At 35.1% G+C, this 72,089-nt stretch overlaps 6 protein-coding genes across 9 annotated transcripts in view; 2 read left to right on the forward strand and 4 right to left on the reverse strand.

Annotated features, from left to right (window-relative positions):
- Positions 1 to 4,883, reverse strand: part of LOC123705404 (ATPase family AAA domain-containing protein 3A homolog) — a 14,719-nt gene extending 9,836 nt beyond the window's left edge. The window contains exon 1 of the mRNA XM_045654150.1: positions 4,581 to 4,883. Coding sequence (XP_045510106.1) covers positions 4,581 to 4,767 — 187 coding nt within the window. The 5' untranslated portion in view covers positions 4,768 to 4,883. The remainder of the gene's footprint in view (positions 1 to 4,580) is intronic.
- Positions 4,884 to 16,798: 11,915 nt separating this feature from the next.
- On the reverse strand, positions 16,799 to 43,027 carry LOC123705406 (LITAF domain-containing protein). 3 transcript variants are annotated; one of them, XM_045654152.1, is made up of 4 exons: positions 42,849 to 43,027; positions 42,517 to 42,662; positions 19,852 to 20,005; positions 16,799 to 18,916 (listed from the first exon to the last, which is right to left on the reverse strand). In XM_045654152.1, exons 2-4 carry the CDS (start codon positions 42,653 to 42,655, stop codon positions 18,811 to 18,813), a joined length of 399 nt encoding a protein of 132 aa, XP_045510108.1. In that variant the 5' UTR covers positions 42,656 to 42,662; positions 42,849 to 43,027; the 3' UTR covers positions 16,799 to 18,810. The 3 variants fall into 3 exon arrangements, with proteins under 3 accessions (XP_045510108.1, XP_045510109.1, XP_045510110.1); XM_045654153.1 differs by having other exon boundaries at positions 42,845 to 43,027; XM_045654154.1 differs by having other exon boundaries at positions 42,841 to 43,027.
- Positions 37,006 to 38,850, forward strand: LOC123705405. The gene has a single exon (XM_045654151.1). The coding sequence runs from the start codon at positions 37,399 to 37,401 to the stop codon at positions 38,830 to 38,832; it is 1,434 nt and encodes a 477-aa protein (XP_045510107.1). The 5' UTR covers positions 37,006 to 37,398; the 3' UTR covers positions 38,833 to 38,850.
- Positions 43,028 to 48,585: 5,558 nt separating the features above from the next.
- On the forward strand, positions 48,586 to 53,769 carry LOC123705359 (beta-parvin). Of its 2 annotated transcripts, none has more exons than XM_045654104.1 (8): positions 48,586 to 48,721; positions 48,792 to 48,911; positions 49,030 to 49,119; positions 49,738 to 50,009; positions 50,915 to 51,105; positions 51,484 to 51,598; positions 52,652 to 52,895; positions 53,532 to 53,769. In XM_045654104.1, the coding sequence occupies exons 2-8, from the start codon at positions 48,794 to 48,796 to the stop codon at positions 53,606 to 53,608; spliced, it is 1,107 nt and encodes a 368-aa protein (XP_045510060.1). In that variant the 5' UTR covers positions 48,586 to 48,721; positions 48,792 to 48,793; the 3' UTR covers positions 53,609 to 53,769. The 2 variants fall into 2 exon arrangements, with proteins under 2 accessions (XP_045510060.1, XP_045510059.1); XM_045654103.1 differs by having other exon boundaries at positions 48,594 to 48,612.
- A 15,328-nt stretch (positions 53,770 to 69,097) lies between these two features.
- Positions 69,098 to 71,007, reverse strand: LOC123705044 (tigger transposable element-derived protein 1-like). Its single transcript, XM_045653604.1, has 2 exons — positions 70,828 to 71,007; positions 69,098 to 70,301 (listed from the first exon to the last, which is right to left on the reverse strand). The coding sequence occupies exon 2, from the start codon at positions 70,297 to 70,299 to the stop codon at positions 69,574 to 69,576; it is 726 nt and encodes a 241-aa protein (XP_045509560.1). The 5' UTR covers positions 70,300 to 70,301; positions 70,828 to 71,007; the 3' UTR covers positions 69,098 to 69,573.
- Positions 71,006 to 72,089, reverse strand: part of LOC123705037 — a 14,140-nt gene continuing 13,056 nt past the window's right edge. The window contains exon 5 of the mRNA XM_045653591.1: positions 71,006 to 71,021. The gene's annotated coding sequence lies outside the window, so the exon portion shown is untranslated. The remainder of the gene's footprint in view (positions 71,022 to 72,089) is intronic.

A 72,089-nucleotide genomic window follows, 5' to 3' on the forward strand; every position in this document is an offset into this window, starting at 1 on the left:
CTACTAATGAGTATCTAATAATATGACATCTGAAGATATCAAAAATTTATTTGATGAATAATTGAATAACTGAATATGTAAAGTTAAGCCTGCCATTTATTTAATGAAACTAACTAAATAACTCGAGATATTTAATTAATCACGCTACCCATATTTGCGTGTTCAGTAGTATCTACAAATCGAGTTGTCAACTTATTACCGCATCAATAGAGCGTTATATTATCTGACAAGTAAACCTATCTATAAAGCGCGTCACACACGGTGAAGATTTATGTTAAGATTCTCTAAAATAAAACGTTATAGTATCTTAAGGTATCCGGTATCAGCGTTCTGACCATCATTTTTCTTTTTGTCATTGCGTACTAAGACCCCTGTAGAACCGCCATCCTGTTACAAATGACCCGAAATTTTTTGGGTGAAAATGTAACCAATGAACACAATCAATATTAGATTAATTGTAATGGTGTATAAAAAGTATTATGTCAGGAATTCTACTATGGGGCAGGGCAGCAGATATAAAAACTATATTTATCTTATAGAAAAGAGCCATTCGCTCTATATAATATAATTTACGTGCTAGGGACTCACTAAGAGATCTCTTTAAGAATACTGGTATCCTTACTGTACCATCACAGTATAAGTATATTTAATAATATTTTGTATGTACACAAAAACGCCGACTTACACACAAGAGTAGGAGATAGACACTGTTATGGCACAAGGAACAGAAATAAAATTGAAATGCCATTTTACCGGTTAGCCAAAGTTAAAAATTCATTTATGGGTCTATTTTAGGTATACGCTTTTACAACAGAATTCCACATTGTATTAAAGAGTTTGGTAGTGCTAAATTTAAAACTCATGTAAAAAATATATTAGTTCAGAGAGCCTATTATAGCATTAAGGAATATATGGAAGATGAAAATCCATGGAGGGTTGTCGCGTAAGAACCACAGGACAGTTCTTTGGCTTTTCAATGAAGCTTGAGGATTTTCTAAATTTTTCGGAATTAAGTTCGAAAAAAGGACCATTCACAATTAAAAAAAAGGATACCTCTGGTGATAAATTCTTATGGCAACCTGTAAAATAAAGATCCCAAAGGAGAAATTCGTTTCAAGACAGATTTGGACAATGAAAGCTCTTTTATAGTAATAAATTACAGAAAAGGGGCATACAAAATTTTGACAACATAGGTACAGCTAGAAGTTGTATCCAACAGTTGTATGACACTTAACCGATAAGTTAAGAAAAAAAAGAAGGATTTGATGAATCTATTACCATTAGTAGATCCCGCAAGTCATGAATTTTATAAAGATATAAAGACCGATTATTATCGGTCTTCATATTTTTCTTATCTGGATCTGGATCTCGATCCAGATTTAGATACGGAAGATCTGGATCTAGATCCAGATTTAGATACGGAAGACCCCGATGTACAAGAAAATGGAGAAGACTGTGAATAATTACTATTTCCGCCTTGATTTTATTAATTGGGTAATTTAAAAATTTATAATTTGATTTGTTTTTTTTTTTAATAAATAAATATTATTTCCTTCCGGTATATTTTTTATACTTACCTTACCTACATACCTATTTAGTTACCTTATATACCTTACCTATATACTTACCAACATACTACAAAAATATTTTTTTTTTAATTACCTAGGTACCTACTATTTCTAATATTCATTTTTAATTACATATTGTGATAACATACATACTTATTAATGTTAATATATTCATTTTTATGCTTATTTTTACGTTCGATTTGTACGTTACGTTCGATTGGTCAAGTTAGAATTATTCTTACTTCTAGGTAAATTTTATACATGAAATGTCCTTTAAATTATGTCGTATTATATTTTTAACCCCCGACGCAAAAAGATGGGTGATAGTGTTTGACCGCTATGTGTGTCTGTGTGTGTGTGTCTGTTTGTGCCACCGTAGCTCGCTAACAGGTAATCCGAATTAGATGCAGTTGTTTTAGTTAGGCAGCATATTTTCCGACGCTGGTTCTTAGATAAAGTGTATCAAAATCGGTTCATCCATTTATTATACCTAGGTATATTATTATAGGGGTAAATGTGGGAATGAAAAAAACGAAAGTTGTCAAATATAAGTACCTAAGTGATATATTAAATGAAAGTGAACGACCTATCAGTAACAAATCGGTTCATCCATTTATTTAAAATAGGTATAAAAGTGGTAATAAAAAAATGAATTCGTCAAAAATATACTCAAGTGACATATCATATGAAAGGGCATGACGTGTAAAGTTTAATTAGACATGTTTTATCAAAATCGGTTCATCCATTTATTATACCTTTTTATGGGTAAAAGTGGGAATGAAAAAAAAACGAATGTTGTCAAATATACCCAAGTGACATATCAAATAAAAGTGCATAACGGGTGAAGTACACTTAGTTATATTTTTATCCAATTCGGTTTATCCATTTATTAGATTACAGCGGTAAAAGTGGGAATGAATAATGTGGTCAAATAATATACTCAAGCGGCATATCAAAATATGAAAGGGCAACGTGTGAATTACAATTAGTCATATTTTATCGAAATCGGTTCATCCGTTTATTACATTTAGGGCTTTTTAGGGGTGACAGTGGGGATAAATAAACCAAATGGAGCATCAAACTACAGGATATGACGTGTACATATAGGTACAATTAGATATGGTTTACATCAAAATCGGTTCTGCCATTTACTAGGGATGGAAAGGGAAGGGTTGAAAGTCTGTGAAAGAAGAGGGGATATGGGAGCGAGAGGATAGCCACACCCTGGAAATTTTGAACTCTACTCAAAGCAACATAGGCCTGGCCCTTGGCAATATTTTTTCCTAAGTATACCACTTCTTTTGCCACTGTGGTCCATTACAATTTGTGCACGGTTACGGCCCAACTTTAAAGATGTCAAGGAGCAACAAACTTATAGATATCAATATGATGTAGGAATGTAATATGGAGGTAGAGGTAGGTCTCGCTCACTTGAAAATATTAGATGAAAATCAGAAACCGAAAGGAATAAATAATTATTTTACAAACTTCCCGACGATCTTTAAAATTAAGTACCATATATGTATTTTGATAATGAGGTTATATTATGATGATGTTGGCATGGCAGCCCCGATGATTTTGTTTTTTTTTATAAATATTTAAAATGGTATTTATTTTTAAAAATCTTCGGGAAGTTTGTGAAATTATTTATTCCTTTTTCTATGTATGCACTTTTCTTCGTAGCGCTGTTTTTTTTTTATTTAATTTTTATTGCACGGTCTTAACGGTTTAGTTACTACCTACAGGCGTGAGACAGGATTCAGGAAAGATCTGATTTGGATTTTGTGCTGGATTTGATAAAAACTGAGTATCGATTAAGCTGATCAGTTGCTGCATGATACATAGTTAAAAACATCCATACAAGGAAGGAAGGAAAAGAAATTTGCTCCCCTCCCCCCTGGTGCCTAAAAATAATATGACATAATTTAAAAGAAATTTTACGTAGAAAATTAATAAAGCATTTTTTTTTTGTATTGTTTAGCTCAGTTTAGTAATAAATTTTACTTACAGTTCTTTTAATTATTTATGGTAGTCTGTGTTTACTCAATAATTTAAGATAAGTAGTAACTACTATGCAGTCACTATTCCACGCGGACGAAGTCGCGGGCACAGCTAGTATAAAATATAATGCAATTAAAAAAAAAACAAAAATACAAAAAAATGGATTTACCATTAAAAAAGTAAACTTCAAAAGGCTGCCCTGAAAAGTATGCATTTTCGACTTGTCAACCTATTCACGCCATGTACGGATATATAAGTCATTATGCTATGCAAGTAACAATGGTAAGTACACAACTTGTGTAGTACCTATCTGGATCTGTAAGATAACTAATCCTCATAAGAGCAAAGGCAACAGAGCTGAGCTTTGCCATAGTAGCTATATAAGCATTTCATTAATTTTTTCATAACATTAGATCTACAGTGGATTGCACCAGACATGCCTATCCACAGTAGTTTTATCACTATGATATTTTTTTGTATTTATAGGTAGGTAATGAATACAAGTGGAGAATGATCAACATTTTTAATTAATATATATGTATAACAATGCCTGAATAAATTATTTTTAAGTTGGTGCACAAATAAATTACATCTTTCTTTCTTTTTTCTAATTAACATGATTCACTTATGATAAATGAGTTATCAGAAATATTGTCTGCTTGGTTGTATGTGGTCATGTATTGGTAGATGAATTTAAAATAAGGTGCCTATGATAAGTGATAACAAAAGGGGAACATTCAGAACAACTTTTGTGACCTGACCTCATTATAGTACTCAAGGTTTTATAAGTAGGTACTTGTATTCTTATAATTCATATTCAATATCATACTATATCAGACAGTCTACTTAATCTGTAGAATGCATAAAATGACTTTTTCGAAGAAGTATTTTTATATTAGCGTTTATTTTATTTATTAATTCCATCAAAGTTACAATGTGAAAGATAGGTTAGGCGGTCGCATTATGCAATACTTTGAAATGTGCCTGATAATTAGTAATGTCTGCACTTACTCGACCGTTCCAGCTCTCGAGCGGCTTGAGCAGCCCTTTCTAGAGCGCTAGAATCAAATCTATAGGCTTCCATGGCTTTCTTCTCAGCTTTTGTTAGATTTGGAGGAGCTGCCGCAGCCTCTCCATCAGGAGGGGGTCCTTCAGGTGGAGGCTGAGATGGTCTGGAATATCCAAATAACCACGACATTTTATTTTACACGTATCTTAATCCATACAACTCTTAGAAACAATTTTAAAATCGGTCTAATTTGTAGTTTTCAAATTATAGCACGCTGCCGCACGAACGACCGAATGACAACCTTGTGAACCCATGTGAACCATAGATGATAGAGGCATAGAGCAGAGGCCAGAGAGTACTAAGTAGAACAGATATATAAAATCAAAATTCACAGATCAACCCTCAGAGCAATAAACCTAGGTTTATTGCTCTGAGGATCAACCGTCTTAGATTATACTGTGATTATACCACGTATCGTACGTATCTAAGCCACCAAGTAAGCCACGTATTTACCCTAGTGTACCCTAGACCCCTTAGAGTATATATACTATACCCGGCGCGGCCCAAGATGATCCCTATGACAGTTCGTCTTAGTGATTGCTCGTATGATGGATCGTGTCGATACTTTACTATTTTATAGGCTGAATGCAAACCACGCGGCTTGCATTCAGCCACGTCGGTAAACATGTTTTTACAAATATTATAAAATGAATTTTTAACGTCTATTATGTAAACGAAACGGTAAGTAAAACGAAAGTTTTTCAAAACATAAAAATGCACCTTATCATTTTCTCGTAATTTTTAACCCGTTTAACACAGTGTATATTATTTTATCATGAAAATGGAATCCCCCATTTAATTTTTCTAAAAAACTTATATTATCAAAGGTAAGTAAATTAACGCGAACGGTAATTAATTAATTATGCTGCGATCTTCTGTTCCATTCAATAGTGAATGAACTATAGCTTAAACATGGAAAAAATGTGAACTTGTTTTCATTATCGAAATTTGTTTATCGATACTTTCCGCACTAGTCGATAAATGCCAACGATGTAAGTTTTGAAGGACGTAAACGTAAAGTCAGATTGATATAATATCTCGTAAATGTTAAGAATTGTTATAATTCCAACGAAATATCATTGTGATGGCATAAAGCTACGTAAAAATTAATAAATGCCATTTTTAGACGCCTCCAATACGTTTCTAATTTAATGGTGACGCCATTACAAGTTTGTCTCTTGAGAATAACTGTCAGTGTCATAGGGATCATCTTAGGCCGCGCCGGGTATATCTATAGAGTGCGAACAACCAAGTGGGAACAGTAGGCACAGGTGGGAACAACACGACGCTCCCGCCGCGAGCGCTCGCAGTCGTGGTTGAGTGCTCACGAAGTGCGTTGCTCTGGATTTTTTTCATATTTACGAATAAACATGGTGAAATGTGCAGTTCTATCTTGCAAAAACGATACTAAAAAATACACAAAATTGAAATCCACTATCACATTTCATCAGAAAGTCGATAGTTATACTTATTTAATTTTTATGAAAATAAATCTAGCATCGCGGGGGTGAAGGGTAGGTGGGAGGCGGACACGCGCAGGCTCGCTCGCGCGCCTCACTGTCGCCACGTGATCGTAGTGATGTGACCTGACCAACGCTGTACTCGATATAAAGTTTACTAGAAGAACTATATTTGAACAAATTATTTATTTATGTTTAAAATTAAAACTTTTAAAAATGTATTATAAATAAAATTGTGGTGTGTTTTGTATGATACACTTTCTTATATTATTATGAATGCGAATGTATTATAGTGTACCTAAATGTAAAGTATGTAATGTTACTTACGATATATTTTCAGAACCGCTAAATTGATTTTGAAGATTTTGATAGTAGAATGGATAAAATTAAATAAAAAATTGTAAATATTGTTTATTATATTATCATTTTAAGTTATTAATTATTCCTTAATATTTTTTATCATTTTTAAAACATTATTATTATTGTTTGATTTATTATTAAAGAAATAGCACTAAGCCCGATCTTTTATTTTATTAACTTTATTATTTAAAAAGTACTCATGTTTTTCTGATATTCCAATTAAACATATTTTTTAAAGTACTTTTATTTAATACAAGAAAATTTCTTATATAATATTTAATATTCAAATGGAATAAACAAACTTTATTCAGTTGGTAAACAATTTTAAAATTACATATTTATACTTTATTCATATATTTTTCCTTTAATAACTTATTGAATATAAAATTTACTTATGATACATATTTATTTACATAACTTATCGATAGTTCAACACGCAATTGATACCTACGCCTACCCATCCCTATTTGTCACACACACATATATATAGTATCTACAGCTCATCTGCCTACGATGCGCACTAAGCAATTTGTGCAATACACTCGCTCTATACTATTGTTAATATATATACTCTTAGCTAGACCCATATAGACCACATATGTATTTTACCACAGAACAGTAATACATATTTTACCAGAAAATACTATGATTATTATTAAAATATAACTCCACACCTAAGCCCTAAGCTCTTTTATCAAAAATATATACTTAATACCAGCTGTTTTCTTCACGACTGCAGTAGTTCAAATTGTATTTGCTGGACCAAAAAAATAAAAGTAAATGTTCACCAAATTGCGATCAAAAAATGTGCTATTTTGCCCGGTTATACCACTACGATTGCAAAAAAATGTGATCGCACTACCAAATCTATACAGCTAATATTATAAAGCTTGCTTTGTTTGAGTTTGTTTTAAGGCGCTAATCTAAGGAACTACTGGTCCGATTTTAAAAGTACTTTCGGTGATAGTCCATTCCTCAGGTTCATTCATCCAGGAAGTCTACCAAGTATTTTATAGTACAGAACTCGCCACGACGACGACGACGACTACTGAGTAACAATGACTGGAGAAGAGATCAGTTTCGAAAATGTTATAAACGTCGTGTTTTAATCACTTTTGCTGCTTAGAAGTTATACTAAAAAACAGGAACGGCTTTGGGTGAGAAATTGGATCAGCAAAAGAGATCAAAAAGGAGGGTCAGTAATGCTTTTGCAACCTGTGTTTGCAACACAGCAACAACTGAAGGAAGAAGATCCCAATGAATATAGACTGACACCACCTATAGAGTACTTGTATCGAGCGTATACAATTTACATATATTTGTTTCTCTCTATCTAAAGAAAACGTCGTATGAAAGAATGAGATAGCTATAGACTACAAGCTACGTTTCAACATAGTCATGGCACCATTTTTACTATAGGTACGTATTTAGATAGATAGAAGGTGATAGTGATGGGATGTGCTTCAATCGATAAAATCGTGAATGCATTTTGCATTTACGGTTTCGTGAAATTATAAATAATAAAAAAAAAACAAAATTAATAATTAATTTCAGTTGAATACATTATTTGTTTAATCCTACGAATATAATAAATGCGAAATTATGCGAGAATGGATAACTTTCTCTTTCACTGCTGAACCGATTACAATGAAATTTTGTACATACACACATAGGATAGATTTTATCCCGGAAATCCCACGTGAACGGAAACTGTGCGGGATTTCCTTAAAAAACGCGGGCGGAAAGCTAGTATATTATAAAATAAATTTTAAAATTTGAAATGTACCTAATTTAAAATAAAGATAGAAAGGCACAGTCAGCATGAAGGAATCATGCAGCATTTTAACAAGTTCATACAAGAACTAAGCGTTAAGCGTTTAGCGAAAGTGTGTGATGATGGATGTTTGTTACTCTTTCACTCGAATACTTCTAAACCGATTACAATGAAATTTGGAAAAAATACTTTTGATCCCGTAAATCCCACAGGAATGGGAACTATGCGGGTTTTTCTTTGAAAACGCATGTATATCAAGTATGTAATTCAATAGTAGTTTCTCATCTATGAGAACTGTCATTTAATCAACCGTTTGATTTTCACATAGTTACACAAGTAACTTATGTGTAAAAAAAAAATCCAAATAAAAATTCACTCTCTTTAATCAAATGTATTTATTACTAGCTTCCGCCCGCGACTCCGTCCGCGCGGATGTCGGTCTTCGCGTGGATGGTTTATTTCTTCATTTTGAGTAACTCTGACAATGATATCTTATAAATATATATTGGACCCAAATACGGCTAGGCCTATAATAATACGCAACGTGTGTTCGCGGTTCTACAGAACAACGTCTATGGATAAAACTGAAAAGATTAATTTTTTTCTACGTATTTTATTTAAAAAGTATCCTATTATACGCCCAGGATAATAAGGTATAATTATACCAAGTTTCATCGAAATCGAACCGTTAGTTTTCACGTGATGCAGACAGACAGACAGACAGACAAAAAATTTTTTAAACACATATTTGGGTTTGGTATCGATCCAGTAACACCCCCTGGTATTTATTTTTTCAATATTTTCAACTTATTTTCAATGTACAGAATTGACCCTTCTACAGATTTATTATAATATGTATAACTAGTTACAAATACAATGAAATGAGATGACAGAGAGAATTATGAGTTTTATGAATAAACCAATTTACGGTGAAAACAATATTAATATGTTAATTATTATTATTATGCATACAATATATTTTATTCCAATAAGAACGACCGCTCGCCACACTGGACACGTCCGCTCGCATCAAAATTCATAAATTTTATGCGTCGCGCGGCTTTTTTTTTTTTTTTTTTTTTTGTGTGGTGTTTCTCAATGTTAGCCAGAAGGGCTTCTACATTTTAACGCGGACGCGGGGGTGAACTGAAGGTTCACCCTGGTAGCGACATGCACAAGGGCGTCCCCCCTTGACGGGGACCACGAACCTCGGCTTGAGCTGTCGCTTGAGTGGAGGAGGCCAGAAGGGCCCTAATCGGACGGGCGCTCACCCGGGTGGGCGCGGGAACGCGGAACAAGGGACCTCGTCTTCGCCGGCGAAGACGGTGTACGCTTTCTGCTGTGGTGTGTGCGGTGTCGCGGTTTGTTCGACGTTGGGCTTCAATTGCCGAGTCTAGCCGTGCGTTAGCTTTGGTAATATCATCGTCGGAGTCGTCCAAGACATGTCTCGGCCGCCTACGACGATGAGTGGGATCGGGTTTCGCGACGTATGCGATGGCCTTTGTCACCAATGGGTTAGGGTGGTTTTTAGCCTTGTCGAAGTAGCGCTTAGACGCTTGCTTCATCCATTGGGCTATGGTGGGGAGTTCTAAGTCCCTATGTAGGTCCACGTTACGCACGAACCAGGGCGCTCCAGTCGCTGTTCTCATGAACCGCGACTGAATCGTCTGGAGCTTGTGTATGGAGCTGGGAGCGCAATGCGCGAAAACTACACTACTATACGTGAGGATTGGACGGACCACCGTTTTGTAAAGTGTCACCTTATTTCTAAGGGACATTTTACTGCGTCTGTTAATAAGGTAATAGAGCCGGCTCAGAACAAAGCTGGCTTTCTTACGGACTGCCTTAATGTGGGCGCTAAATGTCATGTTTGCGTCTAGAGTGACGCCTAAGAATTTGGTGTGCTTTTGCCACGGAATGACTTGGCCATAGAGTTTGACACTATCTATGGCCTCGGGGCCGCCGCGCCTGAAGAGCACGGCGGCGCTCTTGTCGGGGTTCACAGTGATACCCCATTTGCGGAACCATCTGCCTAATGCATCGGTCGCGGATTGTAGGAGTGGAGCTATTCTTTTGCGGTTTGGACACGACACGTAGAGTGCCGTGTCGTCCGCGAAGAGGGATAATTGCACTTTGTCGTGCTTTGGGATGTCGCTAGTGTATAGCGCGAATAGAAGGGGCGACAAGACGTAGCCCTGAGGGACTCCGGCCTGGATGGGACGTGAAGACGAGAGCGTGCCGTCTAATCTGTAGCGGAAGGACCGGTTAGACAAGAAGTCTCGTATGATGAACACGAGACTGTCTGGCACGCCGAGAGTGTACAGTTTGTAAATCAAACCGTTGTGCCAGACCTTGTCGAACGCCTTCGCTACGTCAAAGAAGACCGCTCCCGTTCTGTGGGGTTTGAGGCGGGTGAGGCCCGCGAGAATGTACTCCGTGATGCGGTGTGGACTGTGGAGGAAGGAAGGTGGAATTCCTCCATCGAAAAAGGGAGGATCCTCGACCAGTCTACTCGACTGGCCGGCCGTGAAGGCCCCAATGGATGATGTCGGAAAGTTGTATATCTCTGTAGCGAAACATTTCGCTTGCGCGATTCAGAGCGAGGTGTCGCTACAGGACTCCCCTCCGAGACCGGAGGTCGTAGTACGAGTTGCCTTGCCAGTGCCAGGTATGTTCCAGTGAGTCGGAACAGGAAGCCGCTAGTTCACGGTGAGTCGGAACTGAGTGCGGTGATGTTGCGTGTAATGCTCCAGTGAGTCGGAGTGTGCAGTGAGGATGGCTGTGGAGCTGACCAAGCATGCGCGATCGCACATGGTAGTGGACAGGACTCCATTTGAAGCCGAGTGCGCTGGCTGGCGGGCGGTGATCGTAGGTGGGGAAGGGATAGGGCATGGACATCATGGATGGACAGAAGGAGTTGTGAACTGTCAGGGGTCACCACTGTGGAGGAAGGAAGGTGGAATTCCTCCATCGAAAAAGGGAGGATCCTCGACCAGTCTACTCGACTGGCCGGCCGTGAAGGCCCCAATGGATGATGTCGGAAAGTTGTATATATAGCTCTGTAGCGAAACATTTCGCTTGCGCGATTCAGAGCGAGGTGTCGCTACAGGACTCCCCTCCGAGACCGGAGGTCGTAGTACGAGTTGCCTTGCCAGTGCCAGGTATGTTCCAGTGAGTCGGAACAGGAAGCCGCTAGTTCACGGTGAGTCGGAACTGAGTGCGGTGATGCTGCGTGTAATGCTCCAGTGAGTCGGAGTGTGCAGTGAGGATGGCTGTGGAGCTGACCAAGCATGCGCGATCGCACATGGTAGTGGACAGGACTCCATTTGAAGCCGAGTGCGCTGGCTGGCGGGCGGTGATCGTAGGCGGGGAAGGGGATAGGTGAGCATGGACATCATGAATGGACAGAAGGAGTTGTGAACTGTCAGGGGTCACCACTGTGGAGGAAGGAAGGTGGAATTCCTCCATCGAAAAAGGGAGGATCCTCGACCAGTCTACTCGACTGGCCGGCCGTGAAGGCCCCGATGGATGATGTCGGAAAGTTGTATATCTCTGTAGCGAAACATTTCGCTTGCGCGATTCAGAGCGAGGTGTCGCTACAGGTGTACTTGGTGAGGACATGAGTGAGCTCGTCTAAAGCCGAACTGTTCGTCTGGGAGCAGTTTTTTGGCAATGACTGCGTCCCAGAGGCGTTTGGAGATGATTCTCTCATAGATTTTCCCCAGAGAGCTGAGGAGACTAATGGGACGGTAACTAGATGCCACGTTCCGGGGTTTGCCCGGTTTGTGGATCCCGATCACAATTGCTTCCTTCCACTTAGCGGGGAAGGTACAATTGGCCAGGAGACAATTAAAAGTAGCTACTAGGAGAGCGATAAGGGCAGGCGGCAGGCTTTTCAGAGCTCTATTGGGAATAGAGTCTCCGCCTGGGGACTTTCTACTAGCGAGTGATTTGATTAGTGATTTTACTTCGGTGGCCGTCGTTGGTGACAAAGGCTCGGCATCGGTACGAGGGCTTGCGGTAAAGCGTGCGATCTCTTGATTAACTACGTTAATGTGAGTCGAGTCGGTCAAGTCGAGACTGGGGGAACATTGTTCCTCTAAACTGTCCGCTAAGCATTCGGCCTTCTCAAAATCGTCAAAAGCGGGAGGTTGATTAGGGCGAATGAGCGGTGGAGTGGCGGCAATGCCATCAGATTTTAGAGACCTCGCAAGCCGCCAGTAGGCAGTGTGCGAGGGAGAGAGTTCGCTGAGTAAAGAGTCCCACCGCTCGTTGCGTAATTCTTGGATTCGCTCTCTTACCTCTCTCTGTAAGGAACGAAGAATTCTACGGTTTTCGTCTGTCGGTGCTCGGTCGTAGGCGCGCGTCGCCGCATTCTTATCGCCCACCAGCCTACGCACGTCCGGAGGCAGATCCAGCCGGTGGCCGAGGCCAACGGGGACCCGCCGGGACGCGTATTCAATCTTGGATTGAATGTGGCTGGTGACCGAGGAGACCGCGTCGAGCGCCTCTACGACCGTGTCGATTTTGTCCGGTACAGACTCCAGCTCTGGCGAGTCGACGGGCTGTAAGGCCTCGTGCAACTTTCGCCAGTCTACCTTCGTCATGTACTCTACTGTGGTGCTATCGGGAGGGCCGAGTTCGAACAACACGGGCCTGTGATCAGAGTCGAGCTCGTGCAACGTTTCAACGGAGCGCAACTGTAACGTCACGTTCCGCATCACCGCCACATCGAGCACGTCCTGTCTGTGTCCCGTGATCTTCGGAAAGTGGGTCGGTTCTAAAGGGCCTACAACCGTGACGTTAAGAAGGTCGGTCAGTCGGTCTAGTCGTTTGCCATTGGCATTCTCGTAAGAGCTATTCCAGTTCCAGTGTTTGCAGTTGAGGTCGCCGGCCAGAATGACCGAGTCGCCCAGTGCAAGCAAGGCTCTGAGATCGCTCTCCAAGATTGTCTTTGACGGGGAGAGATAGACCGAGGCGATTATGACGGGTTGATGACCGGTCATAGACACCTTGATCACTGTGGCTTCTAAGTTAACTAGAGGTGGCGTGTCGATGGGCGTGCAGTGCAAGGCCCTTCTGTAGTAAATGAGAGTGCCGCCTAAGGGGCTGTTTACGCGGTCGTTACGCACCAACATGTAGTTGGCGAGTCGCGGATCACGGTTAAAAGGCTTAAGAAATGTCTCTTGCATTACTAGCACATCGACCCGCCGTCTGGTGACAAAGTCCCTAACTAAGTTAGTCTGTTTGAGAAGGCCGTCCGCGTTAAAAGTAACTACGGAGATCGCTCTGGGTTTAATTCTAGCTGTGGTAGCCATTAGGGAGTGTTTTGGAGTTTTGTTACCAGCTCCCAATGAGCTGCTAAAATTTTAAGGGATTCGATGTTGCTCTTGGACTGTTTAAGTTTCCTAACAACTAGGTTTACCTCATCAAGGTTGAGGTCTTTAATATAATTCATTAAATAAATGAGGTTTGCAAAGGACTCGTCAGGCGAGTCTAATTCGGGTGTGTGCACTTTAGCTGAGGGCTTCGGTGCTGTGTGTATGGCGGGAGCCGCTGGAGGCGGCACCGCCACGCTCGACTGGGCCTGCGTCACTAGTGACGGAGGTTTCGTCCAAGCGTTTGTTTTGGGTGGTGGAGCCGGTATAAAGACCGGCTTTGGCTGTGGGGGTTGAGCCCCGGCGCGGGCGATTCCGCGAGGTTTGTTCGCCTTCTGGCGACCCCCCGCCCTGTGTTTGGGAGCCTTCGGGCAACCCCGGTAGTTCGCGGGGTGACCCGAAGTCTCACATAGTACGCAGGACGGTGGATCCTCATTAGGCAAATCCTTGGACCTCGTGCAATCCTCCGTGCCGTGGTCGCCTAAACATTTGACGCAGCGAGGCCGCGAAAAGCAGTTACGAGCAGGAACCCGTAAAGTTGGCAGCGATGGCACTGCCTTATATAACTGTGGGAGTCGGGTGTTTCCACCTTGAGCCCTGAAAGCTTGCAGCAATGCCGCATTTTAAAAATATCTTTCCCCTTCGGGGTACGATCAAGGACCGCGAGGACCATGTCGTATGCTACTTTGGACACTCTATTGTGCATCCGGAAGCACTCTTGTACGGGGAAACCTTGGCCTTTCAAGTCATCGAAGACTTGATCGGCAGAGATCTCTTTGGGGATCCCTTTTATGACGGCTCTTAAGGAGCGTTCCTCCGGGAGGGGGAACGAATGCCCGCCTATGTTTTCGGCTCTTAAGTAGGCCGTAAAAACCCTGTGGTCGGTTGACGTTTTCAATTGGACACGGATGTTGTCCTTCGTGGGGCGAGCTTTGAAGGAGATTCCTTCACTATCAAGGTGGGCTGAGATTTTCAGCCAGGCTGATTTATCCCTCACGTATACGGGTGGGGGAGAAGGCGGTTTGCGGGTCGCGGTCGCGGTGTTGCCCGCGGTCGGGTCTGCAGGTGCCTGAGGGGCGGATGCCTGAGGGGCGGGGGGCGCACGGCTAGGCTCGGCGCGCGAGGAATCGCGAACGGTCGCGTTCCTTTTAGCGGGCGGCGCAGAGTCTTTTAATTTGCGCTTCTTTTTATACTTGACGGTTTCGAAACCGTCCGATGAGTCTGAGGACTCCGCCTCCGAAGCTGCTGGCGAATGAGGAGCGCTTTCGCACTCCATACCGGTCGGGGCTTCGAACCCCGCTTCGACTGCCACTGGGGACAGCGGTGGGGACTCAGGAGAGTCCCTCTGCGGTTGCGCAACGGGCGCGGCACGTTTTTGAGCCCCGGCGGTACTGCGTGCTTTATAGTCGCGCAGTATCTCCGGGTTCTCCCTAACTAAGAAAGCCATAAAGGCTTTCACGTCTAAGTCCTCAAACGTATCGGACATCCTAATGCTTTAATCGTCGTCCTAGCGTCCCTCCCCGCTTCCGGGCGGGGGGGGGGTTGTGTGCCTACACGTTTGTGCGTGAGTGTGGGTGTGTTGGTGCGTCCCGCTGGTGATAGCGGGGTGAGGTTGTCACTACCTAACGGTCCGCAGGGGTCTTGGAGTGACCCCCTGCGAAAGCGTGACGTGGACCCGTCAAGAGTAGTTTTCGGCCGAGTCCGGGCGCTAGCGAGCAGTTGGAGTACCTGCCCGCCGTGGCAGTGCCTACTAAGAGGACCCCGGACTCACAGTCACCGTCGCGCGGCGCGGATCGCAGTCCTTATATAGGAGTCGTGGCAGGCGTGGCATCGTGCGGCTCTCGTGTGACGCAAACGGTTCAAGCCAAATCCGACTTTCGGAGCTACATGTTACGGCGCTGAATCCACTGCGGTATAGAACAACGTCTATGGATAAAACTGAAAATTTTAGTTTATTTTTTTTTCTACGTATTTTTCCAGGATAAAAAGTATCCTATTTTACGCCCAGGATAATAAGGTATAATTATACCAAGTTTCATCGAAATCGAACCGTTAGTTTTCACGTGATGTCTTCACATACAGACAGACAGACAGACAGACAGACAGACAGACAGACAAAAATTTTTTTAATCACATAAAATACAAATTCCTACACTATATTTTAACAATAACAGTAATTATATAACATTAATGTTAAGTAAACTTGTAATTGTAGGTACATCAAATTTATCAATAAAAAATATAAAATAAAAGGACAAAAAAGCGAAAAAATAAAATAAATGAACCTTGAAATACTTGCGTTTGTAGTACCTACCCAGGGGTACTGGAGTACCCCGACAGGTTCGTACGACGTCTTCTCAATTGACCACTGATTGAATACGGTATCTACGTGTCTCCTCGTCCCCGTCAAATACACGGACGCGCAAAAGAAACCGTTGTTTAGAAAAAAAGATATAGACGATTTTTTTATTTTTTTTTTCATTTGTATCCCAGGGTACGGTTCTAGGGTTAAAGGATTGTGTGAAGTCAGGTCATTTTGAGGCTAAAGCATAAGAAAAATCATAAAATGTTATAAAAAAAACTAAATGACCACTTTAATGGCTACACAAAATATGATTATGCATTCTTTAGAGGGAGATTTACAATAAGTTTACAATTATTACAGACGATTACACACATCAAGAAAGTCTACTGTCTAGGGATATTAATCTAAGGGATAATATTTTTGATATTCGTAGGAATCTATGAAAGTTTTTGTCATACTGTAGGTAAATGGAAAAATTTTAAGGTCTTTAATAGAAAATAAAAACATTTTGTGATCTTCTTTTATTTTCATTGATAAAGTTAATGATTTGATGTTTGATAATGTTAATTTTTCTCTCTATGGTGGAAACTTGAGCAAAAAGATCTTCATTTCTTGCACAGAGTAAAATAATATTTCGCGTATGATTTCTTGTTTTTAAACTTTAAATTTTGACTAAAATTTGCAATATTCTTTCGAAAATCTAATGATAAATAATCAGATTTGTCAGCATTTAGTTACATTAATTTACCAAGAATATCGGTCGTCCTTACTTAAAATTTAATATAACTCAATCTAGAGTCTCGAAAACAACAAAATCGTCAAGACTCACGAAATTTTTGAGATCGATTACCGAACAAGGTAAGGACTAAATAAAAAGGCATAGTTTTCTTTAATCACTGTTTTAATCAATGATGCATTTGCGATGTAGTAAATACCATTAATGGTTTTAAAAATGTAACATCAAAAATAAACCTTATAACAAATTTGTAAGTAAGTATATTTTTGTAAATCAGTTTTAAGCAGTTAATTTAAGTAGTACATAGATCGAACTTAAAAACTAAGTAAAAATATAAGTTATAAACTATGAGATTGTTAGAAAAATTACTTAACACTACTGACAAGTTTCTGTAAAGGTGTAAAATAATAGATTTTATCACGCACTAGCTGCGTTCCGCGGTTTCACCTGAGACCCGCGTGGCTCCTTCCTCGATTTATGGACTATCTAACGGCGAAAGAATTTTTCAAATCGGACCAGTATTTCCTGAGATTAGCGGATTCAAACAAACAAACTTTTCAGTAATATAATATTAGTATAAATTGGGATTGCCTTGCATGTGGAAAGATGTTGGACCTGGATGTTGCCTTTCGTTTCTCTACGCATTACGATAAATACTTGCATGAAAATGGTACTTGCGGACACGCATGTGCGGGGCATTCCGCGTGCGTTATAAAAACGGCACAATATAAAACACCTAAGGTTAATAGTACTTCGAAGCAGATTGGAACCTTCAATACTCATAGAAATGTTACAACTATATAATTGATATGAATTGGTACAAAAAAAAAAGTTTTTTATTAGATTCTTACGAGGATTGAAGAAGCCAATCAACTTTAACGCACTATAAAATTTACATAAATTAATAAAAAAACTGTAATGAAAAATCATTGTTGAAATATCTCTAAAGATTAGCCCAATTTAATTTTATGCCTTAGAGTATAACAAAGTTTCAAAATTTTTAAAGTGATTTTTGTTTTATAATTTCATTTTTAATAGAAACAAAGTCGTAGGCAGTTCCATTCACAACAAATAATGTCAATAATGTCCCATAAAATATTCTGTAGGATTTAGTTTAGGAGATAGAACTTGAAACCCGGCACAACAACACACCCCTCAAATAAAATTTCATCCTCTGAGAAACGCGACAATCAATATAACTTTTAAATAGACTAACTACAAATTCTTAGACCTTTATGTGAATTAATGACATTACATTGTTACATATTATGACTTATACCTACTGTGATATGGTATTATAATTTACTATAGTTGCTCTAATTACATGTATATTTGCAAGTTATATGTTTAAGTTTACTGAATTCTGAATTTCATTCAATACCATAAAAAAATGTAACTTACTATTTAGTTTGTACGTACTAGTAAAGACGGTTAAATCTAATTAAAATAAACATAACTTATCAAACATATCAATACAAACATATAAGCATAACTCCAGTGGGAATCGGCGCATTAGAACTATTCTACCATTTTTTTTATGCGAAATTTACTGATGATATAAATGCATGTAGCCATGTGGCAACCTCGTGTCATATTGCTTAAAAATAAATTTGTTAAGAATTTCTATTGTTCAACCGGACAATTTTATAGTGCCGATTCCTTATTAGTCCATTAAAAAGTCACATTTGGTGTTGCGTTTTTTAGAAGACACAATTTTATTTTTTTGATGTGAAGGGGAGATCTCAGCTACACACCAAAAAAATAAAATAGCGTCCTCTAAAAAACGCAAGGTTAGGCCTAAAAATTTAACTTTTCAGTGGACTAGTCACTAGGTATATGGACTAACTTGTTTTTAGGCCGTTCGCTGGGCTTACGTATTTCTATTTTTGCTTTTCGACAAAGAAATAACAACTTATAACAACACTGATTATATATGAAAAATATATTACCGACACCTAGAATTTAAAGTTAATTTTTCAAAAGTAAAAAAAAAAATAAAGAACTTGAAACCAATGCGGTCATCATAACTGTGCATATATCGTTGTGAAATCGTTATTAACAAAGAACAACAAGAACAAATACTGGGTAAGTCGTTTGTCTGCACTAGATCAGTCTGGAAGGCAGTTATTATTGTCAATGTTATTAATTAGGTTGTATGCTTATCGCCTATACCGTCCGAGATAGGCGCCGCAGTTCGGGCACTTGTGATGTACGTCCATGCAACTGTCTATACAGCACGGTATTAAACAGCAACCACAGAAGAATCTGCAACAAATCAAATTGAAGATAGCCCATTTATTGAGGAAAGTTGTAAGCTATAATATTTATCATAACGCTAAGACCAATAACAGCAGAGCAGTACGGGTAAAATTGCGCTCATATAGCGATAATGATTGCAATGCCGCGGCCGTGACAATATGTATTATGTTGAAAATGTTGTCATTAATATTCTGAGAAATTTACAAATGCGAATGATTGTTATTGCACGCCTCATAAGCGAAGCGTTGAGGTGGGTACTACTGTCACTTCGCGCAAAACATCTGATTTTTCAAACTTAAAATGTCTTTATGTATCATACATTGCACTTGTAAGATAATACATACACACACATATTAAGAAAAAACACTATTTTTAACATTCATGATATTTTTGATGTCATTTTTGTTATTTAAACTAGTTAAAAAAAAGTTTAAAAAAGTTCTGTCTTGGACGTCCGTGTGTCTGTAGGTATGTGCGGAGGATTTTCTTGTTAACACGATAGCGACCGAAATACTTTACTAATCGAGTCTTTTTTTTCTCTTACGCTTGAGTATGCTCAGGAATAGAACCCTTTCATTTTTCAGGGTCTGATTCGATGTGGTTTAATTGTTATTAAATAAACAAAAATAATAATTAATAAATAATTATTTAAAAAAATATTTTATAAAATTGAACATGTAGAAAATAAAAAAACTTTCATGTGCAATTTAAAAAAAAAATAATCAATTTTATTGTAAAGGATGAGATTATGAGGCGTGCACTTTTGAATTTTCCAAACTTTTTGTATTATATCTAAATGAATTAATAAAATATAGCCTAGATGACACAGGAAAAATGTAGCTTTCTATTGGTGAAAGAAGTTTTAAAATCGTTTCCATAGTTATCAAGTATCATTCAACATTGCTCTAACAAAGGTCTTATTTGTTCAGAACTTTGCTTACCCTAAAATGCATATAATAGAACCAGCTATATAAGCAATGAGGCCCGGTTTCGTCTGCGTCGCCGTGTTAATCTCTCCGTGGCAACTGGGGCATATCATGTGCGTCGCTTGAGGCCCCAGGGGCACCACAGTCGTCACTATTTGGGGCTCCGTTGCTGTGAAATTCAAACCGCATTATTGGCACTCTAAAATGATAATGTTGTGACAGACAAATATTTTTTTATTCATTTAGCACTACAATACCGTAGGCCGTGATCAGGCACGGAAGATGGCTGTAGATGTAAAGTGGAACGTACGATATGAAGAGGATTAATAAACATCAAATATTATTAATAGATACAATGTAGGAATCTGAAAGGTAGGCGTAATCGACTATATTATGATTATCATAACTCATAATCTCATTATATTTATTTAAGCGCCTATAAGGTATGTTATGTCTTTAATATGTGTGGAGGAAGGAAGGTGGAATTCTTTAATCATGAAAGGGAAGATCCTTGACGGGTCTATGCGGCTGGTTGGCTCATTATAGTCGAGCCAATTTAATAGGCAACATTTGACGTCGATCAATTTTATCTTCGAAGAGAGGTAACCTGCTTAAAAACATCGATTAAAGTGTATTAATCGATACGGATTTGAAACATTTGTCAATCGAATTTATTAATTTATGATGATTTTTATTCACAAGTAATCAATGCATTCGATTCTAGATGTCAGATTTCGATTTTTAGAGTAACGTCTCTAGTATTTAAAAAGAAAAAAGGTTTATTGACACAAAATTGTAGCGACGTCAGTTCTTCAATTCAGAAATTGTTTATTATGTTTAGGATGGTTTATCAGTAAAATGAAATCTTAAAATAACTTGTATCGGTCATTATTATTATAAATATGTAATCGTAATTGAAAAAAGTTAAGCAAATGTGCAGTTCTAACAAAACGAAATATCATGTTATTCTATGTCGTGTTACTAGGTTACGTTGTTGAATTTTGTTGAACTGTCAAATGTTGCCTATTAAAATGGCTCTACTATAACAGTCAATAATGTAGCTCTTTTGAAGTGTTTAATAAAATGATTGCATTTTTGTTCTGTTGTGGACTGCGGCCTGTTTATTTATTTATATTTATAATAATATTTATTTGGCACACCAACAATATATTATATACATTTGACATTGATACAATAAACATTATAAATTCATTAATATTATGCATTTATCAATAACAGGTGTACAAAACATTCACAACACTTCTTGAAACTATATAATATTATGTAAGTACATTAAAAAATTATGTAATTAAAATTAACAATATTTTTAAAGTGAAACTTTTATTACATCGTCTCAAACTTTTTGGTCTGTGTAGCGCATGTCACGTCGCGGCTGCCGAGTAGGTATACCTACTCGGCAGCCGCGATACACGCGAAAGCAGTGTTCGGAACCGTTCGGTTTCATAAAAGCACAAAACATTTTTTTTATTTTTATTAATTTTAATGTTAATAACTATTTTATACAATTATTATTGATTAAACAATGAATAATTTTATGTTTAAATTAAATCTTTTCAAATACAAAGTAATAAAATCAATAATTATTATAGAAGCTAGAATTGTTTGTTTCATTCATGTTTTCCAGTTTACATTTGTATATTCTGTACTAGCTGGCCCGGCGAACTTTGTACCGCTCAGTCAATGAATGCCGTGTTACCTTTGGGCTTGGAACTAATATAGGCTTTGGTGAACGGAATACAATGATCCCACCAAAAACATTTTCATGTAAAATGTTGCCAAGACGAGCCCATATGACTCGCACTGTCAAAAAGTTATCAGATCTCATGTAGAACCAAGCTTCTAACACTACACGCCCTAACTCTACAAGGCCTAACTTCACAAACTCTACACCTTAGTCAAAATATGTGGCTTGGCCATTTCGCTACATTCACATCGGCGTAAGGTGAAAAATTAATTCACTGTTCATTACTTTTGTGTTATACAATAGTTCTTGTAGTAACGAACGTTTACAAAATAAATATAGATAATGGCTTTTTATTTCGATGAATAACACACATAGAAATAGAATAAAAAATAATTACTTAAATACTTGATACCTACACGTGTCAGAGAAAAATTATTGAATTAAACTAGGTTTTGCAGCCTGGAATGCACTCGAATTAACTCTTTTCGTTCTTTAACTGTCGTCGACCACAAATCGTTTCCTTTCACTTTAATTATGATAGTTCTAAAACTATCATCGGGCGACCGACGATGATACAGTGGGTAACCATCGTTGCCTGTGATGGTCTCTGCCGTCAATTTTCGTGGATACCTTTTGGAACACTCGCTGTCAACCATGCATGGTGATTGGCGGTTGATGGTGCCACACGGTCCATGAATCATATTCGTGATTAGAACATCATGTCATGTCGGTCTGGATCGGTTACAGGATTAGCAATCCCCGCACATACAATTTTTATCTGCCCAAATTCTTTCCACTAACCAAATTAATAGATAGGGAGGCGAAGAGGGGAATTTTCTGTAATACTCGAGCGTGGCAGTTTAAGATATGAGAGATACCTTAGACCTAATAGAACAACTTTGTTAACTATTTAGCTCTATATGTAGTGACGCGCGCCTAGGATAGACGATCAGATTAGTAAAAAAAAATCGATAGTCTGAAATACTCGAGCGCGTCAGATTAAGATATTGGGGGTTGATTTTAGTGTTTTAAGACTAAATTTAACTAATCTGACCATAAGTCCTTGACGCCGCCGAGTTATAGGGTCGCGAACTTGTAAAAAAAAAACGTTAATCCGGCATTCTCGAGCGCGATTGTTTTTATTTTTATTTTGAAGAATATAATCTAAAACTTACTAAAAATACAAAATCTGCCGGTTTCCGCATGACCGGAAGTCTGGAGGAGCCATTTCATCTTTCGAAAAACGCGTTGCAGCATATAAGTCGCGAACTTTACTTTTTCCAAAAAAAAAGTTTAAATAAACAAAAAAGGTAATTTTATTTTACAAAAAAAGATCTCTTTTCATTTTTGTCCAAAGTTAAAACTTTTTTTACTTGAAGCATCGTAAAAAGTCAAACTCCCGGTTTTTTGTGTATATCTCGAAAACTGAGGGAGTTAAGAAAAATTGATATGAAATAACGATGATTAAAAAAAAAGAAACCCACAAACCTTTTTCGGTCAGATTAAGAGAACCCACCAACATTTTTGTCAGATTAAGAAAATATGCTTTCAGGATACCGAGATAAACCTCCCCTATGAAAATCTGACGCGCTCGAGTATTTCAAAAGGACTCTTTTTTTCTGCATTTTCAAAAATTCATCATAACTTATCGTCATGTCGTAATCGTCAGTTTTTTTAAGGGGAGCTTCCTTGGGGCCTACTTAAGACCCCTTCCGAAAATCTGACGCGCTCGAGTAAATTTTTTTTTGTGCATTTTTGACGAATTTATATGCCTAGCCCCACCACGCAAACCGGCAGATTAGTATACCGTTGTTATCAGAGGGACTTGGGGCATACGTAGTATGAATATCTGACGCGCTCGAGAATGCCCAAGTAACTGTTTTTTTTACATTTTTGAAAATCCGTACACGCCAAACCCACCGCTAAAATGGTTTTTACCATAGAAGCTTTTCTTTTCGAAATTATTTTCTCTTTCGATTTTGATAAGTCTCGACGACGCCGTTGAATTACGTCATTTAGCTACCTCGCCTCCCTATCTATAAAATGTGTGCATGCTGCAAGTCTTATTTTTGTGATTCGATTGAATACGTCCATCATTGAATAATCCCAAATATGTGTTGCTTTTGTAACTCATGCTCGGATTTTTTGCTTGATAACACGTGTGGTAATGTCGAACTTATCATCGAGTTAGATATCGATTCTTATCCGTCCAATAAAGTATTACACGATATTATTAAAATGTCACGTAAACTGTCAAATACGGGCAATTTTTAAAATGGTTGTTTTATACATTATTCGACGAATAAGTTTTATCTAAGCATTGAAAAATCGGCCCTTAGTTTTATTTAGTACCTTTTTGAGATAGACATGTCTACTTACTTAAAATATTTTTTAATAAATTAATTTGTTTTAATAAATACAAGAAAAATGTTCGTTTATTCAGCACGATATTGTCAATTTTGTGTGAAGAGGCAACGGAAATTATTTTTTTCAATATTATAAACCAAAATTTTCGACTAAAAAATTAGTACCATTTAAAGATTAAGGAGTAATCTATTTATGGTAATTATTAGTTAAATTTGGTTTTGTACTATTTCGCCGCAAAATGCACCGAAAAACTGCTTATTTTAGTCAGATTCGTAAACGCGTCCTTAATAAAACCTCCTGGTTAGTCTCCTCACCAAAAATACCTTATCAATTACTGAAAACACGCGTATAAACACAAATATTTGAGGAATTTTTATGTATCTGCTTTTATTGCACTTATTAATAATTGATTTTAAAAAAATACAAACAATATATTATCACCCTTTTTACTTTTTATAATTATTTTACACATAATAAATTTTTGAACGCATGAATGTCAAACATTATTTTCCGTATTTGACAGGATTGACAACTAATGATTGACATGTACGAAAATCAAAATTTTGGGATAATATTTATTTTAACTGCTATTCTGGACAGAGACAAATCCAACAAATCTAAAACCATGAAAATTGGTTCAGCAGATCTCGAGTTATAAGTGTTGGAACATACACGACTTTTTGAAGTGAAACTTCTTTATCGGGGTTGGACAAAAATTTAGTGTAACATTTTTGCGTTACGTTGTAGGCGTGACATTTTTGCGTTACGCCGTAGCCCCGTAGGCGTGACATTTTTGCGTTACGCGCCAACTTTTTCTTATCCCTTAGTTTCACTCCGCTAATGGTTCTGGTTCTGCTAAGTATAGTATTGTGTCTAACGAATCCTCTATTTTCTTATATCCGTGCATAGAATCCGATGTTTATAAAGCTGTACAATCCTTGAATAATACTGCAGCAGTAGGATATGACAATATACCAACATGTACTATTAAAATGTGTATTAAAGTAATATGTCCTGTATTAGTCCATCTGCTTAATTTATCTCTTACACAAGGTATATTCCCTGATAGACTCAAATATTCAGTCATTAGACCTATACATAAAAAAGGCAAACGTCAGGAATTAGTCAATTATAGACCAATTACCCTTATACCAATAATAGCAAAGATTTATGAAAAAATTATGTATATAGCAGGTTAAATCGATTTATAAGTAAATTTAATATCATTAAACAAGAACAGAATGGATTTCAACAAGGTAAATCGACCACACTCGCAACTCACACATTGACAAAAAATATAATTGACAACATTGATAGGCGTAATGAGGTATCTGTAGTCTTCTTTGATATGCGCTGTGCATTTGACTGTGTTGACCAATTTCTACTCAGCAAATGTTTTCTGTACGGAATAAGAGGTCCAGCGCACAAGTGGCTGACCTCATACTTGACTAACCGTATGCAATGTGTAGAGATATCGTATATAGACAGCAATTCGTTAAAAAAGTCGGTAAGATCACAATACGTACATAATAAATACGGAGTGCCACAAGGTAGTATCCTCGGGCCTCTCCTGTTCTTATTGTACATAAATGATCTTCCTAACGTTACAGAATATAAATGTACTCTGTTCGCGGATGATGTATCCATCACCATACCTCGTAACAAATTGACCACCTACAAAGACGACATTTATTTGACTATTAAAAATGTAACAGAATGGCTAAAATATAATAATTTAACTCCTAACATTATAAAGACAAAACTAATGCAATTCTGTAATTATCATAACATTAGACATAACCTTGACATAATTTATAATGGACAACGTATTGACGAAGTTACTGAAACGGTATTTTTAGGTATCACATTAGACAACCACTTAAATTGGAAAGCTCACACGGATTCTGTTTGTACCCGTGTAAATAAGTTTGTATTTGCCATCAGAAGAATTAAACAGATTATTGATGAGAGAGCGGCAATCATTGCATATCATGGTTATGTTTCATCGTTGCTTCGGTATGGTCTTATTTTATGGGGCAACTCTACAAACGTAAAAAAAGTTTTTATAGCTCAGAAAAGGTGTGTCAGAGCAATATGTGGAGTAGGGCCCTTAGAAAGTTGTCGAGACTTATTTAAGCGACTCGGACTTTTAACACTTACTTCCTTATACATCTTGGAGGTTGGAATATTTGTGAAACAGCATCCCTATATGTACATTAAAAGTTGTCAAAATAGTCAGTACCCAACCAGGGATCCTCACAGATTGCAACTTCCAATTTGTCGCACTGCTTTATGTAGCAAAAACAGTCATGTAATGAGTGCGAAGATATATAATAAAATCCCAATGGCATTTAAGGAATTGCCCATGCAATTGTTTAAACTTAAATTAAAAAAGTGGCTGCAATCTCATTGCTTTTATAATATAAATGAGTTCTTTGCTTGTAAACACTAAAGATAGAAAAGGTAGATAATAATAATAACTGTAATGTAAAATGTTAAAATTAATCTAAATAAATATTGTATTTTAGTTAGTTAAATACACATAAATATTTGTATGCCAGTTTGCTGGCGAATTGTGCGGATTTTAATGTAATATATTGTAAAACCTTGTAGACCACAATTCCTGCAAATAAATTATTTCATTTCATTTCATTTCACTTTTTACGTGTGTACACGCACACATTTTTTTTTATATAGGTATATTTTTTATTGATTGGTTTATATATTTATAGATTGGTTTATATAGGTAAACCAGAATCTGATGGCAATTAGGGAAATCAAAATTTTGAGTGTGCAACCCTGGGGAAAATGGACTGAACGATCTTGATACTGCTTATTTTTTATTTTGTCCTCGATATCATTAGTCACATATTTACATAAGTGGAAAATACTGTACTTAATAATGAGATATCCACTTAATATTATGTAGGTACATACTTACATGTATAATATACATATAACTTTTATATAGGTAAAACATAATATTATTATTTACACATACCTATATTAATTGTATATTCATTATCAGTATGCCATGTGAAAATATCCATATAATGATAATGTAGATCAAAACTAGACAGCTTATATTTTTTTATAAAATAAAATATAATAATATAATAAAACTATGTTTATTTTCGTAAGTAATAACAGTATACACAATACACACAATATTATAAAGTTGACTTGGGCAGCTTGGACTTGACGAATAGCCGTATTGGAAACTCCTGTAATAAGTTTTCATAAAATTATATTGTAATCAACAAACCATATTATAGTTACCTACATATAATATTTTTCAATTAAAAGTATCAAAACGGGTAAGTCCAATTTACCAATAAAATCTTCAAAATTGAAAATTGTGATGTGTTTGACCCTTCTTCATCGAATATTTTTCTATACACTTAAACAACACCTCTTGCTTGTGATCGCAGCGGCTTTTTCGACAATTTCGAAGATTTTTTTAGACAAAAACCTAAAAATTATTCATCAACTGCAAAAAAGACAAATAATTTGACAACCAATTTGATAGTTGTCAAATAAGTTTCCACATGAAAATCTTTTATTTCTTAAATATAAATATGCCATCAGATTCTGGTAGACCTATAATTGTTTTAAGCTTTATTGTACTAATCCATTCTATATTTTATATGAGTCGATACATATCAAACTCCGGTAAGTCCACTCCCCGCCAAAATTGAGATAACAATGGCGCCAATTTTGAATTGTAAAACTAAACCAGTCTGTACTTTTCAAAGTTAGGTAAGTCAATCGTATCTATATTAAAATAAGGTCTAAAGTAAATGTTTTTTTTCAAACTCCGGTATGTCCGTCGACAGTGGTTTATCAAACTCAGGTAAGTCCATTTCGACCAATCACAGCGCAGTATGGCACTAAAATGGCTGCCATTTCTCTCAATTTTGTTGAAGCTAACACGTGTGACCAATGCTTTTAAATCGTTTTAATTGATAAATGATGGAAGAAAACAGTTTTACTATAGAGGTGGTGGTTCTAGACAAAGCAAGGAAAAAAACAATATCAAAAGCTAAAACAGACAAGGCTCCGAAAACAGCTAAAAGATAAATGAAACTAGACGCACAGCACACGCACAGTAGTTATTCCCAGCCATAAAGCCCAGGGCCGTACTGAGATTTTTCAACCGTTTTGATTTATTGAGCCCTCTCTTTGCCCAGCAGTGGGATGATAAAGGTTAGTAATAATAATAATTTGTATCTTTTAATTTACATATTTTATTTTAATGTCCAATACTTACAACGCGCCGAACTATCTACCTATTTCCACCACCTCAGTACGTCCCAAAACTAAGTTCTATCAAAGCCCTGTAAGTCCATTAGAGATTTTTCAAAATCCTGTAAGTCCAAGACGATGTTTTTCAAAACCCGGTAAGTCTTGCTGGTACATATCAAACGCCTGTATGTCCAGATTTAAATCTAATTTTGTGGCATAATCATCAAGTAATACGTTTCTTTTTCTTCGTAAAAATAACTCTAATGTATTATATTATATCCGTCATAAATTATAAAGGTCCAAACATATTGTTTTTTTAAGTTATTAAAAATACCTCGATTCCCACATTTCTGTTAGAATGGACTTACCGGAGTTTGATATGTATCGACTCATATTATCTATACTTAGATTACAAAATAAAAGACAGATGGAGCGTTGCCGAACTAAACCGAATGATTTATCGTCATTTTCAATAAAGCTATGTGTGCTGTCATTTCGCCGCTGCACTGTACGTACACGGTGCTTCTGTGTGCGTGTAATGTTACCAGATATTGAAAAATTTCCCAAATTTTTGCCCGACTACGGAAAAAAGAGGGTTATGTTTTTCGAGTTTATGTATGTATGTATACAGTATAATATTTCTTTGACACGCCCTGCAGTAGGTATAAACCGTTGGACCGATTTTGAGTTGTGAGGTTTCATTGCAATCATCTGAATTATTATGTTAGTGGCGGTGTTAGTGGTGACGTAGGCTATATACATTTATTTACAAGTACTAGTTTTAATTTTTATTTTAATAAACATATAATATAAGTAATTTCGGGTTAATGATATTTTTTTATAATATTGTAAAAATTATTTTATTACATATAGTACCTGCCTACTAAAGTTATGGACAAAATAATTGTATTCAATTTTTAATTAAATAAATTACATAAAAAAAAGTTTTAATATTAACTATAATAATTATATTATTTTTTATTTTTCATAATACATATCTGTGCCTCCAGTGAATAAGGGAGTAAGACGAGTTATTCCCTTTGGTTTTTATTGCACCATTGGATTCAGCTCGTCAAAATACACAACATATCAAAAGGTCATATCTCTAGCTGCATCCTAACCCAGTTTTTCGAATGACCCAAACGGTATAAGTAGGGTGTGATAAACGGTATAAGTTACCTTATCCATCATTTTAGGCAATCGCAAAGGAACTATTCGTCTCGAGTCGAAATAACCCACGAACACAAAGACATATGTGTAGTTATACTTTTTGAATAAAGACTTAATTCATTTTGTTCCATCCGTGCTAACACTATTTTAGTATAAACGCAGTTGTGTCATTTTTCTAACATGAGCATAAGGGAACAACTCTTAGTGTCATTGGTTCAAGTGACGATATGAGACAGTTTTGCATTAATGCCGTGTTACTATTGGTCCATTTGAATACTGCACGGAAACAACGGACACTATTCCTTTTTGCTTAATAATATTTTTCAATCTTTTTTTATTTATCAGTTAACTTGGGATACCAATAATATTTCTATGGAAATTAACTATTTTTTGCAATAGATATTAAAAATACAGTTTTAATTAACACATTAAGTGCTAATATTATATTCCTTGTTTATATAAATACAGAACGATAATTGAATCATCTAAAAAAAGCCAACAAAAATGTTAAACTTATATTTTCTTCTTATATTTGGGTAAGTTTTATAAAAAATAACTAGTTTTTAATCTTTTTTATTTATTTAATCTAACTACAATAATACTATAATTATAGACGCATAGAAAAAAAAATTATAATCAGTCTTGACAATTATGAATATTGTGTTCTCTCTCATATAGCGTTTTAGCCACTGTAATTTGCCTTTTTATAGGAAAAAAATCCGCAATATCGAAACTATTTTGGTCCTGCATTATCGTAAACATATTATGGATACTGGTACCATATATTTTGAAAAAAATTGGATATTGTCACGTAGAGTCTCTTCAAGTCGTATTTGCATCCAAGGCACCTTCAAATCTGTGCTTAATTTTTTCATAAAATCTTTGCGGCTCATTGTTTTTTCTTTATTTATCTATATTATTTTGATATTATAAGATATAGAAATTGTTAAAATTCCATATCATGCCGTAAAATATTGCCACTGACCACCTATAACTTTCCCTGTAAGGTAACTGAACATACCTACAGGAATATGGTTTTCGAGCTTCTCTTATCTCTTAATAGTGCTTGTATCCTCAATGTATAACCACCATGACATATTCGGTTTTTCTCCAGACAACATCTTCAGCCACCGAATCCTCTTGCTTGGAGTCCAAATCCAGCGAAGGACAATAATCGTCATTTACTAAAATTAAAGGTTTTTCGTCCTAGTGTTAAAGTTTTCTGGATCCTATTTTATACTCAATATATAGTATATAATACTATATCATGTAAAACGTGACTTGCAAAAAAAAATATTCAAATAAATCAACAAAAAATATTTTTTTAAACAATCGTAAAAGTTACGAAAAGCTCAATTAAACGTCAAAATGACGTACAACATCCTCTTTACTACAAAATGGCGGAATTTACCGGGATGAGCCAACTATGTACTGCTAGGTCTCGACGTTTCTGGATTTCGAAGCGATTCGATGGTAAATATAGAAAATTATTTCGCCGCGGTGTACATTAAATTTACGTAGATTGGACTTCTAGGGTTAAATGCATAAACACCTAAATGTTGTTTTGTTTTTATTATATCTAATAACGATAAAAAATCCGTTGATTTTATTCGTTTTTCAAACTACGTGCATGGTTGTTCCACTAAAAGGCCTCAATTGAGTCATAAAGTACACAAATTTCAAGCATAATAAGTCGCATCATTTCTATAAAATCAAAACTGGCAATAATATAAGTCGTGTAATGCGACTATGAACATAGTGCATTAGGGCATAAGTCGTTATATTGCAAAGAGCAAAAAAAAAAATTATGTGAATACATTGAGTTATTCCATGAAGTACTCGTTCATAAGGCCACAACTACAAAAAAACACGAAAAAAGTATATTTATGGGGTTGTTACAATATCTGTTCATATGTAAAAATAAAATCTAACATCATATCTTACCCATAAAAGCTTAAAAATTTGAAGTTATAAAGATTTAGTGTTGATATATAGTTTTTTGTCTCTCCTGAAAAGTGCTGTTTTTGAGTTATTCCCTTATTCACTGGAGGCACAGATATATGAATACGAATAGCGGTAGTTTTTAGTCGAGAATACGGGACATTTTATTTTCATCATATCCATCATGGAGTTCACATAAATTAAATCGCTAGCGAAAACGACTATGACGTTTTTAAGCTTTATAAAAGTAACAAAATAATGTATTATGCTTATTAAAATAATCTAATAATTATCATGAACCTTTAGTGCACTATACAAATAATCACATTCACGATCGAAAAATCCAACAGCATTACCCTGGAGATCTTTTAACCATTTCACCGTTTTACCAATAAAAATGGCAAATTCATTTTCAAAATACTGGCAACATACGTTGAAGTTTTGTATTCCTTCCTAGATTATTTGGCTGATTTATTACCAATAATAAGAATCATAATTTTACAGATATGAAGGAATACAAAACTTCAACGTATGTTGCCAGTATTTTGAAAATGAATTTGCCATTTTTATTGGTAAAACGGTAAATTGGTTAAAAGATCTTCAGGGTAATGCTGTTGGATTTTTCGATCGTGAATGTGATTATTTGTATAGTGCACTAAAGGTTCATGATCATTATTAGATTATTTTAATAAGCATAATACATTATTTTGTTACTTTTATAAAGCTTAAAAACGTCATAGTCGTTTTCGCTAGCGATTTCATTTATGTGAACTCCATGTTGAAAATAAAATGTCCCGTATTCTCGACTAAAAACTACCGCTATTCGCATTCATATATTTAGAAAAATAAAAAATAATTATTATAGTTAATATTGAAACTTTTTTTTATGTGATTTATTTAATTATAAATTGAATATAATTATTTTGTCCATATATAACTTTAGTATGCAGGTACTTTATATACCTAATAAAAGAATTTTTAAAATATTACAAAAAAAATATCATAAACCCGAAATTACATTAAAATAAAAATTAAAACTTGACTGCTAATTTATGTATATAGCCTACGTCACTACCGCCACTAACATAATAATTTAGATGATTGCAATGAAACCTCACGTCTCAAAATCGGTCCAACGGTTTATACTGCAGGGCGTGTCAAAGAAATATTATACATACATAAACTCGAAAAACATAACCCTCTTTTTTCCGTAGTCGGGGAAAAATTTGGGAAATTTTTCAATATCCGGTAACATTACACGCACACAGAAGCACCGTGTAACAAGAAAATTGTTGTGTTTTATCACTTTCACACCTAACTTGGTATTGCCACTGTTAATACGAAGTTTTCCCAAGGCTACTATGTATGCCGTAATATTCTGTGCAAAAGGTTAGTTTTTGTACATGAGTTTGTTGATAAATTGCCAACAACGTCATTCAGAAGCATTGTTGGATGAGACAATTATTATTTATCTATACATATAATAAAATCGTAGGAAAGTCAAAACTGTACATTAAATATTTTTTTAAAATAATACATAATCCATGATCTATAATCGATATAGAAGCCAAAAATATAGTTTTTAGAATTTTTGTCTGTTTGTCTGTTTGTCTGTTTGTCGGTTTGTCTGTTTGTCTGTATGTATTTCCGAGCTAATCTCAGAAAGTACTGCATAGATTAACTTCAAATTTTGCATTAATGTTCCTGAGAGGTCGGGTGAGGATAGTTTAAACATATTATCATGATATCACCTTCGGGGGAGGAGCTGTGGACCTTTATTTTTCTTACATATTCCGTGTACTACGACAGCGTACAATCTAAAGACTCATGTTTAAATGTTGGTTTCGAGTAAGCCATGCTATTATCTAGCTTTACAAAATAAAAACTATGTCATTTACGTAATTTGGGCAGAGAAACAGTTTAATGAATTAAATAGTATAAAGACAAATTTGAAACAGCGCCATCTATTGAGATTTCATTAAAATCAAATCAATTTACATAATATTAACGCTTCTTGCAAATTTATAATTTAAATATTATGATGTTGGTGGGGTTTTTTATTTGTATCTTTTTAACCCATGTCTTCCCAGAGTCCACTTCAGGTGCTTATATTTTATGTGAAGTGAGGGTAGATGTTTATTATTTGATGTCAAACAAGACACCATTTAACAGTTAATATTGGTAATAATAGATTGTGTTCATTGTTGACATTTTTAAAAATCCTTCTTGCGTTCCCACAAAAGGTAAGTTGTAGCTTTTATATTTATTCTTTATAATAATTATATTATAGTTAGACTCATGTTTTTAAATAGAATTGAAGTTAAGACAAAATAAGAATATGATGAAATTCTATTTTTATTTATAACACGCCCAAAGAAGGTCACTTTACTTCTTGATAAAATTTTATTTGTTAGTAGCTTTTTAATAAAATTAGGTAAAGATATCTTTTGATTTTTTTATTTACAGATTCATAAAAATTGATGATTTGCGTGAGGGTGTAGTAGAGATTAGTATCCTTGCGCGTGGTCAATTGTTGACTAAAGTTAATGTACAATCATTGGAAGAATCTTGGGTAGTTTTAGAGTATATTTTTCGGGAATGAGAGAAGGGGCAGCCAACCACGTATCAGCGTGCGTGCGTGAGAATCTACCTACGTTTTAGTACCATAAAAGAATGTAATTTTGAAACGTAAATTATATTGCACTCACAACTACTGTACAAGTATGATTTTAATTCGTGCTTTAATGTTATCTGATTGTTTTATATATTATATTATCGTTATGGCTATCGCGGTACAGATCGTACTGGGATAGTACATATTATTTATCAATTTAATATACGTACCACACCAAGTAAAATATTTACAATCATACCAAATGGATTAACGCGGTATGTACATAAGGCGGTCTTATCGCTTACTAGCGATCTCTTCCAGACTGCCCAAGGTAAGAGATAAAGAATTATACTCATGATCCAGCAATTTTCAACCGAAAAAGAAGTTTTTCTGTAATTAGTACATAGGTAGTTGTTTCATTTATTTATTTTAAATGTAACCTAATTTTACTTTTAATATTTGCCCATTTGCATTACATTCAGTTTCCATAAAACTTATAAAAATTTAATGTTTATTTCTGTCTATTAAAAAAGCTCCTTTTTAGATATAAATAACAAAAACAACTTTTTTATTAAAATTTGGGAAGATATTATTATCTATGTGTTAATAGAACAATACATATAGGAAATTATGTTACGATTTTATACAATGAAAATAGGTAAAAAATAATTTAGCAGGTGTTGTTGTTGAAAATTGATCCCGAACCCAAAACTGCAGTTAATTTTTTTTGTCATTTAGTGTTTATAATTTCATGTCAATTGGTTCATTAATAAAAAAAAATTATGATCATTTAAATAATCACGGCGAACATTTGCTAAGGCATTCATATACAGGGTGTAATCGTTAATCGTTAAGTGTGCTTTTGTGCTTTTTGATATTTCTCGATTTTTTTAAATAAATCGAGAAATATCAAAAAAATTATCTTTAAACATTTTACATTAAGTACATATATGAAAATTGAAATATGAATATCCCTTATACATTTAATATGAAAGATTTTAGCTTTCTTTTTCTTTTTTTGGTTGTCTGCTTTAATTACTTCGCAAATTTAATGTGGCATTTTCCACGCTTTTTCCGGACATTTTTACGCTTTTTCCGGATATATTCCGGACATTTCCCAGGCATTTTCCGGACATTTTCCAGGCATTTTCCGGACATTTTCACGCATTTTCCGGATATTTTCCAGGCATTCCCCAGGCATTTCCCAGACATTTTCCACGCTTTATCCGGACATTTTCACGCATTTTCCGGTTATTTTCCGGGATTTTCCCAGGCATTTTCCGGGGATTTTCCAGGCATTTTCCACGCTTTTTCCGGATATTTTCTAGATAATATTTTCCAGGCATTTCCCAGGCATTTTCCGGACACTTCCTTGACATTTTCCGGGGTTTTTTCAGGCATTTTCCACGCTTTTCCCGAAAATTTTCACGCATTTTCCGGATATTTTCCGGACATTTTCCGGGTATTTCCTGGACATTATCACACATTTTCCGGTTATTTTCCGGGATTTTCCCAGGCATTTTCCGGGTAATTTCCAGGCATTTTCCACGCTTTTCCCGGACATTTTCACGCATTTTCCGGATATTTTCCAGGCATTCCCCCGGCATTTTCCGGACATTTCTCTGACATTTTCCACGCTTTTTCCGGACATTTTCACGCATTTTCCGGATATTTTCTAGATATTTTCCAGGCATTTCCCAGGCATTTTCCGAACACTTCCTTGACATTTTCCGGGGATTTTCCAGGCATTTTCCACGCTTTTTCCGGACATTTTCACGCATTTTCCGGATATTTTCTAGATATTTTCCAGGCATTTCCCAGGCATTTTCCGGACACTTCCTTGACATTTTCCGGGAATTTTTCAGGCATTTTCCACGCTTTTCCCGAAAATTTTCACGCATTTTACGGATATTTTCCGAACATTTTCCGGGTATTTTCCGGACATTATCACACATTTTCCGGTTATTTTCCGGGATTTTCCCAGGCATTTTCCACGCTTTTCCCGGACATTTTCACGCATTTTCCGGATATTTTCCAGGCATTCCCCCGGCATTTTCCGGACATTTCCACGCTATTTCCGGACATTTTCACGCATTTTCCGGATATTTTCTAGATATTTTCCAGGCATTTCCCAGGCATTTTCCGGACACTTCCTTGACATTTTCCGGGAATTTTCCAGGCATTTTCCACGCTTTTTCCGGACATTTCCACGCATTTTCCGGATATTTTCCAGGCATTCCCCCGGCATTTTCCGGACATTTCCACGCTTTTTCCGGACATTTTCACGCATTTTCCGGATATTTTCTAGATATTTTCCAGGCATTTCCCAGGCATTTTCCGGACACTTCCTTGACATTTTCCGGGGATTTTCCAGGCATTTTCCACGCTTTTTCCGGACATTTTCACGCATTTTCCGGATATTTTCCGGGAATTTTCTGGGTATTTCCCAGAAATTTTCCGGGGATTTTCCGGATATTTTCCAGATATTTTCCAGGCATTTTCCAGGCATTTTCCAGGCATTTTCCGGGGATTTTCCAGGCATTTTCCACCCTTTTACCGGATATTTTCCAGACATTTCCCAGTCATTTTCCTGGCATTTTTTGGAGATTTTCCAGGCTTTTCCCGGACATTTTTACGCATTTTCATACATTTTCCGGAGATTTTTCAGGCATTTTCCACGCTTTTCCTGAAAATTTTCACGCATTTTCCGGATATTTTCCGGGTATTTCCCGGACATTTTCACACATTTTCCGGGGGATTTTCCAGATATTTTACAGGCATTTTCCGGATATCCCCGGAGAATGCCCTGGATTTCCGGAAAGTACGTAAGTTTTTTAGCTTAGATTAGTAATAAATTCTATTAACAATTCTTTGAATTGTTTATTGTAGTACGTGTTTACTAAATAATTGTATGTAAAGTAGTAACTACTATGCAGTCGCTATTCCACGCGGACGAAGTCGCGGGCACAGCTAGTGCTAAATAAAATAAGTATCTGGACCAATTATTAAAAAACGATACTCCCTGATTATGGGTAGTTACCATAATAAAATTGTAGCAACTCTCACTTTGACAATATGGCATAAGTGTCAAAAAAATTGCGTCGCTTCGAATATTCAAGTTATACTCTGTCCACTATAAGAATTGCTTTTTGACAGCTCGACGGTTTATAGCTTTAGTGATGTTCAAAAGATTCTCGATTGTGATATCATTCCGATTATGAATTTTTAACATAATCATTAATCGAATAAATAAATTAAATTAATTAAATTATTACGTAAATGTAATAATAAGTACATATTATAAAGATACATTTTATGTTGCATTTTTGTTTTGTTTATATGTTATTTTATATATCATTTATTAATATAAATACATATATTTTAATTGCTAAAATCTCCAAACGGTTTGACATTATATTACCTATATGTATACTGGTAACATCAACCGACCATCCACCGGCCACAATTTTGACGTCATCCGTCACTCGCAGCAAAACGCCCGTGCCAGTCACACGCATTTATGTTCGCTGAGTGTTCTCTCGCATTTGTTAGTCGCCTTGAGTTGAGTAGTTTTATTCCTCGGTGCATCTTTTGTGAGTGTTTAGATCCATTGATCTTGAAAATGCCGAAAGGACAAGTTTTGAAAGGACAATCCAGACAGTTAGTGCTAAAACTTTGTGATTTCTTTGAGAAAGAAAATCAAAATGGCGGTCCTCTCATACCTTTCTCGCAAGTGCGAAACCGTGTTTCGGTTGCATTGGGTATCAGTCTACCAACTGTGACTAAAATTACGAATGATGCCTACGGTAGGAGCGGCTTGGAAAGAAACAAACCTTCTACACCAAAAAGAAAGCGTCGGCCTCGTAAGGTGACAGGTGTTGATGATTTTGACGCTGATGCCATTCGTCGTCATGTATATGACTACTATTTAAAAAAAGAAATTCCAACTTTAAGAAAACTTATTGTTTCCTTGCAAAGAAGTGGTTTATTTCATGGTCAAAAATCTTCATTGGCCAAAGTTTTAAAAACAATTGGCTTTTCATTTAAAAAATCTGATAAAAGAAAAGTGTTAATGGAACGAACTGATGTTGCTTTGTCACGATGTGACTTTTTAAGAAAGGCAAAAAGAATACAAGATTGGACAAATATTGTTTTTACAGATGAAACATGGCTCAACGCTAACCACACAATATCCCGTTCCTGGACTGACGGTACTGCTGCATCAACCTCCGCAGTACCAATGGGAAAAGGTGAACGCCTCATCATATGTCACGCTGGTACGGCAAAAGGTTTTGTACGAAATGCACTGCTGGCATTCAAATCTAAGAAATCAGGCGATTACCACGAAGAAATGAATGCAGAGGTCTATGAAGAGTGGTTCAAAAACATGCTCCTATCATTGGAAGAACCATCTACAATTTTAATTGATAACGCACCTTACCACTCTCGCCAAATTGATAAAATGCCAACACAAGCTAATAAAAAACATGAAATTATTAATTGGCTTCGCGATAATGGAGAAAATGTGGACGATTCTATGTTAAAAATAGAATTATTACAAATATTAAAAACAAAAAAAAAACCTAAACGCTATGTAATAGATGAAATGGCAGCAGAATATGGCCATATCGTCCTTAGAATTCCTCCTTATCACTGCCAATACAACGCTATAGAGCTCATCTGGGCTCAAGTAAAAGGGCATGCTGCGAGAAGCAATACGAGCCCGCCATTCACAGCGAATAAAATGTTGGCATTACTAAAAGACGCTTGCACCCACGTGACGGCCGAGAACTGGGCAAGAGTGGTGGAGAGAACTAAACGTATCATATTATCTGATTGGGACCGTGATATTGCATTCGACAATATATGCACACAAGACCTTATCCTACATATTACTGAAGACTCCTCATCGGACGAATCCAGTGAAGATTGTAATTCTGACGACTTAGGCTAATAAAATAGATTAAACTACTCTCGTTGTTTTATTTGTTTTTCAAACTAAAAAAAAAGTAAAACTTTATATTATATTAATATTTTATTTGGTTTCTATCTTACAATTTGGTTGTTTTTATGTTTAAATAACATTAACTTAGTATTTTTTATCGGATATATTCACATTTCGATTATTTATAATCTGTGGCACAATAATATTGAATCGTTCTGTGAAGCACATCTCTAAGTGGGCGGTACCTGTCCATAAAGAACAGTATTTTATTGTATGACATTTTTACATAATAAATACAAAATTTCATAGTTGTGAGCTGTCAAAAAGCAAATAATATAATGGACAGAGTATAATACTGTTGCGTATTTAATAAATATTTTCCGAATATAAATAATGTATTGCATTGAGAAAAATTGCAGAAGTGTTTGGACACCAAATTCTGGCATAGAATTTCACAGGCAAGTGTATATTTACGTTATTTACAATATTCCTCAATACTCCTGCATTTACCTGTTTAGAATCATTTCAATGGCAAAAATTGTAAAATTTTGCATCATTTTAGAAAGCAGTCATGTTAAATTTGTTATTTTCCTAATACTTTATCATTTTTCAACAAGTTTTCCATAAACAAAATTAACAAGTAAGGTAACCATGATGACGAGTTTTTATGGATAGTGAAGAGAATATATTATTGTAATAACAATATTATGATGAAATTTAGAACACCATTTTCAAGATTTTTACTAGTAATGAAACAACACTCGACATCGGTATTGCACTCACATGTAGTTATAAGATTGTTCGTTTTTACATTGAAATTTATACTTTTTTAACTTACCTCATATTTTTTGTTTTAGGTATTTCAGCTTTCCAAAAAGTAAAATAAAAAGAAATATATGTGCCCATCAAGGGTAAAATTACTGAGGATTACGACCCAGAAAAAAATACCTTTTGAAAAATAAACTTTGTAAAGTTAGCTGAAATTTGTGCAAGGCGTTTATTATAAACAGTTTTTCTTTGATGATTTTGGCTTGAAATTGACCCGTCGAAGCAACGCGTTTAAAAAGAAGATCTGAGTAGCTTACAATTTGGTAAACAGCATCTGATGCAAAACACAACTTTCCTCTATTTACAAAGTTAATGCTACCTATATATCGGTTCATATCCAGGCTTTGTAGCCAAGAGTTATTTAAAACTATCATTCTATACCAATTAAAATTGTATGTACCTATAAAGTATGGCCAGTAATATTATAATATAATTAATACTGTTAAAAATATATGTCGTTATTATTTATAGACCATGATTTTTAGTTTTTTCTATTTCGAAAAATCCTGAATATAGAAACCAGTGTGGTCACCCACAGAAAGAGACAAAAAACAACACTGACGCCATTCAAGGTTATATTTTCTTGTGACAAGTCAATGGTCATAGTGCAATCTCCAGTGTATTAGATATAAGCTTCTTGGCTTCAACAATATTGCATTGACTGACTCATTGGTTCTAACCAAGTTAAATTGCGTTTTGAAGATTACATCCATTTACGCGATGCAATTAGCACAGAGAAGAAGATGCAGAAAATATATAATAAAATACCGGACAATTTCAAGGAACTACCAGTAAATCTTTTCAAAAATAAACTGACGAACTGGTTAATGGTAAAACAATTTTATGACATTGAAGAATTTATGACTTTGAAGTAGTGTAAACTGAATTGTGTGTGATAAGTGAAGTGTGTAGTGATATAATCGTGTAAATCGTAGTGCGTTCGCGTAATTGTGAAAATTGAATTGTGTGTACATTTAAATAATTAAACTAATCAACTTTCTTTTTTAATATTTGCACACCCAATAAATGGGTAGAATGTATTAGCCACATAATATTGTAATGAAAACATCTATAATTTGTAACTACATTCTTGCAAATAAATATAATTTGAATTTTGAATTTGAATTTGAAAATATTGGTCTGTTTACTATTTTACCGGCAACATACACAGGTCATGAATATGCGCAAGATGCAATGACATACATAATATTTTCGTCATTATGGTCGGCCAGATCTATTCATTACATTCACATGTAATCCGAAATAGATGGAAATTATTCAACTGCTGCTTCCCGGACAGCTGATATCAAGTGATCGGCTCGACATTACCACACGTGTTTTCAAGCAAAAAATCCGATCATGAGTTACAAAAGCAACACATCTTTGGGATTATTCAATGATGGATGTATTCAATCGAATGACAAAAATAAGGCTTGCAGCATGCACACGTTTTAATTTGGTTAGTCGAAAGAATTCGGGCGGATAAAAATTGTATGTGCGGGGATTGCTAATCCTGTAACCGATCCAGACCGACATGACATGATGTTCTTATCACGAATATGATTCATGGACCGTGTGGCACCATCAACCGCCAATCACCATGCATGGTTGACAGCGAGTGTTCCAAAAGGTATCCACGAAAATTGACGGCAAAGACCATCACAGGCAACAATGGTTACCCACTGTATCATCGTCGGTCGCCCGATGATAGTGGTAGAACTATTATAATTAAAGTGAAAGGAAACGATTTGTGATCGAAACGAGTTAAAGAACGAAAAGAGTTAATTTGAGTGCATCCCAGGCTGCAAAACGTAGTTCAATTCAATAATTTTTTTATTCTATTTCTATATGTGTTAATCATCGAAATAAAAAGCCATTATATCTATATCTATATTTATTTTGTGTCATTGTATTCCGTTCATCAAAGCCTAAATTAGTTCCAAGCCCAAATGTACCACGACATTCATTGACTGGGCGGTACAAAGTTCGCCGGGCCAGCTAGTTAATATTATAAATGCGAAAGTAACTCTGTCTGTCTGTCTGTTACTCAATCACGCCTTAACTACAGAACCAATTTGCTTGAAATTTGGTATAGAGATATTTTGATACCAGAGAAAGGATAGGTTTTATCCCGGAAATCCCATGGGAACGGGAACTAAGATGGTTTTTCTTTGACTGGGCGGGCAAAGCTGCGGGTGGAAAGCTATATTTGTAGGAAGATTTTGGTTTGGTAAGGTTTCCATTATAAACTCAAAATTTTGACATTTTGCCCTACCCTTATTTTGAAGTTGTATCCATAGAGAGAATAAAAAGAGAATGGTCTAAACCTAAAGTTACTGTTAATGAATATTTCTTTCCACATTACACTAGATGTACAGTGATGATACTATAGAAAATTTTCTATTTTACCTATGTGGTCTTCATTTCTAGGTTTAATAAGGTGCGTAGAACGTGCGAAGGTAAACCGCACGTCCTACGCACATTATTTGCGCGTAACTAAATCTGTATTTTATAGTAGGACGCGTGAGAGATTAAAACTAGATTATCATAATAACAATAAGTAAAAACACTGTAAAATCATAAAACTACCTTCAATTAGCTATAAAATTAATGTTCAAAGTTCAAACCATTAAAGTTTGTAAAAATAATAATACCTATCTAAATTTACCTTTTTGAGCATTATAAAATGTCAAGATAGGGTCAATTATTTGCATTTTCCAAACATATGACAAAAGCAAGATTAATTCTTTCCATATTACAGTCACCTTCACTTCGACTATAAATTCGAATTCGTTACAAGGACATTTATTAGTCATATCCATAAATAAAATTAAGGTCACCTATTTATTGTACGTGGTTACTTACTAGTTCGATATTGTGGAGTATAGGGGCTGGAAGGGCCCACTCCCCCTACAGCTTGCGAATAACTCGGCGGAGCCGCGGGAGGAGCCTGCATGTGGCCGTTACTCCATCCGTACGGCGGCGGATTTCCATTCTTCTCCATTTTGAACCTTTAATATTAAACACTAATTAAAGCTAAGCGCATCTAATTTCTAAGCCTCTTGTGATGCAATATAGTCCACTAGCTATTTTTAGGCATGATTCTATCAACCAATCGAGCGCAGATGTTAGCAGTTTTGTAACAACACGCTTGTTTACAGTTAACAATGTGCGATAAAAACAATATACCTACTTACAGAGATGGGTATCCTCTTTAAACAAAAACACAATGTTTCAAAATGGATTTTCGGTTTGAATGTTAAAAATTCAGCGTTGCTCCAAATTATAAATTAAATAAAGTGGATATTTTTGCACTGTCGGTAGTTGGCTACCTACGTCCTACTCCCGACAAAAACCACACAAAAACTTACCTACCTACGAACTCTGACAATTGACAAAGGAGTGACAAAGACAAAGATGAAAGATGACAGCGACAGATTACGTTGAAATGACCACAGATCAATGAAAGTAGAAGAAATCATGGACAAAACAATAATATAATCCCAGAATATAGTACAGTAATCCAAAATTAATAATGCGCATGCAAATCTTCGCTAATTGTCGTATTTCCGAAGACACTCGAATCATTGAATCGTTAGAGCCCTAAACAACGAACTTGCATTTTACACCTTGTTCAAAAGAAATAGAAGTCAATTCACGGTCATACACAATCAAAAACCAATCGGGCGGTAGGTGACGTTAGCCTGTCAGTCAAAAAACTCAAAAATCCGTCAGTTGCTCTTTTTTAGAGTATAAGTATTCTTTGGTCAGTTGTCTTTAAATATTGGTGGTGACTGCACGTGTTCTCTCTGTGTGGAATTATATAGAGCTGCTATTACGTACCCTTCTTGGTTTTGTTTTTAAAGGTAAATTGAATTAATCGATGAAATGATTTACACAGGTGATGGCAGTAGAGAAAGTGAAAACGAAGAAGAGTTCCGATGTATCTAAAATGTCAGAAATAAAGATAATCCCTGATTTTGAATGTTTTTATTTTTTTTTTTGTAATTGTCATAATATTGAAAAATGATCAGTACTGTAAATACTTTTGAACTGAGATTTTAATGATAAGATTTACACTTTAAAGTTTAAAGGTACTATAGGTCTACCAGAATCTGATGGCATATTTATATTTAAGAAATAAAAGATTTTCATGTGGCAACTTATTTGACAACTATCAAATTGGTTGTCAAATTATTTGTCTTTTTTGCAGTTGATAAATAATTTTTAGGATTTTGTCTAAAAAATCTTCGAAAATGTCGAAAAAGCCGCTGTGATCACAAGCAAGAGGTGTTGTTTATAATGTGTATAGAAAAATATTTGATGAAGAAGGGTCAAACACATCACAATTTTCAATTTAGAAGATTTTATTGGTAAATTGGACTTACCCGCTTTGATACTTTTAATTAAAAAATATTATATGTAGGTAACTATAATATTGTTTGTTGATTGGAATATAATTTTATGAAAACTTATTACAGGAGTTTCCAATACGGCTATTCGTCAAGTCCAAGCTGTCCAAGTCAATTTTATAATGTGTGTATCTGTTAATACTTACGAAAATAAACATAGTTTTATTTTACTTTTATTTTATTTTATAAAAAATTATAAGCAGTCTAGTTTTCTATCGATATAACATCGATATTTTCACATGGCATAATGATAATGAACATACAAATATAGGTATGTGTAAATAATAATATGTATTACCTGTGTAAAAGTAATATGTATATTATACATGTAAGTATGTACCTACATAATATTAAGTGGATATCTCATTATTAAGTACAGTATTGTCCACTTCTGTAATGTGACTAATGATATTGAGAACAAACTAAAAAATAAGCAGTATCAAGATCGTTCAGTCCATTTTCCCTAGGGTTGCACACTCAAAATTTTGATTTCCCTAATTGCCATCAGATTCTGGTTTACCTATAACTACGTTAACCTGTGCTGATTTACACAGGGTCAGTAGAAAAGTCAGTGGCGGCGCCGCGACTGACTTTAACTGTTTACATAGACTTCAAGCTTCTGTACTGACTTCAAATCTGTTTACACAGGGTTTTTTTTCGGGTCAGCGCTGATTTGCCTCGAATTTGTAGTCAGTTACTGACCCTGTGTAAATCAGCACTTACGTAAAACCAGCTTAAAATGACATCTAAAACCAGAATTATTATTATACTTGTTGTGCCCCACGGTTTTCCCCGCATCGCTGCGCTCCTGTTGATCTTAGCGTGATGATAATATAACCTTCCTCGATAAATGAGCTATCTATCACCGAAATAATTTTTCATATCGGACCAGTAGTCTTAAGATTAGCGCGTTCAAGCAAACAAACAAACTCTGCAGCTTTGTAATATTAGTATAGATTTATCACTACCACTATCTTTATGATTACAAACGACTTGGTTCGGGCTGTAGGGAGAAAAAAATTCTTGTTTCACGGTCGGGTAAATAATTTATTAAGATATTAATATTATGTATAGGTACAGCAAATATTGTTACAGAGGCATAGGGTTGGGCATAGGCATATCAAAGTAATCTACCTATAGTTTAGATAGTTATATTGGTCACGTGATAAGTGTGAAAAATTAGGAGGGTAGATCAAACAGAAAAAACCTAAGAGCAATAAACCTATAGAGTTCTTATATTGAGACAGAACAAAATACATATTTTCTAATCTACTTACTCTTAGTTAATATAGGTCTACCAGAATCTGATGGCATATTTATATTTAAGAAATAAAAGATTTTCATGTGGCAACTTATCTGACAACTATCAAATTGGTTGTCAAATTATTTGTCTTTTTTGCAGTTGATGAATAATTTTTAGGATTTTGTCTAAAAAATCTTCGAAAATGTCGAAAAAGCCGCTGCGATCACAAGCAAGAGGTGTTGTTTATAATGTGTATAGAAAAACATTCGATGAAGAAGGGTCAAACACATCACAATTTTCAATTTTGAAGATTTTATTGGTAAATTGGACTTACCCGTTTTGATACTTTAAATTAAAAAATATTAAGTATATGTAGGTAACTATAATATTGTTTGTTGATTAGAATATAATTTTATGAAAACTTATTACAGGATTTTCCAATACGGCTATTCTTCAAGTCCAAGCTGTCCAAGTCAATTTTATAATGTGTGTATCTGTTTATACTTACGAAAATAAACATAGTTTTATTTTATTTTTATTTTACTTTATAAAAAATTATAAGCAGTTTTTAACCGACTTCAAAAAAAAGGAGGAGGTTATCAATTCGGCCGGTATGTTTTTTTTTTTTTTATGTATGTACACCGATTACTCCGAGGTTTCTGAACCGATTTACGTGATTCTTTTTTTGTTTGATGCGGGATGGTGTCGAATTGGTCCCATAAAAATTTTATTCGGATAGGCCCAGTAGTTTTTATTTTATGAGCATTTTTGTCTGTAGGTACTTGTAAATTTTGCAAGTGCAAGTTTGAAGTCGGTTGTTTTTAACGCAGTTATCACTTGTGATCTACATTATCATTATATCGATATTTTCACATGGCATACTGGTAATGAATTTACAAATATAGGTATGTGTAAATAATAATATGTATTACCTGTGTGAAAGTAATATGTATAATTGTAACTATATTACACATGTAAGTATGTACCTACATAATATTAAGTGGATATCTCATTATTAAGTACAGTATTGTCCACTTATGTAATGTGACTAATGATATTGAGGACAAAATAAAAAATAAGCAGTATCAAGATCGTTCAGTCCATTTTCCCTAGGGTTGCACACTCAAAATTTTGATTTCCCTAATTGCCATCAGATTCTGGTTTACCTATATAAAATTTTCCAAGTAAATCAATCCAACAAAGATAATATTATATTCGCAATCGTGGGATTATACTCGCTATTTACTTACAAGGAATTATCGAAACAAAATCCTTACTTACCCACACGTATTAATCTCTTTTAGCACAAAACATATAATTTGACTAAATTATGCATGAAGAAAATGCATTTAACCGCTCTATATAGATATCATCTTCGGACGCTCCGAGAATATGACAGTTGCCGAACAGTGACGAAGATTTCTATGCGCATTATTACTTTTGGATTACTGTTAATATTAGCGCTCCGCTAGGAGTACTAGTGTTCTGTGTCTTAGCGTTTAGCGCTTATCGGCGCGTGAAAGGCGCGTGTTCATATATTTTCCTGCGCGGGCTACCAGCGCTGACAAGCGCCGATAAGCGCATATAAGTTTCCAGCTTTCTTTCTGCTTACGCCCTTAACTTTATTTTACCCACAGATTTTACTGTGGATTTACCACAGGATTTACCATGATTTAATAACCGAGTAACCGAGTATAGACCATAGATAATAAACCGGTATAGACTACAATAATTTATTATTTACGTCATTCTCGTAGATCCAAGAAGCTTATATCTAATACACTGGAGATTGCACTATGACCAATAACTTGTAACAAGAAAATATGATCTAGAATGACGTCAGTCATGTTTTTTGTCTCTTTCTGTTGAGTGACCACGCTGGTTTGTAAATTCAGGATTTTTCAAAATAGAAAAAACTAAAAATCATGGTCTATAAATAATAACGACAAAGGTATATTTTTAACAGTATTTATATTATAATATTATGGTCATACTTTATAGGTACATACAATTTTAATTGGTATAGAATGATAGTTTTAAACAACTTTTGGCTACAAAGCTTGGATATGAACCGATATATAGCATTAGCATCCTTTGTAAATAGAGGAAAGTTGTGATTTGCATCAGATGCTGTTTACCAAATTGTAAGCTACTCAGATCTTCTTTTGAAACGCGTTGCTTCGACTGGTCAATTTCAAGCCAAAATCATTAAAGAAAAACTGTTTAGCGGCCTTGCACAAATTTCAGCTAACTTTACAAAGTTTATTTTTCAAAAGGTATTTTTTTCTGGGTCGTAATCCTCAGTAACCTTGATGGGCACATATATTTCTTTTTATTTTACTTTTTGGAAAGCTGAAATACGTAAAACAAAAAAATATAAGGTAAGTTAAAAAAGTATAAATTTCAATGTAAAAACGAACAATCTTATAACTACATGTGAGTGCAATACCGATGTCGTGTGTTGTTTCATTACTAGTAACAATCTTTAAAATGGTGTTCTAAATTTTCATCATAATATTGTTATTACAATATATTCTCCTCGCTATCCATAAAAACTCATCATCATGGTTACCTTACTTGTTAAATTTGTTTATTGAAAACTTGTTGAAAAATGATAAAGTATTGGGGAAATAACAAATTTAACATGACTGCTTACTAAAATGATGCTAAATTAGACAATTTTTGCCATTGAAATGATTCTAAACAGGTAAATGCAGGAGTATTGAGGAATATTGTAAATAACGTAAATATACACTTGCCTGTGAAATTCTATGCCAGAATTCGGTGTCCAAACGCTTCTGCAATTTTGCACAATACAATGCATTCTTTATATTCGGAAAATATTCATTAAATAAGCAACAATATTAACTTAAATATTCGAAGCGACGCAATTTTTTTGACACACATGCCATATTGACAAAGTGAGAGTTGCTACAATTTTATTATGGTGACTACCCATAATCAGGGAATATCGCTTTTTAATAATTGGTTCAGATACTTATTTTATTTAGCATAAATAATAATTGTTTCATCCAACAATGCTTCTGAATGACGTTTTTGGCAATTTATCAACAAACTCATGTACAAAAACTAACCTTTTGCACAGAATATTACAGCATACATAGTAGCCTTGGGAAAACTTCGTATTAACAGTGGCAATACCAAGTTAGGTGTGAAAGTGATAAAAAACATGAACTGGGCAATATTTTCTTGTTACACGTCAATGTTCATACCGAAATCTCCAGTGTATTAGATACTTGATTAGATATAAGCTTCTTGCGTAGATCCAAAAATATGCGATGAAAGGTCAAAGAAGTGACTTTCTATATTTGTTTTAATTGATTTTGAATTAATTTATTTATTTTTATTTACTTTATAGTTTTTAGACCTTCCTGTCATTTTCGAGAATTCTAAAGTAAAGTGTGTAGTATAAAGTATAACTTTATAAAGGCTCCTGTGATTCATATGAGGTAATTTTTCCTCAGAAATGTCGTCGCCACGCCCGAAATCCCCTCGAACTCCTGTTTTGCCTAAAAAAGAAGATAAAGAGGAGTCATTTTGGGATAAAATTGGTACAATTGGTCGCAAGAAGCGTATAAAGGAAGGTATGTTATATGACCAAAATATTTTACGTGGGATGCTAGAATTAGAACATGATTGGGCCATGTGTGCCTTGTGAAGGGTGTATTTGTTTTTATTATATAATATTTTTGTTGGTTTTAGTGCAAGAGGTTCAGGCGGAAGGTAAATTTGCTATAGATTCGCCAGGAAGTCCAACAGCACCAGAAATTCCGCCAGAAGAATACAGCTTACGTGAGTTGCTTGTACTATAATTTATTGCATCCTTAAATGATTAATCATTAAATTTTAAGTGTTCATTTTTATTCAGTTCAATTTATGTTTTTGCTTTTTTTGGTCCTAAGATTTTTCATGTAGTGTAAATAAAAGATATGGTCTATAGATGTAAAATATACATGTACATATAATATATAATATGTCAACATTATATTATAACATGAATTCCATTTAGTTAATCTCATAACTATAATAAATGTTACCGAGATGACATGTTTGTACTAATGTACTTATTACATTTTCTTTTAATGTATTGGGATATATTCATATAACTTCCCAGTTACATACATTGAGATCTTACAGTTGACAAGTCAAATAAACTGGCTGACTCCCTTCATGCACAACCAATTAATCATTGGTTTAGATTATCCATAATACAGCTCAAGTTACTTTTAATTGCCTTTAAAAGGTATTTACCAAGTATAAATGAGTCTCTCTGTGACCACGCTCGCTGTAAAGTGTTCGAAACGTCGGGAAAATAATATAATGAATAAATCGCGTTTAAAATAAGTTTAAAAGTTAAAGTTTAATTTCTAAAGGTATAAATGATCTTTTGTATTTCATACCTTCCAATAGATGACAATGAAGAAAGAGCAATAATCGAGCCCAGGTCTCTTGAGGACCCCAGAGTCAAGGAGTTGATCCAAGTCCTCATCGACTGGATTAACGACGAATTAGCCGCACAGAGGATCATCGTGAAGGACATCAGTGAGGATCTGTATGATGGACAAGTGCTGCAGAAACTTCTAGAGAAACTGACGGAGACAAAGCTAGATGTGCCTGAAGTGACACAGAGCGAGGAGGGGCAGCGACAGAAGTTAGCTGTTGTTTTGAGAGATGTCAACAGGGTATGTTCTAGCTTGCTTTCATAATGACCAAATTACTGTGAATTGTTAAATTTTTTTATCCTTTAGTTTGTGTTTTTTTTTTGTGTAAAGCAAGGATTATAAGTCTTGTTAAATTTGGTGTATGATTTATTTATACTGAGCGGCATTTTCTCTTAAATGAGGTGTTTTGAATAGAATAATCACTTTGAAAAAAATTATAATGGGCAGAGTATACAGGGTGTAATGGTTAAGTGTGCACAAGCGATTATTCCGTAACAATTGCAGATATCTAAAAACTTTAAACTGAGATCGAAAGTACCTAACCTAATGAGTAAAATGGCCATAATAAATTTTTAAAAATAAAACGAGAAATATCCGAAAATGTTACATTAAACGCTCCCATACATTTGATTTACCATACATTTTGTATTCATAGCAGATTTTCGAAATGACGTACTCATTGTGCAATACAATGAGGAGCTCTATTTAAAGTTTCTAAATGAACTTCCCTTCAAATTTGCGAAGTAATTAAAGCAGAAAACCAAAAAAAGAAAGATAAAGCTAAAATCTTTCATATTAAATGTACATGGGATATTCATATCACATACTAAATGTATGGGAGGGTTTAAAGATAATTTTTTTAATATTTCTCGTTTTATTTTTAAAAATTTATTGCGGCCATTTTACTCATTAGGTTAAGTACCTTCGATATCAGTTTAAAATTTTTTGTTATCCGTAATTGTTAGGGAAAAATCGCCTGTGCACACTTAACAATTACACCCTGTATAAATTTTTATCAAATTACTCTTGTTTACTTTATTTTGTGGCTTAATCAAGGATCATACTACTCATAAGCGTGTTTTTGTTCTTTCTTAAACTATATAAATTTGTATTATTAACCAATGTAATATATGACGATACATCAGGTCCTGTACGGTTCACCGAAGCCAGTGCAACAGTGGAGCGTGGACTCAGTGCACTCTAAGAATGTAGTCTCGATACTGCATTTGCTTGTGGCACTCGCGAGACACTTCCGCGCGCCTATACGCCTGCCCGAGAACGTTAGTGTCAACGTCGTTGTCGTTAAGAAGGATGCTCCCAATCAGCTGTCACATCGGTGAGGTTTCTATTTATACATTTTTTGTAGAAAATCCTCACTCCACTGTTACTTATAATTGCTATCTATTTGTATCTTTTTCACGCCTAAACACCCACGGCAGAACTCCTAGTAAGCAAATAAAATGCTTGTGTCAGGAGGTTCCGCTCTTCCTTAACACTATTACAGAAACAGAAATAAAACAATATGAATGAATACAATGCAAAAACATAAAAGAAAATAAAGAATTAAATAAAATCTCTGTGTGAGTGTGTGTGTATGTGTGTGTGAGACAGCATGTTTAGAGCAAAGCTAAATAAATATATAGCTATAAAAAAAACGAGTTTATAAACAGTTCCATAATTAATGATGTATAATAATGTATCTGTATATGTACAGCACATACATCGAAGACATAACAACGACGTACGACGATCTCGGCATGAAGTGCGAACGAGATGCCTTCGACGCTCTGTTCGACCACGCGCCTGATAAACTGCAAGTTGTTAAGAAGGTATTTTAGATCTATAATCTATATATCTATAATATAAAAATGAATCCCAAAATGTGTTGGTAAGCGCATAACTTTAGAACAGCTGAACCGATTTCTTTAATTCTTTTTTTATTATATTCATTGAAGTACGTGGATGGTTCTTATGAAAAGAAAACGTGAATATGTACCACGGGCGAAGCCGGGGCGGACCGCTAGTTAACTTATATAAAAGACTGTGACTTTGTCTGTTTTAGAAATAATAAACTACTAATTTAAAGGGTATTAATTTATATCTTCGTATAAATATTACATCCATACTGATATTATAAAATTGAAGAGTTTGTTTGTTTGAACGCGCTAATCTCAGGAACTGCTAATCCGATTTGAAAAATTATTTCGGTGTTAGATAGCCCATTTATCGAGGAAGGCTTTAATAGGCTATATATTATAAATATTATTAATGCGAAATTGAATCGATTACAATGAATTTAGCACACATATGAGTGTAACTTGGATTTACATTTAACACATAGGATAGGTTTTATTCCTGTGGTTTTATTCCATGGAAATTCCACGGGAACGGGAACTATGCAGGTTTTTCTTTGAAAACGCGGGCGAAGCCGCGGGCGGAAAGCTAGTAAATAATAAAATTGGAATGTTAAAATGCACATTATCTATTCTTATAATAATGTTATAAAGCTGAAACGTTTTTTTGTTTGTTTAAACGCGCTAGTCTCAAAAACTACTGGGCCGATGTAAAAAAAATCGTTCTGTGTTAGATAGACCATATATTGAGGAAGACTATAGGCTATATAATATCATCCCGCTAAGACCAACAGAAGCCGAGCCACGCGGGTGAAACCGCGGAGCGCAGCTAGTAATTTATATAGCTAATATGATATTTGTATCCAAACAAAATATAAATAGCCGCTCTTTACTAATTGTGAAATTATGATATATGCAAATGAAAGGTGTATTTTTGTTAAATTTATTTTAAAATCAGCCAATTTTTTTTGACTTAGCAGACTAAAATTTGAAAAGAAACAACAAAACTAAATAAATTCCCTTTCTCAGTCGCTGATCACATTCGTGAACAAGCACCTCAGTAAGGTGAACTTGGAAGTCCTCGACTTGGACTCGCAGTTCCACGACGGGGTTTACCTGGTGCTGCTGATGGGTCTACTCGAAGGTTTCTTCGTGCCACTGTTCGATTTCCACCTGACCCCGCAGGACTTTGACCAGAAGGTCCACAATGTCTCGTTTGCTTTTGAGCTGATGCAAGACGTGGGTTTGGCCAAGCCCAAGGCCAGGCCTGAAGGTTGGTATATCTTGCTAATAATGTTATTTTTGAAGTGAAACTTCTTTATCGGGGTTGGAAAAAAATTTTGTGTAACATTTTTTCGTTACGCGTGACATTTTTCCGTTACGCGCCATCTTTTTCTTATCCCTACCACGCGTGATTCGACGTATTTCTGTAAAGTTGCATAAATTATTTTTTGAAAAATAAGGTCATAAAACTCATAAAGAAGTTTCACTTCTTACGTGTGTACACTATTACTCCACACAGTAGGTTGCCTGGAAGAGATCACTCTTAAGACTAGTTATAAGTTTTAATTTTAAGGATTTATTTGTATGCCAGCACAATAAAGTGTAAATAAATAAATATTATTAGTAATGTTCGACCCTCTGTATCCCACGCCGAGACATTGTTAACTGCAACACCAAGGAGGCAGTCAACTCTTTAAATGTTTACATTTTTATTTAATACTAGCGCTCCGCCCCGGCTTCGCCCGTGGTACATGTTTACGTTTTCTCTACATAAGAACCATCCTCGTACTTCAAGGAATATAATAAAAAAAGAATTATCGAAATTGCTTGAGCCGTTCTCGAGTTATGCGCTTACCAACACATTTTGCGATTCATTTTTATATATAAGATTTTATTTATTTTCCAGATATTGTGAACCTCGATCTGAAATCAACACTCAGGGTTTTGTACAACCTGTTCACAAAGTACAAGAATATGGCGTAACTTGCATCACTTTGAAATGTGCCATCATGTTATTTTAACTGTATCTATACAGGGTTACTTGTAAAACACCGGCAACCTCGCAGGACAAGATAGTTAACATCATAAGCAACATCATTTGTTCTACGACTTTTGATAATTTGTTAGATTTTATTTTCATACAAAAATAAACATTCATTTCATTTTCCGTTTGAATATTATAAATTCTACGCCTCGCAAAAATTACGTAAACAAGAAGCGAACGGGAGGGGAAAGGGGGCGTCGCGTCGTCCATCCGATAATGAATAGAACATAGACTTACAATTAATGTTAGGAGAGTACAATAAAAGTTTAAAAAATCATTTAAAAATAATTTATTGCGTTATGCCAAAAGTCGTAGAACAAAATATGTTGTTACTTATGATGTTAGCTATCTTGTCCTGCGAGGTTGCTGGTATTTTACAAGTAACCCTGTATATACTTAATGAAATTAATTTTATATTGTGTTCAATTTTATTAACATAAATGTAACTGCTTACGCTAACTATACAATTATGTTAATGTTTTATTGAAAATGTAATTTATTAACAATAGTCATAAGTGCCTTATGAAATACAATAACTATTAATATGAGTTTGCGTTTTATTTCTAGATTATTACGACACCAATTAATATTATGTTGATAAAATGCTTATATTAAACAGTACTTGAGTACCTACAATAAATTCAACGTCAATGTTCAACGTCATTCTTGTGTCAACAGCTGGGTCCACATCGGACGATCCAGCGATCCCGCGATCCAGGATTGCGGTGCATGGATCGTGTTAGGCCGATCCACTTTAAAAACTTGCGATCCCAAATATGCGCTCCAAGTGATCCTAAGGCGATCCGTGATTCAGCCAGTCTAACTCTTGTACAATATGGAGTCACACGTACAACGGCGGCGTCTTGCAGTTGCAGCAGTAACTTTTATTATTAAGTATAATAAAATGTTTGTGCAAAAAATCAAGCAAAAGAAATCGATGGTTTTGGGTGAAACAATTTTACAAAAATCGATTGGCATCTGGGACGCAGCTGTACGCAGAGTTAGTTTCAGATGAAGTTGAACACAAAAACCGCCCGCTAACGGATCGCACGCGGCACGTCCACACCGCCCGCATCTTTGGATCGCCCGCCTGCCGCGCGCGATAGGATCGCGGTGGATCGTCCGGTGTGGACCCAGCTATTCACTATCACCACAGTTGACAGATATATACTACGTACATACAGTTAGGAAACTAAGCCCCTGCCACAATATACATATACAAACAGTAAGGAAACTTCATACAAAATGTTCGAAATGGCTCCCCCCCATCAAGCGTGTTTACGAGGGTATTGAGGGGGATCGATAGTAGCGGGTGACACATCCACAGATTTTGAATATAGTATGGAAAAAAGTTTAAAGTGATGTCAATTCACATTAAATAAATATCGATTGTTTCAGTTTGTAGCCCTTTCAATAAATATATTTGTAAATACCGTATCTGACTACAAGTTAAAAAGAGACTATATTTTAATTTCTATAAGTAGATATGGCAGTATGAGTTTTAAATTATGTTGACATATTTTCTACCAAAATGATAGCTACAAATAGTACCTATTAGGAGTCCAGTATGTTTAAAGATCGCATCTATTTTTTACGCAATCTAGAAAAGCACGAAAATATAAAAAAAAGGAAACCTTAAAAAAAATAGAGCTGCTGTTACATACACTTCTTAGTTTTATTTCAAACTTGAATTTTCCGATAAAATGATTATTTACACAGGTAGCAGATTGCAGCGGGGAAAGTGAAAATTAATAAGAGCATAATGAAAGTTCTGATCATTCTACGATATCAGAAATAGAGATAATCCGTGATTCTGTAAATCCTTTGGACTGAGATTTTAATGATTAGATTTCTACAATTTAAAATAATGTAAACCAGTGTTTGAAAATCATTTTTTAAATATAAACTTTGTCTTATTGTAACCTTCCATATCAATACAACAATTATATTATATTCGCAATCGTGTGGCTTATCCTCGCTATTAACTTACATTGAATTATCGAAACAAATTTCGTTACTTATCTCTTTTACCATAAAACTCATAATTCTAAAAAACTATGCATGAAGAAAATATGTACATTTTTTTTTTTTTTTTTTTTTTTTTTTTTTTTTTTTTTTTTTTTTTTTTTTTTTTTTTTTTATAGTGGGGAAATCTTCCAAAGATACCCACGGCCCCCGGGGAAGGAGCCGTGGGTTATGTCGGATTCTTACCGACTAAAACCCCACTGTGTTCCGTCGAGCCGCTTTAATGAGGGGGCCGCGGGTATTTGTTAGAATTCTTCCGCAACATGTAACCACTCTAGCTCTATATATGTCGTGGTCATATCGTAGATTTGATCATTTCATGATATGAGTGGCCATTTCACGAAATGGTCGCATATCGTGAAATGGCCAATTTAGTTTGGCCACATCATGATGTGGTTTGGGCAGATCAATGATAAGAAATCGTTTCACGATATGGCCAATTAACGCACGGTTTTTTCATGAAATGATCAAAATTATTTGATCGTATCGTAAAATAGTTACATTAATCGTTGGTAGAGGCGCTGCAAGCTCTGTGTTTATGTGATAAGATGGCGGCCGCTGGCGAAAATTAAATTATTCGCAGTTAAAAACTTCATAATTCGTTTAATAACAATATTATGAAGAAAGTCATAGCAAAGAATTTACGACGAAGAGGTACGAGTACTATGGAAAATGTGGATATCTTATATGTATTTAAGAAAAAATGCGACTTAATTAAAATAATTTAAGAAACTACTACTATATTATTATAATTGTTTGTTTTTTAAAAAGCGATCCGCTTCTGGCGCGTTGTTTATCAAAGTCTAACCTAACCTGTTTTCTATTGCAAAAACGATTCGCTTCTGGCATTCGCAGGCAGCTGCCGCGGCACTAACTTAGAATATAGTTATTCTGAAATTTTTTAATATTTTATGGACTCTTTATATTTTATACGATCTGGCCAAATGTGGATGACCAAATCGTGAAACGTTGACGATTTAACGATCTGATCAAACTATGTTGGCCATTTCACGATATGCGACTATTTCGTGAAATGGCCACTCATATCATGAAATGATCAAATCTACGATATGACCACGACATATACATACCGGTGCAAAGACAAACTTTTGTGGTTTTCATTCTTTCCGGAGCCACATCCCACAATACTGTTAGTACAATACTGTTGTACACAACGGTGAGGCCAGTGAGGGGGAATGGAACTAATACTTGTGATGTAAAACAAATGGTTTATTATCGATAAAAACTTTTCTGATATCAACTACAATGATAGAAATTATATTACCGACACTATTTTTGATTCAGACTCAGATTATCCAGAGGTTAAACCTGTGTAAACAAAACGAAGCGACGAAATTTGTAATCTTATTAGTTCTCAGAACTTTCACCGGGGGCGCTTTGAATCGGCACAGCAAATAGCTGTCATTTTGTATGGGATAGCCAGTCCAGCGTATACAGCCTACGTCAATCTCATACATTCGTAGCAAAGAGTATAATGTATAATAGGGCATAGAGAGCCCTCTTGAAGCATATGAAGGCCAACCTATTTGACTTTGACTGGCGACAATGAGCCCTCTGGATTTTGGGGTTAGAACTAATTCCATATACCTACATACATATATACGTTAATATACATAGGTAGTAGGTATATTTTTTTTATCACTACTCTTCTATAAATAACGACGCAATTTAATTTGAATAATCATTTCAGGCAAAAATAATATGTGCCTGGAATAAATGCTCACATATTATATTTGCGTCGTTATTGAAATAGGAGAGCGATATTGTTTCAGAGAATACCTACAACTGATTTATTATCATTTATTTTCAACATTTTAGAAATAAGACTAAGATCTAAATGATTACAAAATGGATGGTTTTTAAAGATTTAGGTGATTTAAAAAAAAACTTTTCAGTTGTAATAATTACAAGATAATTAGCTTATATAATTAGTATTTATATTAGTATCATTATATGAATGTAAATACGGAGTCTTTAAAAATGAGATATTTGGAAGTGCTAAATTGGTATAATTCAGTCAAATTTCTTAAAACAAATTGAAGTACTTACTAAGGATAATGAAGAAAACGACAATAAAAGAAATTAGTTCTTTATTTTTAAATGCTTTCACATATTGTAATATTACATATTTTTGAGTACTTATCTAAAACAAAACTGTCCGTGCACATAATTTTCAGTAAAACGTTTTGAAAGCCTGAACGTAGGGCTCGATTCAACGCACTTTCACCACACTTTCACGAGAACTATAAACTTCACACGATTACCTATCAACAAAATGAACTAATTAAGTAATTTTAACGTAAATAAACTTCACCGTTCACGTATAGTCGCCGCCATTTTATGACAGAATTATCAAATACAAATTACAAAAAAAAAGTTAGTCAATGTTACCAATTAATAAATCATATTTAACACTTTTCATGTAAATTAAATAAGACGTTTTCAGTATTTTATTTAGTTAGACGCACTATTTTTTTATGTAAAATATTTTCCTGAATAATTATAGTTCTAGATAAGATAGGTACTGAATTAAAAATCTGAGATTATTGTTCTAATTCATATAAACTTTGAATAAAGAAAGGTTTTCATTTGCCTTATTTTACTGCATTGATTTCATATAGGACAACACTGAGAAGCTTTCAGAAGATGTTGCAAGTTTATTAATTTGATACCATATGAAGCGATTGAAATCGCAAAATTATTTATTGGAATTTGAAAAAAAGTAAGACATGCATTCGATCTATTAAAATAAAACAATGTTTAAAGAATAATTTCCATTTATTTAAATATCTTTATTCACTTTGCAAAAACTTCGGAAAGTGCGATGCCATCTTTTGGGGATTTAATATAAACTTATTTAAATAAGTTTTTACTCGCCAAAGTATAGATCGCGTGGCTTTCTTTAATAAATGTCAGTTTGTTCTAAGTGTCCCCCCCCTGATTCGTAGTCTATTCTATTGAACGCTACGCTAACAGAAAGCCACTTGGCTAAAGGGGCAGATGAGATTTGCTGTGTGAATTGCAGTGGACCTCATTTAGCTATTTCTAAAGTATGTCCCATTAAAATGAATAAAATATTAGAGGAGAAAAATAAAATTACCTATGCTAGTGTTGCTAAGACAAAAGAAAGTACTGACTTCCCTTCTCTGCCATCACGTGGCATCCCTGTAAATAAAAATGTAAATATTGTACAAAAACCTGTAAATAAGTCTGTAAATATTAAACCTGTATTAAAGAATGTAAATATTCACAATATAAAATCACAAATCATTGGAAACAGTGATGTGCTTATGGCCCTAGTACACACACTGGTCCAAATAGGCAATAAAAGTGATAACGAACCCAAACTCAAACTCAAACTCAAACATTTATTTATTCAATTAGACTACTATTTAGTAGCACTTTCGAATCGTCATTACATAAGTATTTTTAACATTTACCATTTACCACCGATTCGGAAAGCAGTATCTATGGAGAAGAATCGGCAAGAAACTCCATAGTTGCTCTTTTAAAATCATGTCAATATTACATAATATGTAACTTATATCTAACTTATACATAATATATCATAATATGCCAAAGAACTGTCCTGTGGTTTTTACGCGACAACCCTCCATGGGTCTTTATCGTCCATATATTCCTGAATACTGTAGTACGCTCTCTGAACTAGTACATTTTTTATATAAGTTTTAAATTTAGAACTACCTACTAAACTCTTTAATATTGAGAGGAATTCTATTGTATAAGCGTATACCTTGACCCATAAATGAATTTTTACTTTAGCTAATCGGAAAAATGGCATTTCAATTCTATTCCTGTTCCTTGTGCCATAATCGTGTCTATCTCCTACTCTTGCGTGTAAGTCGGCGTTTTTGTGAACATGCAAAATATTATTAAATATATACTGTGATGGTACAGTAAGGATACCAGTATTCTTAAAATGATCTCTTAGTGAGTCCCGAGCACGTAAATTATATATAGAGCGAATGGCTCTTTTCTGTAAGATAAATATAGTTTCTATATCTGCAGCCTTGCCCCACAGTAGAATTCCATAGGACATAATGCTATGAAAGTAGCTGAAATAAACCAATCTAGCCGTATCTTCATCAGTGAGATGCCTTATTTTTCGGACTGCATATGCAGCTGAACTGAGCTTACCTGCAGCGGTGTTGACATGGGCTCCCCACTGTAGTTTCTCATCCAATGTTAACCCTAGAAATACAGTAGACTCAGTAGGATGCAATACCTCCCCGTTCAAGGTAATATCTCTGTTCAACTTTTTTACATTAGGAAGTAAAAATTCAACACAAGTGGTTTTTTTGGCATTTAATAATAAATTATTGGCAGTAAACCATTCAGATATGTGTAAAAGAGCACTGTTCACTTCGTCAACATTTGGGTCATGCCTATCCACATTAAAAATTAATGAGGTATCATCTGCAAACAGAACTATTTCACACCTATCCTGCAAATAATAGGGAAGATCATTAATATATACCAAGAACAAGAAGGGACCTAAAATGGACCCCTGTGGAACACCAATGTTAATTGACGCACCGCTAGAACGTTCTCCATTAACAACTACAGTCTGTATCCTATCATGCAGGTATGACGCTATGAGGTTCTGGGCTTTTCCTGTAATTCCATAGTGATTAAGTTTACGTAACAAAGTACAATGTTCAACGCAGTCAAATGCCTTGGAGAGGTCACAAAATATCCCCAGAGCATTTTTTGAGTTTTCCCATGCTTTATAAACATGTGTTAGAAGTGCAACTCCAGCATCTGTGGTTGAGCGCCCCTTTGTGAAACCAAACTGTTTGGTGTGCAGTAAATTATTAGATGCAAAATGACTACTCAATTGGTTTAATATCAACCTCTCGAATACCTTACTTAATGTTGGTAAAATAGAGATAGGTCTATAATTGTTACAGTCTTCTTGATCGCCCTTCTTAAATAGAGGTATAACTTTACTAAGCTTTAGTAAATTAGGAAATGTACCATAGTCACAACACTTATTAAATATGAAAGCTAAATTTTTCGCAATATTTTCTATTATATTATTAACTAAATTTACGGACATTCCCCAAAGATCACAAGTATTTTTTAGATTAAGCGTCTTAAAGGCAGTAACAATATCACTAGCAGTTACCTACGTGTCGTAATTCAAATAATGTACTGCACCCCGCAACATGGTCCCTCAAAAAGGTTTCTGCAAGTACTGAAGACGAATTTAAACTATTAGTAATAGTAGCAGGGACACTACTGAAGAATTCTTCAAAAGCAAGCGCAACATCAGCACTTTTGTCAATAACCCTGTCATTATATACAAGTTTTATGGTATTACTTGATTTGCTTTTACCCATTTCACCATTAATAATAGACCAGACTGTTTTAACTTTATTATCAGAGTCGCGTATTTTTTCTTTGATATACAAACGCTTTGCAGTAAAACAAACTTTTTTAAAAAATTTTGAGTAATTTCTAACATAACTAAGAAAAGATGGGTCTTTATTATATTGCTTCATACCATATAACTCATAAAGAACGATCCTACACCTATGTATGCTAGGTGTCGCCCATTTACTAAATGGTAAATCCTTGGTATATTTAAAGATTTAACTTTAAATATTTTTTCAAATTCATTATGAACTAAATTGAAAAGATTTTTAAACATTTCACAAGGATTATTATTACAGGATTGATCATTCAGTACGGGCAGGTTTTTATTAATATTATCTCTAAATTTATTAATGCCTTTTTTACTTATAGGCCTAACATTAATCCTTTTAAATGTAGGTATGCAATCCCATTCAAAAACTACTTTCTGGCCACAGTGATCCGAAGTCAATGTATTGAGAATATTTTTCTCTAAACAGATGCAGTCACAGTATATATTATCAATACAGGTTGCAGAAGTAGGTGTAATTCGTGTGGGTTCGTTAAAAAGTTTATATAGATTAAATGACTGAAATAAATTAACAATTCGTGTAGCCGTTTGTGTTTGTAAAAGTAAATCAATATTAAAATCACCACATACTATAACTTTTTTTTTACTCCTGCTTAGACGCTTTAATATTTCTTCCATGACTTTCTCAAACATATTATAGTCACTGGAAGGGGGTCTATAAACGCAAACAATAATATATCGCTCCAGCTCCACACAGGACAGTTCAATGGTCCGTTCTACAGAAAGACCAACAATGTCAGTTCGTTCTTTACATTTTACACTATCATGTACAAAAATAACAGAACCTCCGTGAATAGCCTGTGTCCTAAAGTATATACTTTTTAATTTGTAATTTTCAATATTTACTAACGACTGACATTGTTTAAGCCAATGTTCTGTTACACAAAATATTTTAATATTGATATCATTCAGAAACAATTCTATTTCTAACAATTTATTGTGTTGTCAGATAATATAGGTCAGGGATTTGGCGCTTTGCTTAACAATTTGGGGCATAAAGTAACTAATTTTTGTACTCCTAATAGTTCATTTACATATATCATGAGTTCATTAGATAATTTTAGTTTTAATGAAAATAGTATTGTTATTATATTATATGGAGATAGTTTTAAATTAAAAAAACATGACATTGATATAGGATTTCAAAAAATGTTAAAAATTAGTAGTGAGACAAAATGCAAATTTATGTTGTGTACATTACCATATTTGCCTGGTTTGACACAAAATCAAAATAAATTTATCTATAATATTAACTTAAAATTATATAATTTAACAAATCATCATAGTGATGCATTTATATATTTTGACCTTAATTCTTGTACAAAATCTTTTTGTTTGACAAAGGATACAGTGTATCTGCCATTTAGATATAAGCGAGAACTTGCTATGTTAATAGCATATAATATTAACCAGTCTGGTACATGTTCGGTATCAGACCATCGATCTACTATAATTTTATGTAGTAGTAATTATATACATCAACCTAGGTTAAGTGTTGACAGACAATCTAGCCCTAAGCTAGATTTAAACTAGTATATTAACCAATTACTTCTTCATTAATTAAAGATGTCCTCATTTAAAATTTGTCAACATAATGGATACAAGTACTCATAGAACTCCCTCTTTACGTATTGCGCAATTCAATGTCCAAGGTGCAAATCACAAAAAACCTCTTCTTATAAAATTTTTAAATGAAAAAGATATTGATATATGTTTATTGAATGAGACATGGTTGAAAGATCATCAATCATTTCATATTTCTAATTACAATTTTTACAACAGAAATTCTAAAAATGCTCGTAATGGTGTGGGAATATTAGTTAAGGAACATTTGAAATACAATGTTTTAAATACCTCTTTTTATGAAGATATACAAAATATAGTGTAGGGACACACATGTACAATTCGCTGATCGAGCTTTTTGTATATGTGTGCGTCCACATTGTTTCCCCGACGCTTTTTAGATTTATTAGAATTTAAAGTCAGTAGTGCATAACGGCTAGCATAAATAACACTTATGTATTGTGAAGAGTAATAAAGCAGTTGAAGGAAAGGTTTTATTATTTTGGGCAACCTTGGGGGAAAGGCGCTACTCAACATTGGTGACCCCCGACAAAGAACAACAAGAAATTATAACAATAAAATTATTTTGAAGACGAAGATTTATTGGAAGAATTTAAATTTTAACATGGCGATGTCTACATCTAACTTTTACGGCACCCTTGCGGCGGAATTGGCGAAAATCAACGTGCGCCTTTCAAACATCGAGCGCTCACGATCACGAGCGGTACACCGGCGACCCAGAACACCGTCACGCAATTTTCGAGAGTCTTCAAGGTCATCTTCGAAGCGACGTCGTCCCGGCGCACCTGACTGGTTGTGCAGCTACCACTTCAGGTTCCGGCAGCGCGCTCACAAGTGCATCCCACCGTGTGCCTGGAAGAGAAGCCCCAGCCCCAGCGCAGCAGCCGCCCAGCCGGAAAACTAGCGAGGCAGGTGCAGACTACGGCGGAGGTCTGTACCATCACGCCGTGCAGCCGTCTCATGGTAACAGATTTAAATACTAACTTAAAATTTTTAGTAGATACCGGTGCCAATGTATCCGTTTTACCCGTACCTAGAAATCCATTTAAATATAATAAATTATGTCGATCCGATCTTAAGTTATACGCTGCTAACGGTACAGAAATTGCAACTTATGGCGTTAAATCTATTGTTTTAAATCTTAATTTAAGAAGACCGTACCGTTGGGATTTTATTTTAGCAGATGTCAAACAGCCAATATTGGGAGCTGATTTTTTAACACATCATAAATTATTAGTTGATTTGTATCGAAAAAAGTTAATAGATCAAGTTACCGATTTACATGTATTAGCGTCCTTAGTTTCGTGTACGCAACAATCGCTAAATTCTGTGTGCAAAAGTCATGCGTATTACGATTTATTAAGTATGTTTCCTGACATTATTAAGCCGATGTCGTTTAAAGAAACTACATCGCATAACGTTTTGCATTATATAGAGACGAGCGGCCCACCTATTCATGCTCGAGCTAGACCGTTGCCCCCGGATAGATACAAAAAGGTGAAGGAAGAGTTCAGGGTTATGCAAGAATTAGGTATCTGTAGGCCTTCTAAAAGTGCTTGGGCTAGCCCGCTTCATGTCGTAGTTAAAAAGAATGGCGAGTTAAGGCCGTGCGGAGATTATCGACAGCTCAACGCAATTACAAAGCCCGACAGATATCCAGTTCCGCGATTACACGACTTTACTTTTATATTGGCTAATAAAAAAATATATTCAAAAGTAGATATAAATAGAGCCTATCACTGCATAAAAGTTGCCCCATGCGATATAGAAAAAACTGCTATCATTACCCCTTTTGGACTTTTCGAATTTCCCCGTATGAGTTTTGGCCTAAGGAACGCCGCACAAACGTTTCAACGTTTTATGAACAATACCGTTTTACAAGGTCTCGGTTTTTTATTTTGTTACTTAGATGACGTCATAATTGCCAGCGAAAATGAGACTTTACATCAAGAACATTTGAAGTTAGTATTCGAACGTTTCAATACATACGGCATATCTATAAACTTAAGCAAGTGTAGCTTCGGACAGTCGCGTATAGAATTCTTAGGTCACGAAGTAAGTGTAGATGGAATTAAACCACTCAAAGACAAGGTCGAGGCCATAGTTAATTTTCCTAAACCCGTTACAGTATCGGATTTAAGACGATTTTTAGGAATGATCAATTTTTATAGACCACATTTACCTCATTTAGCGTCACATCAATGCGAACTCAATAAATATTTAGTAAATTCTAAGAAAAATGATAAATCGAAAATTATTTGGAACAATGTTAGTGATAATGCTTTTGTGCAATGTAAGATAGGACTACAAAATGCCGTCACATTGTCACATCCCCTTTTAGATGTTCCCTTAGCCTTGATGACCGACGCTTCCAATACCTGTATGGGTGCGGTATTGCAACAGCGAGTAAAAGGTAAGTGGATACCCCTAGGATATTTTTCCAAAAAATTTTCGCCTACCGAGCAAAAGTATTCTACTTATGATAGGGAATTACTAGCGATTTTTCAAGCTATAAAATATTTTAGGAAATTGTTTGAAGGCCGTCCTTTAACAATATATACAGATCATAAGCCATTATGTCATGCATTTTCTAAAATAGGTAATGACAGTAAAGAAACGCCTAGAAGGACGCGACAATTACTTTTTATAAGTGAATTTACGGTCGACATACAGCATATTAGCGGTAAAGATAATATTGTAGCCGATACTTTATCGCGCGTAGAAACAATTGTTTGCCCGACTGTACTCGACTTCACCGAACTTGCTGACTCGCAAGCGAAAGACGAGTACTTGATTAATATGACACGTAGTGGGCATAGCGATAATAATGTAAAATTTAAGAAAATGTATTTACCGACTTGTAAAAAAGGAGTATATTGCGAAGTTTCAAATAATATTATTAGACCTTATTTAACAGAGTATTTTAGAAAAATTGCTTTCGATAGTGTTCACAATCTAAGTCATCCCGGTATACGTACGACTCGGAAGATGGTCACTAAACAATTTTTTTGGCCTAGTATGAATAAAGATATAGGGAAATGGACCAAAGCGTGTGTATCATGTCAAAGGTCGAAGATTTCGCGTCACGTTGTTTCGGATATAGGAAAGTTCCCGGAAGTTTCGCGATTCGAGCATATCCATGTGGATTTAGTTGGTCCATTGCCGACATCTCCACAGGGATTTAGATATTTATTAACAATTATAGATAGATGTACGCGTTGGCCTGAAGCATTTCCCGTTAAAGAAATTACTGCAGACGTCGTTGCTAAGCATATTTATGAAGGATGGATAGTTAGGTATGGTTGTCCCGTCCGTATTACTAGCGATCAAGGACGTCAGTTTGAGTCGAATCTATTTTTAAAGTTAATGTCATTTTTGGGCATTAATAAAATTCGTACTACACCTTACCACCCACAAAGTAATGGCGCGGTGGAAAGGTGGCATAGATCGTTGAAGGCAGCCCTTATGGCGAGACTGCTTAGTAGTAAAAAAACGTGGTTAGACGAATTACCCACTGTTATGTTAGGGTTGAGAGCAGCAATACGAACTGATAGTAATGTTAGTGCCGCAGAATTGGCCTTCGGTAAAACTTTACGTTTGCCTGGCGAGTTCTACGATAGTTCTACAAATGACTGTGATGTAAACGATCCTTATAGTTTGGTAGAGAAAATCCGTGAAACTATATCTCAGTATCGTCCGACGAGAGATAAGACGAACGCAAAGAAAATATTTGTTTATTCCGATTTGCAAAGTTGTAGTCACGTTTTTGTTAGAGATGACGCAGTGCACAGGTCTCTAAAACCGCCTTATGATGGTCCTTATCAAGTGTTAGAACGTAGTTCTAAAGTTTTTAAAATACAATTTCCGGATAGAGTCGCACGCGTTTCCATTGACAGGTTAAAGCCAGCCTTTATATTAAAAGATGATGTTACAGTTGAGAACAATTTTGTTCCACATAACACATCTTTATCGAAGTCGGTTGAGCATGCGCCACCCATAAGCGTAACTAGGAGCGGTCGCGTAATCCGACGACCCGTGCGATTTGCGATATTGTACTTTCACACAGTATTTAGCTATTGTCTTTAATTCGAAGTATTATCTGTATTGTATGTAATTCAATTTATTATACTTGTGTGTTATATACATTTTTGTTAGAATGTAAGTTCATATTTTTTTACATGTAGCTTTTGCGTCTTATACAAATTTTTATATTAATTGTTCACTATACAACGTTTTGAAGTAAAAGTTTTTATTGTTTCATATTATTGTTTAATCATTTCATTTTATGTTTTACATAAATATGATTAACATTATATTGTGCATATTTTACATTTTTGTGTAACTATTGCGAAAGAATAAAGTAATACGATAGTTTTGTTTTTACGCATTGAAGATGCTTATTTAGTATTTCCTGTTTTTGTAATAATTAGTACCTATTTACTTAGTAAGTTATATCGGATTACATAGGTAATAATATCGTCACTCATTTAGCATTTTTATTAAACTTGTATTAATTGTAACATATGGATAAATTCGTGTAGTGAATAGTAAGTGTATTCCGATCAATTTTAATTAGGCTAAGCCGTTTAGATGTTACCTATATCTTTTATTGATATAAATTTAGGAAATATTACGAATTCATATGTGTCTTCAGTATTGCATTGTTATCTCATTTGTATTTTATGGTAATTTCTGTGTTTGTCTTTGTATTTTTTGGAGTGTATAATTATTTTTTTTTTTTTTGAAAAGGGGGGGGGAATAATGTAGGGACACACATGTACAATTCGCTGATCGAGCTTTTTGTATATGTGTGCGTCCACATTGTTTCCCCGACGCTTTTTAGATTTATTAGAATTTAAAGTCAGTAGTGCATAACGGCTAGCATAAATAACACTTATGTATTGTGAAGAGTAATAAAGCAGTTGAAGGAAAGGTTTTATTATTTTGGGCAACCTTGGGGGAAAGGCACTACTCAACATATAGCAATAAGTTTATATACAGAAAATACTACACTATCTATTCTTTGTGTGTATTGCCCTCCCTCAAGCAGACATATAAGAATGAATAGATTGCGCAATATTATAAGCGATTTACCAAAACCTCTTTTTGTGAGTGGTGATTTCAATGCACACCATATTGCTTTTGGATGTCTATCTACTAAAGCTCGTGGTCAAAACTTGTATGATATAATTGATGAATATGATTTGTGTATTTTGAATAATGGTAGCTTCACTACTGTAAATTATCCTACACGCAATCCTTCAGCAATAGATGTCAGTTTTATTAGCCCCGAATTGGCCCCACTTTGTGAGTGGTCTGTGTATGATGATCCTATGGGTAGTTATCATTACCCAACCATCACAGACATTACTATGTGCATTGAAAGATACACAATCAATAAACATGTTGACAAATTTTTATATAACAAAACTGATTGGACTCATTATGCAGAAACCTCACATTCAGTCTTCCAAGACATGATAGTCAGTGCAGAGAACCCGATGAAATTTTATGAGGAGTTCTGTAATCGGCTTGATAAACTCAAAGAAATTGTAATTCCTAGATTCACCAGGACCAACTTCAGGAGTAGACCACCAGCTCCCTGGTGGAACAGCATCTGTGAACAATCTGATCAATTAAATCTTATGAAGCATTGAAATTGTACAGAAATGATCCAACCATTAATAATTACATTAACTATAAAAAATTAAATGCTTTAAAAAAAAGGACTATCAAGGAACAAAAAAGAATTAGCTGGAATAGTTTCTGTAACAATTTCAATAGAACTAAGGTAAAGCACCCAATCATCGACACTTTAAGGGGTTCTTACAGCGTTTTTATTAATATTTAGTTTCTTGTTGGTATTTTATGATTCTTTGGCAGACAATTTGGGTATCTTTGCATAATATTTTGTATTAAAAACAAGTAAAGTATTTAAAAATAAAGAGATATTTCAAAATAAAAAAATGTTATTTTCGGTCCAGTCTTCGACTGCAGAAATCCATTTATCGACACCCGGTAATCAACATGTTCCAATGACCGACATCTAGTAATCAACAGTTCTATTAATCGTCATCCAATGATCAACAGTTCATGCAGGTAAAAAGTTAAATAAAAAAAATAATTATAAGAATAAAAACTGTATTTTATTATTAATCAACTTATAGGCCTGAGTCTTTTTAAGTCTCAATCAGTCTTTTATTACTGTTTTAAATTCAAATTCAAATTCAAATTTCATTTATTTACAAGAATGTAGTTACAAAAAAGGTGTTGTTACAATATTAAGGCGCTAATACATTCTACCCACTATTTGGGTGTGCAAATATTTAAATTATCATAAAATAAAAAACAATGGCACTACAATCATTACTTATTCTCTCTATCTCTCTCTATCACTTGCTGTGCGTCCAATTGACCATTCTTTTGGAAACGGAGATGAAATTGCAGATGGAACTGTCTCTCATAGGCATATGTCGTGGCCATATCGTAGATTTGCTCATTTCATGAAATGGCCAACATAGTTTGATCTGGATCGTTAAATCGTCAACGTTTCACGATTTGGTCATCGGCATTTGGCCAGATCGTATAAAATATAGGTTAGGTTAGGTTAGGTTAGACTTTAATAAACAACGTACGAGCCGAGCGAGTAAAGCGGGCGTGCCGCGGCAGCGGCCGGCGAGTGCCAGAAGCGAATCGCTTTTTAAAAAAGAAACAAAAATGGTCGCATTTCGTGAAATGGCCATTCACGTTTGGCCAGATCGACGATCTGGCCAAATCTGGATGACCTAATCGTGAAACCTGGCCAAACTAAATTGGCCATTTCATGAAATGAGCAAATCTACGATATGGCCACGACACATACACTACCATAGTGGGTGCCAATTGTCCAGCTGCATTCCCGGTAATCAACACTGTCAAATTGTCCTTATCGTCTCCAGATGATCGGTAGACATGTTTGTCACCTTTTCTTGCAAGAACTTTCCCGGCTTTAGGGGACAAATAGAAGGCGCTCTCGTCCGTATTAAAAATTCTTTGAGGGTCTTCCGAAGCTTCTTTTAGAACGTTTTCTTGTATATATGATTCAACTTCTTTAAACCATTTTTTTATATTTTCTTCCGTTACTGCATCTCGCGCCGTTGTTAAATTTTGTGCTGTTCGCTCAGACAAAGCAGGATGTCTTTTTAGAAAAAGATTATACCATTTCTTGCCTGGCCTATCGTCAGTAAAAGGCGTTTTTATCTTCTGGTCCATAATAATGCGTTGCACACTGTCAAGCAATTCGTCTCTTGTAATGGGAATGTGTTTTTCCGCCATGTCAATTACCCATTTTTCTAAAAGGTTTTCTGCTTCTGTAGACAAATAGGTACTAGGACCCATAGAATACTCGACTGGAGTTTTACCCGAAATTTTGTCATATAGGGTAATCCTGGGCACACCATACTTGTTTGCTGCAGTTGTAATTTTTTCGCCTTTTTTGACCGCTTCTATAGCCTGAGCCATTTGTGCAGGCGTATAATTTTTTTTAGGCGCCATTTCTGTCAAAAAAAACTTATGTCGATTATTGGATTGTATGGTATACCCAATCATCGACACGGCTGTCGATCATTGGAAACAGTTTGACAATCTAGATGGAAGATGTTTTTTTATAAAGTGCTTGAAACACTTAGCTAAATTACAAATCAAGCTGCTTATATTATGAAAAAATTATATTTCGACATTTGTCGATAATTAGAAAATGCGATGAAAAAATATCCAATGATCGACAAGCGTGTTTTGGCATCTCAACTTAACCTCTCATTACTAAAAACCTACTAAAAGGTATTGAATTTCATCTCTAATCAAATAAATAATTATCAATCTCGGTAAATCAAACCAAACATAAGTGCTGATTTACACAGGGTCAGTAGACACTGTTTACATAGATATTAAGCCTCTGTACTGACTTCAAATCTGTTTACACAGGGTTTTTTTTCGGGTCAGCACTGATTTGCCTCGAATTTGTAGTCAGTTACTGACCCTGTGTAAATCAGCACTATGTTATGTGCAATATTTGCTACTCACCTCCTTAAGGATTCCGCTAGTAAAACTGGATTTCCGAAAGAGTTGTCCGCCGGTCGATGTTTACACCTTCACCATTTTGTACAAAATGGCCGAATGTAGGAAATGTCATCCACAATGACAAGTTAGTGACAGTTGTCTATGGCTCAATGCTTTGGTGCGTTCGAAAAACGTATAATAGTCAATGACCTATTATACTAGTAGACGCGGCATACGCCAACATCATTGCACTAAAAAACAGCGTAATTAATACATACCTAAAGTACCCGTCACGAGAAGCTATAAATTATGTAAACAAACATCTTTTACTAAGTAAACATTTTATACTGCGAGATAATAATAAATTGACCATATTCAATCGACATGAAATATAGACGGGTTATATGAAAGTAACAACCTATTTAATTTAGTCGGATCATATTTTAACGACGCAAAGCGCTATCGTTTGTGTTTCTTGGTACCGGAACGCGTCCGTCGCAGGGATTGTGAACTATCGGGACGCCATTTTGAAATAAACGCATCATTCGAGTTTCGAATGCGTACGAGTTTGTTTCATTGCTTTGCATATATCGCGGATCTGGTTGTTATTGTTAATTTTGTTATTGTTTCGTTATCACTTTTTTATTGTTGTTACTTTAATTGTTGCGTTAATTTCATTTGTTATTACGTATAATGGAGCCAGTATCCAGTACATCTAAGGAAATAAATTCGCCACGAAAAAAACGTCAAAAGGTGCGTAATACAATTTATCTAAAATATATAATAAGTAAAAAGAAAGAGTTGTTTGTTCAAACGCGCTAATCTTTGGAAACTTAAGGTTAATATTAGAAGTAGGTTTTAAATTGTGAAGTAATTGGTTAGGTTAATTGGTATACCTGGAGATATAGCTTGAGCTTCGTGTGACAAGTGACTACCGGTGATTTTTACAGGTGACGAGCTTTACGGTTAATGAGAAAAATATGGTGATCAACGTATATAAGTACGTGAAAGAAAATTGGCCATCGAATGAATATCCCTACAAAACCGAAATAAATAAAAAAACAGCATCGATTTTGGGAATTGGCATAGCATCTGTGTATAATATATTAAAAGAATATAAATCTTAAACAAATTCATTTTTTTTGTTGGTCCAAATGTTGTGAACTCCTGAACACTTGTTTACAAAATTTATAGCTTCTCATGACGGTTACTTTACTTACTAACGCATTATCACCAATACAGTTGTTCTCTCTTTCACTCTCACGCACGAGACATAATACATGTCT

The sequence above is a fragment of the Colias croceus genome, chromosome Z, assembly GCF_905220415.1.
Source record: "Colias croceus chromosome Z, ilColCroc2.1".
Lineage (NCBI taxonomy): Eukaryota > Metazoa > Arthropoda > Insecta > Lepidoptera > Pieridae > Colias > Colias croceus.

Coding starts and splice junctions, on each gene's coding strand:
- LOC123705405 (XM_045654151.1), top strand. CDS start 37,399: ATGTTCGCTGAGTGTTCTCTCGCATTTGTTAGTCGCCTTGAGTTGAGT.
- LOC123705044 (XM_045653604.1), bottom strand. CDS start 70,299: ATGGCGCCTAAAAAAAATTATACGCCTGCACAAATGGCTCAGGCTATA.
- LOC123705406 (XM_045654152.1), bottom strand. CDS start 42,655: ATGGAGAAGAATGGAAATCCGCCGCCGTACGGATGGAGTAACGGCCAC. Junction 20,006..42,516: donor TACTCCACAATATCGAACTA/GTAAGTAACCAC, acceptor TGAATTTCACAG/CAACGGAGCCCCAAATAGTG. Junction 18,917..19,851: donor TCTATTATATGCATTTTAGG/GTAAGCAAAGTT, acceptor GATTTGTTGCAG/ATTCTTCTGTGGTTGCTGTT.
- LOC123705359 (XM_045654103.1), top strand. Junction 48,912..49,029: donor CAAGAAGCGTATAAAGGAAG/GTATGTTATATG, acceptor TGTTGGTTTTAG/TGCAAGAGGTTCAGGCGGAA. Junction 49,120..49,737: donor GCCAGAAGAATACAGCTTAC/GTGAGTTGCTTG, acceptor ACCTTCCAATAG/ATGACAATGAAGAAAGAGCA.